General features: G+C 37.7%; 1 long non-coding RNA gene across 5 annotated transcripts; it reads right to left on the bottom strand.

Moving 5' to 3' along the window:
• Window positions 1–13,716: 13,716 nt before the first annotated feature.
• On the bottom strand, window positions 13,717–70,944 carry LOC123277725 (uncharacterized). Of its 5 annotated transcripts, XR_011494760.1 has the most exons (9): window positions 70,802–70,944; window positions 56,571–56,631; window positions 48,902–49,012; window positions 24,301–24,431; window positions 23,904–24,144; window positions 20,456–20,538; window positions 18,903–19,022; window positions 17,237–17,422; window positions 13,717–15,587 (listed from the first exon to the last, which is right to left on the bottom strand). It is a non-coding gene; the product is annotated as an uncharacterized lncRNA (long non-coding RNA). The 5 variants fall into 5 exon arrangements; XR_011494761.1 differs by lacking the exon at window positions 20,456–20,538 and having other exon boundaries at window positions 13,718–15,587; XR_011494758.1 differs by lacking the exon at window positions 17,237–17,422 and having other exon boundaries at window positions 13,719–15,587.
• Window positions 70,945–72,089: the final 1,145 nt, after the last annotated feature.

Raw genomic sequence — 72,089 nt, 5'->3', positions numbered from 1 at the left:
AGAACATGGTATAAAAAAATAGTATAAGAGTAGGCAGCCAAAAATATGTGGGGAAAATGGTTTTAGTGGTTTGTCAGTTAGTAAATTAATTAAAAATACTGTTATTTTTATGGACTTTTATTATTTTTATATTTATCAGCTTTTAAAATGTGTCATCTGTTTTTTATTCTAAATAACTGTACTACTGTACCTAATTTTGTATTCTGTTTCTTTAAGAGAGTTCCCCACGTATGTGAATCAGGTCCTGGAAACCTGGATCCATTCTTGCTACTTCTCTTCCCTGTCTGCATTCATTCCCTGGGGAAGCTCATCCAGCGGCAAGGAAAAAATCTAATGGGAGATGTTCTAGAGTTTTACAGAAAAAAATGTTTAGGTGTATTGAAAAAATATTGATAAATATCTAAATAAAAAGATAGACACACCATTATGAATAATACTCACTGTCATAAAGATGTCAATTCTTCTTAAATTGATGTACAGATTCAATACAATTCCAGTCAATATTCTAACAGATGTTTTAATTCAAGAAACTCAACAAATTCGTTTCTTAATTAAACTTTTTTTTTTATTTTTAGATAGTTACAGATTCTTGTACAATTGTAAGAAAGAATGCAGATTCCGTGTATGCTTTACCCAGCCTCCCCCGATGGTAACATCTTACAAAACTCTAGTACAAAATCAGAACAGAATATTAACATTGGCAAAGGAAAGATACAGAGAATTTCATCATGACAAGGATCCCTCATGCCACCTTTTTATCAACACACACTCCCTACTCCTCTATTCTTAGCACTTGGCAACCACTACTCTGTTCTCTATTTCTATGAAATACTTTGTCATTTGAGAATGTTATATAAAGGAAATCATAGAGTCTGTAACCTTTGAGGTTGACTTTTCCACTTGGCATAATTCCCTTGCGATCCATCCAAGATGTTGCATGTTATTAATAGTTTTTTCCCTTTTATTGCTGAGTTTTCCACTTATTCCATGTTCTGATGGTATAGACGCACCACCATTCGTTTAACCACTCTCCTGCTGAAGGATACCTAGTTGTTTCTAGTTTGCGGCTATTATGAATAAAACTTCCATGAGCAATCCTCTCAGATTTTTGTATGACTAAAAGTTTTCCTTTCTCTGGGATAAATGCCCAATGGTACAATTGCTGGATCACATGGTAGTTACATGTTTAATCTTTAAGAAACTGCCAGACTATTATCCAGAGTGTCTGCACTATTCTACATTCCCACCAGCAAAGTATGTGTGATCCAGTTTGTCTGTGTACTTGTCAGCATTTGGTGTTGTCACTAGTTTTTATTTTAGCCATTCTAATAGGTATGTAGTAATATCTCATTGCAATTTTAATTTGTATTTCCCTAATAACTAATGATGTTGAAATATTTTCCCATGCTTACTTGTCATCTGTATATTCTCTTCACTGTAATGCTTGTTCATATCTTTTGCCCATTTTTCTGGTTGGATTGTTTGTTACTTTACTGTTGAGTTTTAATAATTCTTTGTATATTCTAGATACTAGTCTTATTTCAGATACATGGTATATAAACATTTTATACTGGTCAATAACTTATCTTTTCCCTCTTAACAGTGTCTTTTGCAGAGCAAAGTTTTTAAATTTTGATGAGGTCCAGTTTATCAATTTTCCTTTCATGAATTATGCCTTTGCTATCAATTCTAAGAACTCTTTACCTAGCCCTAGAGCCCAAAAATTTTATCCTAGTTTTTTCTAAAAAGTTTATAGTTTTACATTATGCATTTAAGTCTGTCATCCATTTTGAGTTAATTTCTTTTTTTTTCTTTTTTTTTTTTTTGAGGAAGATTAGCCCTGAGCTAACTGCTGCCAATCCTCCTCTTTTTTTTTGCTGAGGAAGACTGGCCCTGAGCTAACACCTGTGCCCATCTTCTCCTACTTTATATGTGGGACGCCTGCCACAGCATGGCCTGCAAAGCAGTGCCATGTCCACACCCAGAATCTAACCCAGTGAACCCCTGGCCGCCAAAGTGGAACGTGCGCACTTAACCACTGTGCCACCGGGACAGCCCCTGAGCTAATTTCCGTATAAATTTTATATAAAGGTTTAGATCAAGGTTAATATTTTTGCCTCTGGATGTCCAATTGCTCCAAATCTGTTTGTTGAGAAGGCTATCCTTCCTCCATTGAATTGCTTTTGCCCCTTTGTCAAAAATAGATGGGACATCTTGCCACCCCCATGGCCCAGTGGTTAAGTTCACACACTCTGCTTTGGTAGCCCGGGGTTCACAGGTTTGGATCCTTGGCATGGACCTACATACCACTCCTCAGGCTACTCTGGTGGTATCACACATACAAGAACTAGAATGACTTACAACTAGGATATACAGCTATGTACTATAGCTCTGGGGAGAAGAGTAAGAATGGCAACAGATGTTAGCTCAGGGCCAATCTTCCTCACAAAAAGAAAAAGTATAAAAATGATCAATGAAGCATATTGGTGTGGGTCAGTTTCTGGACTCTCTAGTGTTCCATTGATCTGTGTGTCTAACCCTCTACCAGTACCACAGTGTCTTTATTACTGTAACTATATAGTAAGTCTTGAAATCAAGGGGAGTGATTCCTCTCATTTTATTCTTCTTTTTCAAGATTGTTTTAGGTATTTTTAATACCTGTGCTTTTCAATCTAAATTTTAGAATAAGCTTATCCATGTCTATAAAAATACCTTGCTAGGATGATGATAGGAACGGCATTCAATCTATAAGTCAATATGGGAGGAACTCACAGCTTTACGATGTTGAGTCTTCCAATCCACAAACACAGTACGCTCTACATCTTTGATTTCTTTCATCAGTATTTTGTAATTTTCCGATAGAGATCCTTTACATGTTTTGCTAAGCTTGTACCTAAATATTTCGCTTTCTTTGCAGTGGTTGTAAATGGCATTATTTTTTTAATTTTTGCTTCCGTGCGTTCAGTGTTAGTATATAAAAATGCAATAGATTTTTCTGTGTTGATGTTGTATTCTGCAACCTTGATGAATACATTTACTAGTTGTAAGAGGTTTTTTTTTGGTTTTGGTTTTAGATTCCTCAACATTTTATACATTGACAATTACATCATCTGCAAATAAGGGCAGTTTTATTTCTTAGTTTCCGATTGTCCTGTCTTTTTTCTCTTTTCTACCTTATTGCAGTGGCCAGAAGTTCCAGTACTACGTTTAAAGAATAATGTCAACAAAAAGATTTAATATGCAAGAACAAAAAATGCTAAGAATAGCCAGGCACTCCTAAGGTACAAGGACAAGTAGTAAAGATGTGTTCCATCAAATTTCAAAATGAGTTGAACATATTTATTTCTTGCAACCTGGCAATTCCACTTCTAGGTATACATTCTAAAAAATCCCTTGCACCTGTCTTTTTGGAGACGTATACAAGAAACTTCATAGGAGCATTGTTCCTCATAGCCAAATATTGGAAACAACATTCATCTGCAGGAGCATTGTTAAGGGTAAATAAATTGTGTATATTTGCACAATAGAATATTACGTATTAAAGACAAATAATGACCTAGCACTACATGAAACAATGTGGATAAGCTTTTGACATATAAAATTGTCATAAAAGACAACATACAGGATGACATGACTTTTGAAAAACCTTTGAAAGCAAAACTAAGCATGCTGTTTCAATATGCATGCATGCTTGGTGAAACAAGGAAAAACACAAACAAAGGAATGCTAAACACGACATTCTGAGTACTGATTAACCTTGACTGAAGGGTAGGCAGAGGAAGGGGATTAAAGAGATGCACAGGCAGCAGCAAGAGTCTTGGTAACGTCCTCTTGCTTAAGCTAGGTGGAGAAGACATAAATGTTAGTTTTATTATTCTTCTTTATAATTTAAATACCTTATTTTCTTCATAGCAAATATTTCATATTTAAAAAAAAATAAGAGGTAAGGAATATGCACACCAAACTCATGATGGTGGCTGCTTCTCAGGAGAGCAGGACAGAAACAGAACTGGAGATGATGATTTAAAAGGACTTTAGTCTTGATAGTTTATTTCTTTAGCAAGAGAGGAAAACAATTTAACAAAATAAGCAAATATTCACAGGTATCAATTCTGAGGGTAGATGTAGGAAATATAGATTTTTCTTATGTTATTCTTTGTAATTTTCCTTTTTTGAATTATTTTCGAAGTAAACTTTTGTATGCCCATCTCCGTTGTGCTGAGATTACAATGTCATAGGTAAATAGATAGACAGACAAATAGCTAGATAGACAGATTTCTAGGCAAACAGAAAGATAATAGAATAAGGATGTGAAGAGTGACAATACAGGTATTTGATTTCATCCTCTGAGAGCAGCAAAGTGATGCATTACAAAACAGCACTTAGCTCTTGGCTGAGTAAGATGATAGATAGGGAAACACTTTCAGTTTATACCACATCTTTATATCGCTTATCATTTTAACACCACCTAAATCACCATGAGACCTCTTCCTGACAACAAAATTAACAGAAGGTGAGCAGTGAAATACGTTTTGTTTAAGGGTAAGAAATACTACTAAGATATTTACTGGGAATCAGTGACATTGTACCAAATATGAGCATTCAATAACTGTAAAAAACATTTAAGGGCCACGTCCACAATATAAACACACAAAATAACTTGAAGTACAATGACATCTGCAAAACTCTAAAAGATATCACTTGAATTCTCAAAGGCATAGCAGTCAGAAAGTGTGCTTTCTAAAGCTAAGGAAAGAAATTTGTACAATGGAAAGATAAAATCTTCAACTAAACAGGAGCCTTGTATAACCCTGGAAGAGAAATGAAATTGATATGTCAAAGAACTTGGAAAGTGAAATATGGAAACTATCAAAACCAATAGAAGGAAAAATGCATGAGAAGATAAGAAAATTCAATGTGAAAACTGTGGAAGGATTCATTGAAAATGTCAAACACTTCAAGACAGTCATAGGAGAGTATGTGCTGTTTCTCTGAGGAGAAGAGACTATCCATATCAGCAGAAAACAGGATTTGTTAACGCACATGCAGTTTATAGAATGCTATTTAAATATATTGTCATTCCTTCTTCTATGCTTGAGTATTTGGAGTCTAGCTAATTGAGATTGAAAGACTATTCCACCAGCCCTGAAGCACACTGTGTCTCAAAGATTAACACAAACTGTAAACCCTGAGATGGCAAGGTCAGTGTCTGGTTCATCATTTTTATCTCCCCAGCACTTATAGTACTTTGTTCATAATAGATGCTCAGTAAATTTATGATAAAAAAAAAAATACCAGTCCTGCTGGAGAAAATAGGTCTTTTAGACCATCTTAATAATCAAATTTGGTCTAAAGTAATTAAATACTTTTGACAGTGAGATAATAGGAACACAAGATTAACCATATCGCTATACTTTGAGATAGCTGTCTTGATATGACTTTCTCTAATGTGGTATTGCAAATATTTGTTATGCCCAGTAAATGAAAGCTTTATCATCAGCGAGTCAGTATGAATAATGAGAGAAGCTCCACACTGAGAGAATCGGATAACCTACTCTCCCTCTTAGACTATTCAGTTGTGAGATCTTCAACAAACTACTCTACCTCCCTGGTCCGTTGTTTCCTCATCTAGAAGATAAGGCTGTTAAACCAAATAATCGCTAAGACCCCTTCCAGCTCTTACATATAGTTTCTGATGTGAATCCATGAAAAAACTAAATATAATGTATGATATTCTTAGGCTGCACTTCATTTCAAATAGCCTTCCTTCCCAGGTGTGGTTAAAAGAAAAGGATATACAATTTCCCAGGAAAGCCCAGCAGGACCTCTCTAACTAGGTGGTGATGGACCGCAAACGCCAGCAGAGCCATGTGAACTTGGTAGAGGCAAAATTGGTGCCTCCCAAATTAGTGTGCATGAAAAGGCCCATTAGGGAATAATGCAGTTTAGACGTGTGGAACAGCGTCAAGGCAGAGCTGACAGAAAAGCAGCCGCATTGTGGCTGTTTCCGCACAAACTGACATGCCAGACTGGCAGTGGAAGCAAGGCAATGGAAAGGAACGATCAATAACCTCTCTGATGTGTGACTACCCCCCGCCCCACTCCCACCCCATCCTGTGTAAAGCTCAGCCTCTGCAGAGACTCATGGTTTGAAACAATTGGCTCTGCTATAGTAGGGTAGCAATTGCTTGTCCTTATAAGGTATGCTGAAGCTAGTCTCTCTTAAGTTAAAATACGCCAAAAAGCTCAAGGAAAATGGACAATCAGATCAAAATGGGTTAACTGAAACGAATGTGAAAAAGCGAAAAGAATTGTGTAACCCTTGTGACTTGGAGGTGCACATTAATTCAACATCTCTGCGTCCAAAGAAATTTACAGCCTTCCATGGATTTCGACGTTTCAAATTGCCTTTGCTAAATCATAAATAGCTCCAGCATATGAGAATTATATATAACATGAACCATTGGTAAAAAGCACAGTGGCTTCTTTTTTATCATCTCTAATAGTGCGTATATTACAAACCCCAAGTGAAGGAAAACCCTATATGATTCCTTGGCACAGAATTGCACCTTGCAAAAAGAGTCTTTTGGAATAAACAATCCATTTCTGTGGAACCAAAAGTTCTGTATTGCAAATGAAAACTCTCTAGAGTCCAGACTTTATTTTTTTTTTATTTTTTTTTTTAAAGATTTTATTTTTTCCTTTTTCTCCCCAAAGCCCCCCGGTACATAGTTGTGTATTCTTCGTTGTGGGTTCTTCTAGTTGTGGTATGTGGGACGCTGCCTCAGCGTGGTCTGACGAGCAGTGCCATGTCCGCGCCCAGGATTCGAACCAACGAAACACTGGGCCGCCTGCAGCAGAGCGCGCGAACTTAACCACTCGGCCACGGGGCCAGCCCCCAGACTTTATTTTTTAACTTTGATCGTTAACTTTTTCTCTTACATGTCTGATTAGGCTTAATGAGTTAGCTAAGTTAATGAAGTGTGATGTCCCATTAAATACATCAACTGACAACAATTAATTCCTCAGAGCATGTTCTCTGTTGATTGATTATATTTATCAGTGTGGTAGAATATAAGTGATGTAAATCTCTTAGCAGAAAATAGAAGTTGCAAACTCTGAGAGTTTAATTCAAAGAAAATGATTATTTTCTATAAGTGAACTTTGTTTATCAGTTTAGTGAGTGAGCCTGTTGGATTGTCAACAAATTAATGATAATTTCACAGAAACAAGTTATCAATCAATGAAAAAATGCCCTCTATCATTGAAAGCCTTAGCTAGGAGCTCCCTGATGGTTTAGAGTACTTCTCTGTAGTTACATTAGATCTAAGTACATCATTGTGCTACGTCTAGATAAGAAGCAGTATAAAATTTAGAGGTTTAGAAAGAAAGCCCAGAAATGGAGAGGAAATATAACTAACTTTGAATTTAGGAAAATCCCCAAATCCCTCTATTCATTGTTGGTAATGGCCCGAATTGCCCCAGAGCACCTGTCACAGGAAGCCTGCAGACTTTCTCCCAAATCACCTCAGTAATAATGGGCTATTGCAGAGGCTTCTTAAATGATCCTGATAGACATAGTGCAGGATTTCCCGGGAGATGAGAATCCATTTAAATCACCTCAGTAGGTAAAATTAACCAACCTGGAGAGATTCTGGTTGGAAAAGACCTAGTACCTCTTTAAATATAAATAGCTCCATAATGAGCAATAAGCAAATGATGAAAGAACTCAAATCTATCATTTGTAAAATACATCTACAGTTAGCAGAGTCTGAATAATCCAAAGATTATTGGGGAAATTAGCATTAGATGTGAGAGGAAAGCAGCCAATGGATGAAAATGAGAAACTTCTTTGCATTTCCTCCCACACTTCACATTTCCCTCACGTTGACACATACGGAAGACTGGAGAGCATTTACCTATATATTCATTGACTGAATGTAGCAACACAGAGCCCAGCTTGTCCTTGGGACATGCATTGGTGGGGTTTTTCTGAGACCAGAATAACTTTTCTCCGTTCTTATATATTACTAAACAGCTGAGAGTCCTTATTAAAAAAAATTCTGTATTCAATTAAGAAGGCATTTAATGTTTGCAGGCTAATCAAAGAGACATCCTTGAATCTTGTTCACTTAACTAATGAATATAGGCAGCATTTGCTAACTACAGTTGGCTGTTGTCAATGGTACATTTTTGGTTGTTTGTTTTTATGGTGCCTAAACCAGGACATAAAAGCAAATGATCAGTGACGGTCATTTTATATATTCGAGTAAAATATTCAGCAAACACATTAGTTGAATCAAGCCATCCACATCCCATCCATAACCTTGAAGTCAGTATAAAAGGTTTTCACAACCACCCAAGTGAAAAATAATGAACTTACAGAGGTCGGAAGTATACTCAGTTCTTCCATGTCTACACGAGATATGATTTTTGAATCCTGATGTAGATGACGGCAAAATATTCTCAATTAAACGACGTAAAATTCACTGGCTGGCCCAGCCATCGAAATTAATAGGCCCAGCTCATCTCAAGGGCCTGAACTGGTTAGTGGAGACCTCCTTCATTATCCACGATGCCTCCTATTGCAATTTGGCCCCTATTGCACTGGCAATTTCTATAACTGCCATTGAACTGGGTTGGCATGCGACAGGTCAGAAAAGCATGAAACGATAAAACTCCAGTCCTACCTATAACACCTCTCCTTTGTTTCTTTCTCTCCTTATCCCCAAAGTTTAGATGCATCTGTTAGTGTCTCCCTTCAATACAGCTACCTCCTCATTTTGGAAAAGCAGATAGAGGCTAATTAAACACTGGTTTAACCAGTACTTTCAGAGATTTTTTTTTACTTGGTTATTTTTCTGGTTGCTAAATAGAAACCTTTGTAAGCAAGTAGGATAATTCTTATTATTATAACTGGATCCATCTTAATAGTCTCTGTTCAGTGCAGTGTTTCCCAAAGTGTGGACTAAAGACCATCTTAAACATTAGAATCTCCTGGGTGTGAGGAGCAGATTATTAGAAACACAAATTCCTGGGCCCCCAACTACTGAATCAGAATGTCTTGGAGAGGACCATGGGAATCTGCATTGTTAACAAACCGCCCTGATGCTCCTTATGCACTAAAATCTGAAACTCATTGTCAAATCAATGAACACTTACCCCTCTTCTTCCTCTTTTTTTTTTTTTTTTTTTGAGGAAGACTAGCCCTGAGCTAACATCTTTGTCAGTCTTCCTCTATTTTATATGTGGGATGCCTGCGACAGCATGGCTTGATAAGCAGTACATGAGTCCATGCCAGAATCCGAACTGGTGAACCCCAGGCCCCCGAAGCAGAGCGTGTGAACTTAACCGCTACACCACTGGGCCGGCCCCCTTACCCCTCCTCTTAAAAAAAAAAAAAACTCTGTATGAACTGTCACCACAAATGAGGGAACTAATGACAAGGACTTTCCATAAAATTACAAATTTCCAAAGAGCTTATTTGGATGAAATATGCTGAGCTCCTACTACTCCACACGGTACCTTGTATTTACTCTCAGGTATAGCACTCACCACAATGTTTTGCACCATAATATATTTGATATATCTATTCCTCCTACTTGGCTATAGGCTATTAGAGAGCAGTATCAGTGCCTTACTTTATTAACCTAGCGCTAAAAATGGTGTTAATTATGTGTACTGAAATGAAGGAATAAATATCATGTCTATTAAGTAAGCTTATTCAGATATATGTTTTACTTAGAGAAACTCCACTTAAAGTTTCCGGAAGGGCAACACATCATGTTTCATTGCATCTAAGATGCCCTAGATTATAAGGCACATCATTTTTTTTTTTTTTTCTTCTTTTAAAGATTTTATTTTTCTCCCCAAAGCCCCCCGGTACATAGTTGTATATTTCGTTGTGGGTCCTTCTAGTTGTGGCATGTGGGATGCTGCCTCAGCGTGGTCTGATGAGCAGTGCCATGTCCGCACCCAGGATTCGAACCAACGAAACACTGGGCCGCCTGCAGCGGAGCGCGCGAACTTAACCACTCGGCCACGGGGCCAGCCCCAAGGCACATCATTTTTTTATGTGCAACCAAGAAAGAAAAACTCTGAAAAGTAGATATGACATCACCATTGGGTGTAAGATACACCCCAATTTCAAGGGTAATAAAAATATGAAAAAGTTTGTGTCTTAGCATCAGTGAAACAGGGAACTTATTATGTGGTACCCTGGCAGCCACAGAATAAACACCTCTACAGAAAATGGTTTTCTTGATTGTATTGTCTGTTTATTCCTCATTCACCATATGACCATGTGAAACAAGTAGGGTGCATACTTTACTTCAGGAACCACAGGCTGAGGAATTCTACAGAAAGACACTTTTCCCATTGAAAGCTGTCCAAAGCATATGCAACTTGATGTAAAATGTGGGTCTCGACAGACTCTGACTTACTGATCATCCAAATAGGTCACTTGTCTCTCCAACTAGCATACAGTTGTTTAGGCCACAGAAGTCTGCAATATGAGCCTTAAATTGTATTCAGTGTTTAAATGGGAGTAACGAAAATAAGTGGGTGGGCCAGGGATTGAAGCCATCTATTTAAATGAATTTTAAACCTAATTAGGTGACTAATTGTGCATCAGAACTTAGTTGGCGTACAACATGTCATGTATGGTTAATGATGATTTATTCTAAAATTCTTCATTCAGATTGCTTTGTTCTCCATTTTCAATGAGTCAAATCACTAAACGACAGCTTTAATTTTGAGAATGTTCTCCTTTTTAATCATTCTCTGTCTACTAAATTTGCAGAAATTTAGAGACATCATAAAATAGAAGCCAATGTTGTAAAATGAAAAGTGGGAAAATTTGCTATTTTTAGCCCTCCCTGGAGCCTTCGTGTGGTACAGAATTGAAGCAGTGAGTTCTAGGCCAGATGTGCCAAACACAAAGCGCTATACTTGTATTTATCAATATTTCAACACAAAAGGAAAATTGTGTGGATAAAACTTCTTGCAGGCCTACATAGTAGGGTAGTAAATAAATCTTCTCATATAATTTCCGTAAGTGAACTTTTGGGCCCTTGAAGGCAAAGATAGTAAAAAATTAAACCAAATACTTTTTACTCAACTCCAACAAAGAGATGGAATTATGGTATCAAGGAAATAGAAAGTAGGTAATTAATCTTTTGGAAAGTTCGCATGAATCAGATTTGGAGCTTGGTCTTGTCATCAATGTTCCTACTTTCTTTCTTTCTTTCTTTTTGGTGAGGAAGATTGGCCCTGAGCTAACATCTGCTGCCAATCTTCTATTTTCTATGTGGGATACCACAACAGCATGGCTTGATGAGCAGTGTGTAGGTCCGAACCAGGGATCTAAACCTGAAGCTCTGGGCCACTGAAGTGGAGAACACTAAATTAACTACTATGCCACTGGACCAGCCCCCAGTTTTCCTTGTTAAAATAGCTGACCTTACTCAGGTGCATCAGGTAGGAGGGAGGTAGGGGAGGAGTTGCTCTAACACATAAATACTGAGAGGATCCCTGCCTTCTAGGTGAAAGCCAGGCTCTATGCATTCAGGAAATTAAGGAGAGAATGTCAGTCTATTATCCTTCTTATTCTCCACCATGGTCTCCCCACATTTTCACTGGCCCCTTGTACTCAACTTTTCCTTTTCTTTATCAGCCTTTCTGCCACCTTCAACCAGTATTCTGCGTTCATGAAAGCAATGTGTAACCTTAATGTGTAACCTTCGGTAGGAAGTTGGGAACTGCCTTTTTATTCCAGCCCCACCAATGACCCCATTCTGAGATCTTAGGCAAGCCCAATCCTTCTCTGAGCCTCACTTTTCTGATCTGTACGATGAACATAATATCTACTTCACAGAGTTATTATAAACATTAAAGAAAGTAATGTATGTGAATACCTAACTTTTTGCCTGGCATATAGATAGAACCTCATCCAACAAGTATTTATTAAAAGCCTGCTCTGTGTCACTCAAACTGAGTTGGTACATAAGTGAGCTAAAGATGGAATAGGAAACTAAGCAGACTTGGTACTTGCTCTTTTGGAGCCTAAGATCTAATGGCAGGACAGACAATGAAACAATCATAATAAATCACATTAGTGCTCTGATAATGGAATTACAGGGAGCTTTGTAAGGCACTGGTACTGGTCTAGCAGGAGGCAGGAAAAATTACTAAAAAATATGTAAGAGTTAGCCAGGCCACCTAAGGGGGAATATTGTTCCAGGCAGACAAAACAGTTGAGTGAAGACAGTGTTTATTTCAGAAAGCGAAAGAAGTTGTGTTTATATGGGATTGGCAGCTTCAATACATTGTGTGAAAGAAGAAAGGGCCCAGATAGAAAATAAAGATCTCTTAAGGAGTCTGGACTTTGTTGTAGAGAGATAGGAAACAAATAAAAGATCTTTAAGTAAAAGAGGGGCACGACGAGAATCGAATTCTAGAATAATCCCTTTGCTTTAGTTTGAAAAATGGATTGCAATGGAGCCATACAGAAGGAAAAGATTCTGCTGGAAGAAAGATACGTCATTCCAGAAGGGAGTGGATGGAGAAATGGCCTGGGGTAAGGACAATTGGAATAGACGAAGATAAATGTTGTAGATAATTGGGGATATAATAAAAGGTAGTTGGTGATTTATTTGGATGTGTGTAGAGAGGGGTAGAGAGGTTGAGAGGGGGCAGAAAGGAATTGATAAAATTGAGAAGACAAAAAATTGGGATTTAACAACTGCATGATGATGGGGCCTTTCACTGGCAAACCAGAGAGGCAGACTGAGAGAAGGGAAGGGGGGAGTTCCGTTTTAGACATTCTTAGAATGCCCCTTAGGAAGCAGGTGAGTTTGCCATGAGGAAAAAGCCAATTGGCGATTGGCTGGCAGTGGGGTATATGTGTGCAGCATTTAGGAGAGAGTTTTGGGATGTGTCAACATTATTTCCTTTAATCTGTTTCATTCATTAACTCATGCTGGCTTTTTCCTTACGATGATTTTTTGAACCTAACAGTTCAGCTCATACTTTCTCTGGTCATTGGGGTTCAAAAAACGGCAAAACGCTGAGGTAAGGGCAACAAGGAAAGCCTTTAAGTATTTGCCAGCTCTGTTCCCAAGACACCTATAATTTTTCTAAAGAACGTTCCTCCTGATCTCAGTATGCAAAGCCGGCAAACTACATTTATTGTATAAAAAACTGAATTTGCTCAATGGGTGCACTATACATCTGCTATTTTCTCAAAACATTTGTCCATATAAGTAAATCCAAAAGGGCTGCCACAGCAAATTACGTCAGCGAACATGTAGCAAGCTTTCATCAAACGTGGTCTGAGGAGAAGAAATGAAAAGTGGGGACTTTCTATAGTGCGGAGCTAAGAGAGCAAACCAGGTTCTCTGTATTCTGTAAGAGAAACAGGTTTGCAGCACAGCAAGCTTGAGGGACTATTCTGCAGAGCTCTTGCGCAAATGGAACAGGACATAAAAGAGTGTGTGCTGATCAGCACACAATTGCAAACAGAAACTGGAGCTTTCCTTATTTATTTTCTACTTTGGAAATCTCAGCTGGGCGCTCTGTAACCATGAACAATTTCTTTGCCAATTACATCAGATGCTTAAGAAAATGTTTTTCATAAACATCCCAGTAACAGATTTTCCCCTGATATTTGCCACGTCCTTTTGGGTTTAATCAATGCTTTGCCTTTGAAATCATTTGCTGAGTTTCAGTCCATGAGCAGCACTTAAATTTAAAACTAGCCTATAGTCCCCTTCTGAGAAAATGATGGTGTTATGTTTCAGATGCTCATTAATGAAGGACAAAAAATACCCCCAATCCAAAATCGTTTAATTTCTCTTCCATTTACATCTGAATCTGGATTTTGCTTTATTCTTTATGATGTTTTAACCATCCACCTTGGGAATCTTTGTACAAATCAAGGGTGCATAGCTCATTGACCACATCTGAAGTCTATTTATGTACAATAAGTGAGGATTATCATTTCTCCAACAAATATGACTTCATCTGTTCTCTATATTAAAATATACTTTTGCTGGACAATTTCCTCAGGGTTAGGATATGTAGAAAATTACTAACTAGTCTTCTTTTACTCTAAGTTGTACTTTGCTCACCTAGTGTGTCTTCACAGGAACTTAGTCTCCTCATTTCTTTAGAATACAATCGTATGGATTACTAGAAAAGCATATAATTTCACGCGATGCAAGTGTGGAGAATGGGAATTTAAAAATACAATAATAATGTTTCTTTAGCCACAATAATAATAATGGCTACCACTTATTAAGCATGCCCTGTATAGCAGAACTTTGCCAAATTCTTTGCTAAGATATTAACATACTTTTAAAAAATTTAACTCCCCAAAAATGTAGGAGATAGATATCTGTTTTAATCATCTCCTTTTCACCATTGGTGAGGAAGAGTTAACCCTTCCTAGGGTTATAGGGATGGCTGAACACACAACACCCAAAACTTGATAGATGAGATTGACAGCAATTTATTAGTCACATGCAATCACAGCCCAGGGGAGGAGGATACCACATGCCATACAGGCCACATGGGAGTTGCATTCAGGAGCAGAGTGAACAAGGGGTTGTGGGAGGCAGGCTTAGTAGTATTAAGAGGGTGAGGTGTGCCGGCTTCCCATGGGAGGATATGATTGACTTGTTTGAATAATCATATGGGCTGGCAGGGAACTAAATCCACAGGGATAAGTAGGGATGGCACTTGACCCTTTGGTTAGGAAGGATGTTTACCTAGGGGGCCTTATCTGTGGGAGCAGAATAGGAAAGGGGACTCTGGGTTAGGACGTTTGAGGCCCTTCCAATTTCACTAGATGTCAAGGCAGCATTTATTTTAAACCTTAATTTTAGGCCTGAGACTATAATCTTTCCTTCTCATTATCGGATGTAGAAACCGAAATTCAGAGAGGTTTAATAATGTCCTGGGGTGACACAGGTGGCTAATGGTACAACCAAGATATGGGCCTAGGTTACTTGGTCTCCAAGAATGAAGAAGTATTTATTTCTTGTCTTCAATTAATATTTTGTGTTACATTTTTAAGCTTGCTCTGCCTTCTTTTTGAGGTATAATAGAATACTCTGTTTAAAAATCTAATCACATTGACTTTACTTTAAAAAAGATAAACACCTAAATCCTGTTTAGAAACTGTAGTAGGCAGAATAACGGCCCCCTAAGGATATCCGTGTCCTAATTCCAAGAACCTGTGAATATGTTACCTTTCATGACAAAAGGGACTTTGCAGATGTGATTAATTTAAGGATCTTGAGATACGGACATTATCCTGGATTATCCAAGTGGGCACAAGATAATTACAGAAGGGCCTTTATAAGTGAAAGAAGGAGGCAGGAGAGTCAGAAGGAACGTGATGACAGAAGCAGAGGTCGGAGTCATGCAGTTTCTGGCCCGGGCCATAGCCAAGGAATCCGGGCAGCCTCCAGAAGCTGGAAAAGGCCAAGCAACAGACGCTTTCCTGGAGCCTCCCGAAGGAACCAGCCCTGCCAACACCTAGACTTTAGCCTGTGAGACCCATTGCAGATTTTTGACCTCCAGAACTGTAAGATAAAAAATTTATATTGTTTTTAGGCCACTAAGTTTGTGGTAATTTGTTACAACAGCCACTGAAAATTAATACAGCAATGGTAAACACGGATGCTTGTTGCAACCTGTTTTTATTCTCCTCCTACAGCTTCAGTTTATTGCCACAAGATTTTGATATTCATGAACATTAACCTCTGCTCCTATGGTCTCTCGTAGACCTTTTCAATGTCTATGGCTACTCAGCTTCCCCGAATTCTACCTTATCAGCAGCATCCTATTTCACATCATTACTCCCCCTATTCACCTCCCATTTTCTTCTCAAGGATTCTCATTCCCATTTTATTTCTGCTTTCTATTTCCTTTAATGTGAACCTCGGGCCTTTCTGCCTTCAACTTCAATTTTACTGATTCCTTCCATGCTCCATGCCTCTTCTCCTTCTCTAATCTACTAACACTCTCTCTTATTCAGCTCTGGACTTGGCTTAAATGTACTTCCTTATAATTCTTTCTTATTCCCCAGACAAGGTCAGAATCTCGTGTTATACAATCATGTCACAGTTTTTGTAGCAGTTATAATTTACTGAATATTTTTTTTATTAAGGTCTATCTTTCCCATTAGATACAATCCTTGTTCAAAGATGGTTTATGTCCTATTTACAACTGTGTCTCTAACACTCGGCCAACTATCTGGCACATAGTATATAGTGAATAAATAGTGGTTGAGTGAAAGAATGAATAAATATGAAATCTCATTGGTAATTCCTTTAACTCAGAAGAAAGTACAACCATTCTTTATTTTAACGCTAACAGGAATATTTTCTAAGTAATCAGAATTGAGGACATAGTATATAGTACCAACAACATTTGTATAATATATGGAACATCTATATTTGCATTCAAAATATAGTCAACATTTATGTGGGTGTGTTCACACACACACACAAAATGAATTTCATAGACCCATTCTTTATGATGCTCCACTAAAAAGGGTAAAATTTCAAACTAAAACACCATTGAGTACTATCAATTCTACAGCTGGGCCAATAAAACATGGTAGAATTTATTTCACATTATAGGTCTTGCTGAATCCAAGACTAACTTCTCATGAGGGCCAGCTTCATGGATGTACAACCTGAGAAGTGGCACAGGGCCCACACTCAGAGGGCCTCACCCCCAGTTGAATGTCCAACTGTTACTGTCTTGAAATTCTTGATAGTTATTGAACAAGGGGCCACACATTTTCATTTTGCACTGAAATCTGCAATTATGTAGCCAGTCCTGCTCCCCATGGACAAATTCATTCCACAACAATTTTTATGATCCTATTATATGTCAAGCACCATTTATGGGGATATAAAGCACAAATAAGATGATGTCCTCAAGGATGATACTGATAGCCAAACAAATATTTACACGTAATTACAAAAAACTGTGACAAAGTCTGTAATGGAAGCAAATCAAAAGGACTATAGGAACACCAAGGGAGAAGTTAAGGATTTTGCCTGAGAAAAGTAGGAAAGGCTTCTCAAAAGAGATCACATTTGAGTTGAGACGTAAAGAATGAATAGGAATTCTTCAGTGGTAAACGTCATTACTCAGGTAGTGATTAAAATTACTTGATAAGTGCACCAAAAAAATGACAGGAGAATAAGGATGTCACCACCTGCTTTTCCAGGTCAGAGGGTATCCAGTTTGTTCATTTCATCGCTCCCCAGGAGCAAGTCCAAGGGTGCTTTCCCACAATTCAGTGAAGAAACAAGCAGACTGTCCATTTCTCTGCAGTTTACAAATTCCTGGGCCGGTGGGCTGGGAAGAGGGTGATGAACAGCGAGCAGAGAGCACAGGGAATCTGCTAGAGTTACCCGACAAGGACAGAGCAGAAGGTGTAGGCACTGAGTGTGGGCAATACGACAGGCTACTTAGTACGGATTTCTAAACATCCTAAGTATCTTAGCCAGGACACTTACCTAGGTCCTTTCTCCTTCTGGGAAACATCACCAAGATCAGCCTGCTGGCTCTTTGACATCCCTCTGGTAACTCTCTCCCCTTCTCTCTCTTTTCTCACCTCCTCTTAATCTCAGGGTAATCCGGTCCTCTATAGCCTTTTACAGTGTTCCTCAAAGGGACACCCTCCCTCTCTTCTCAAACGTGTTGGCTTTTTTCACACTATTCTTTTATGATACATTAAGCACTGAGCCCAAACCATTAGCAATCAAATAACCAGTTCTCCTTTCCTCAAGGAGAGTGAGGGCTTAATATTTAAAACATCTCAGGAAATGAAAGGTAATATTTGTTTCCTTTCCTCCTGGTGCAGAGAAGTAAAGAAAGAAAAACTGAAGAGTTAAATATTCCTATAAGAGAGTCTGCAGTAGGTTCCTGGAGCACAGGGTGAGAGATTCCGGCTAAGGATCCTCGGGGCAGGTCCCAAGGGCTCCTGATGGGTCCATTCAGCAACAGTAAATTCTTAGGGTTAAGATGAAAACCTTGGCTCCATCTTCTCAGAACTCTTCCCTTTTCCAAAAGAAGATCTCAAATAACGTCTGGTCATCTCTTTCAGATCTAGAAGTTGAGGCTCTGGAGTCTAAGTTCACTTTTCTATCCAAAGATTTACCTCAGGGGAAATGACAAAGTCTGGACCTTGCTCAGAAATATATATAGAAATTTGTGATTCTGAGGAATTATAACAACTTGGATCAGAAGCAGAGCTTTCTATTTCTAAGCCAAATATCATCTCCTTATTGGAGCAGCCCTAGTTTGAAAAGAGCCCTGGTTTGGCTATCAGAGAGCTGAAAGCGTGCCTGTACCCAAATAGCATATTGTTGGATATCATTTTTGTCCAATATTATAATCTCCAACTTGTAACTCATTTTGATCTCACTGTTAGACTGGTCTCGCAAAACAATTTGGGAGGTGTTTCCTTTTTTTTCTATTCTCTAGAAGATTTTGTGGAAGATTGATTCTATTTCTTCCTAAATTATAAGTGGATCAGAAGCTACATTATTGTGACAATGCCAATCTTCTTCCAATGGATCTAAACTTTCAGTGGAATAACAATAAAAATCGCAGCAGTTTTTTTGAATGTAGAAATTGACAAGCTGATTCAAAAATTTGTGTAGAAATAAGAAGGACCAAGAATACCCAAGGCAATTTTTAAAAACAAAGCTGGGGACTTTTATTGCAGAATATCGGGACTTATAAAACTATAATAATTGACATTGTATTATTGATGCAAGAATAGAAAAACTGACCAGTAGTACAGGTAGAAGAGCCCAGAATCAGACTCACACATACACATCATATGAGCCTGAACCCAGGTCAGGATCTCTCACCTTGCTTGCATCCAATGCCTATGTCTTCTGTGCCCCAGGGGAGTTGGAAAATCAGGGAAGGACTCACAAATCCTCCTGATACATTGGCATGGGTGAAAAAGTCAAAGCTTGCAGAGATACCTGCAAAACAAAACAAAAAAAAAACAAAAATGTCCAGCTGCAGACAGAAAGAAGAATCTAGTAGAAGGTCTATAGCAAACTGTTGGCTCCATGTACTACCACTCTTGTGGGTGCACGGCCAAGCAACTTGTGGCGGCCTACGGTTGCTGTTGGGTAGCAGTCAGGAAGGAAAAAGCTCAACACAGAGATGGAAAGAGTGAGGAAAGGCCAGAACCCACCAGTACCTTTGTGTCAGTCCATGGATATAACCAAGAAAACTTCCAAAGAGTAATGGCTACTTCCTATTTTCTCCCTGCAAATCTCGTACAAATTCCTTTATTAGCCAAACTTAATGGAAAACCATTCAGAGAAGGAGACTCTGGGAAACATAGCTCTCAGCTTAACCAAGTTAATACAAAATAGTTTGACAATTTTATAACAAATGCAACGTTTCATTACAATGTAGAAAGGATGATCTTTTCAATAAACGTTCCTGGATCAATTAGATATCCATAAGGGGAAAAAACAAATCTTGATGCCTAGCTCATGCTATAAACATAATCAATTTCAGATGAATTATAGATCTAAATGTTAAAGGTAAAACAAAAAAAATTTTTTTTTCAAGATTGGCACCTGAGCTAACAACTGTTGCCAATCTTCTTTTTTTTTTTCTGCTTTATCTCCTCAAACCCCCCATACATAGTTGTATATCTTAGTTGCAGGTCCCTCTAGTTGTGGGATGTGGGACGCCGCCTCAACGTGGCCTGACGAACGGTGCCATGTCCGCGCCCAGGATCCAAACCCTGGGCCGCCACAGCAGAGCATGCGAACTTAATCACTCGGCCACGGAGCCAGCCCCAAAACAAAATTTTTAAAGGAGACAAACACCAATATCTTCACAACGTTGAGGTAAGCAGAAATTTTTTTAAAAGGAAACAAAAAGCATTAATTATAAAGGGTAAAAATGTAATAAAATTGATAATGACTGTTCATCAAAAAGCACCATTAAAAGAGTGAAATGGCAAGCTAAAGATTGGAAGGAGATATATGCAATATACGTTAAGAATTCATATTCAGAATATTTAAAGAACTCACTATAGTAAGTAAATAAAAAGCAAACAAATAAATAAGTAAGCGTATAACCCAACAGAAAAACGGGCAAAGGTCCGCAGGCACATCACAAAGAAGATATCCAAATTAGCACTGTATTAGTTACCTATTGCTGTGCAACAAATTTCCCAAAATTTAGTGGCAAAAAAACAACATACATTTATTATATTACATTTATTCATCTGACATACCCTTATTAAGCCTGTGGGTCAAGAATCTGTATACTTAGTTCGGTCTTCTGACTCTGAGTCTCCTACAAGGCTTCAGTCATCTTACACTAATGTCATCTAAAAATGAATCTTCCAAGCTCATTCCAATGGTTATTGGCAGCATCCACTTCCTACCTGACTGTTGGACTGAAGCTCTGAGTTCCTCAGTTCTTAGTCACAAGGCCTCCCCATATGGCAAGTCACAACATAGCAGCTGGCTTCATCAGAGGAAGCAAACAAGATGGCAAGAGTGTCAGCAAAATGGAAGTCGTAGTCTTCACAACATGACATCAGAAGTAACCTCCTATCACTTTTGCCATATTCTATAGACTTGAAGCAAGTCACTAGGTCCAGCACACACACAAGGGAGCAAGGTAGGGTGATAGATTACACGAAGACATGACTATTAGGACAGCTAGAATTCTCAAAAACTGCTGAAGGCAGTATAAATTGTTATAATCATCTTGGAAAATGGTTTGGTAATATTTATTAAAGTTGAATATACATAGAACCTTTGATCCAGCAATTTCACCTGTTTGTAGATGATGAAACAAAATGTATTTATGTATTCATTAAAAAAACATTTAAAAAATATTAATAGCAACAGTGTCCATGATAGCCAAGTCAACTTAAAAGTCAATCGTTAGTAAAATGTGTAAATAGTGTCATATTTGTTTGATGAAAATCAGTGCAACAATGAGAACGAGTAAATTGCAACTACATCCAACAGTATGGATGAATCTCAAATATAACTTGAATAAAATAAGTTAGACACCGAAGAAAGCATATTGCACAATTCCATTTATATAAAATTCAAGCCAAAGTAATCAATGGTATTAAAAGTCAGAATAGGTTATCATTGGGATAGTGACTGGAAGAGAGCACAAAGGGCCTTCTGGGGCTTTGCTCAAAAACCTTCAATGACTTCCCATCTCATTCAGAACTCACTGAACTGGAAGTCTCTACATGATTTGTCCCCTAAACTCCCCCTGCTAGCTCTCTGTCCTCATCTACTATTGCCCTTGCTTACTTCTCCAGGTTCCTTGAACACTCCAACCATGCTTCTATTTCAAGACATTTTCTCTTATTGCTGTCGTGCTTAGAAATTTCTTCCCACTTTTCAGAATGCCTCACATCTTCACCATTTTCAGGCTTTGTTCAAATGCAAGCTCACTAGAGAAGGTTTCCTTAATCACTCTACATAAAGTTGTCTTTGACTGACCTTATTTTGCACCAAGCGGTTATCAACATTTATTTGTCTAATCTTTGTCCTCCTCCACTAGGATGTAAATTCCATGAGCAGGGACCTTTTTGCTTATTACCATTTCCATGAAATCTAAAACAGTGCCTTACATGTAGTAGTCACTCTAATTATTTGCGAAATGAATAAAGAGACCGGGAATCCCAGTAAGGAGATGAAGAATGATCACAGAAACTGAGCCAGGACCAATGCAGCCAGAGACTGGGAGAATCGCATGCCAGAGAAAGTCTACTCACTAGGGTAAGTGAAAAGAAAGGAGTTAGTAGTCCACGTTCAAGGTTTTAAGACCAAGAGGCGTGTAAGAGAATATCCAAATGATGTTGGTATTAATATCCCAGGAGTCCATTCTGAGAAGGGACCAATATCAGTACTTCCGGGTGGCAGTAGTTCTCCCCATAAGATGTAAATCTGATATTGCATCAAGGTAGTCCTGGACTATAGGAGACAACACACTGAAGCTTCCTGAGTGTGTTTTATGTCAACAGAATTCATTCCCTCTGACAGACGCCTAATGGAAGGGTTCATAGACATCTAAAAAAAAAGTAATTTTTGTAAACAGAGAGCAATGAGCTCAGCTACACAATCGGAACTTCAAGGAGCTTGTAGTACATCAAGAAAATTGTTCAATTGATTTTCGTAGCCATTAGAGTAAGACTGCTGTTTGTTCATAACTACTGTTAAGAATACTGCATTGGTAGATGAATTTATCTACCCAAAGGGGCAGCTTTAATCAGTTGCTGCTATGTTGATCACAAATAGAAATGATATGACAAATGTTCCCATTGAACACTTAGCTCATATTTCTTTTTATTCCACGTTTCTGTTTGTCTTAGGTCATTTAATTCACAGATTTATCTAATTTACATAACAACTCGTAGGCCCACATTAGTAGTCTTCCTTTATATTTCCCATTATTTGTACTCTGTGTAAGTTTTTTAGCCTCCTCATTGTCTCTATGGGTTAATGACCATTTAAAATATTAAGTTAAAATGTGTTTGGCTTGAGTTTTAACTCCTAAAAGAATGGTTAATTGGGGACTGGCCCAGTGGCGTAGTGGTTAAGTTCCCACGCTCTGCTTCAGTGGCTCAGAATTGACAGGTTCAGATCCAGGGCGTGGACCTAGCCCCACTCACCAAGCCACACTGTGGTGGCCTCCCACATAAAGTAGAAGAAAATTGGCACACATGCTAGCTCAGGGCCAATCTTCCTCACAAAAAAAAAAAAAAGAATGCTGAATCTAATGTGATATAAGTCAATATTTAACATGCATACATCCTATAACAACAAGATTCCATTCAATTTGGTTATTAGCACTTTATGATAGCCTCTTTCTTCTAATTGCATTTTTAATGGTAGTTGGTCATGCATTTCATCATCTGGGAGAAGCTAAGAGATGGTATAAATAGATATGTAGTGAATGGAACACGTCAACATATTAGCAAAGTATAAATACCCCCATATAACCAGAAGGAAATAGCACTTCAAATCTGACCTTCAAACTTCTTTTCAGGAAACCATAATTTTAGTGTGGCACCAAAAATTATGCATTTATCTATAATCTGGCAGCTTACCTGTGTTTCAAGAAGTGCCTAAATGCATGTTTATTTAACATAACTTTATATTTACAAAACAAGAAATATAACATGAAATAAAAGATTAATTTTCTTGCTAATATGTTAAATTCAAGTAAACTCATACAGCATAAATTAATTATATAAAAACAGGACAAATAACTATCATTAGGAAAAAATAAGGCTGAAAAAGTTACTATGTAACTGCATGGGAAAAACCAATATTGATCTTGTTTATTTTTTCTGTTCCAAATTATTGAACTTCTAAGACTACTAATGGAAAATAACAAGCATATTCATCTCAATTTGACTTTTCATTACTGACTAAATTTCAGTTTTAGGCCAGAAATTGCCCAAGATAAGAGAACTCTCTTTTTTGTAAAATTAACGTAATATTCTTTGCTCAAAAAATCTTCATGTCTTTGCTCAAAACAAACAAACAAACTTACTTCTGGTATCTCCAACTTCGTTTTACACTTTATACACTCATTCATTATTTCATTTATTGAGAATCTAACATGTATCTCATTTTAGCATTTATTTCTTATGACTACCATATTCCTGATGTCCATCATGCTACACAGAAACTGCTCAAAGATCCTTCTTTAAGCCCCCAAACAACTTGCTTTCCTCTGAAGCACTCCTTATTTTCAAATCGTTATTTCCTTCCCTTTGCTCCATCTCACTATTGAAGGCCCATTTTTGCCTTAATGATTCCAGCAGAGGAAATGTAGGCAAACAATCTACTTACGCAATCATTCCCTGTGTACTTTCTGCTAAAAACCCAATGAGAGTTAAACCAAACACTCTGCAATTTGATGGGCTTGCCAACAAAATGATAGTGAAGATAGATAGGGTGTTAGGAATTTGAATGGACACTGTCCTCCAACTCAGTGAGATCCTGTGATGTGGGGTATCTTCCACCACTTCTGTCATTGGTTGAAGGCGGCTTCTGGAAAACAATGTTCTCTCCTTAGAGGCCAAGTGGGCTCCTACAACCAGAAAAAAAGTCCAAGGATAGAGTGTCAATTGTTAATAATGATCAGCCTTTAGCGGGTAGAGTTTAGGGCTGTGGGGATGTGAAAGGGAGGAAACAAACAGCATCTGTTACATAAATGAAAAGTGGTAGGAATTATGAAAAGTCTTACCATTATCTTTTCCCGAACCCAACTCTTCTTAAGTAGGAATGAGTCATAGTTAACTTAATGCATCTCAATATTATTCCAACGGACCATCATTGTCTTCATCCAAAAACATTTACTGAGTCCTCTGTGCAAATCTCCGGGTGGAAGAACATAAAAGAGTAAAGAAATAGGAAAGGGCTTCTAGAAACTTACTAGTAATATAAGGAGAAAAATAATTATAAAAGAATAAATGAGTAAATAGTAGCATGAGATAATATGTATGATATAGCTCAGGTATTATTCATTCATAGACATTTTAACAACAATGAACCTTGGACAGTCTCAGTCTGGCCCCATTATTGAGTGACAGAGGTTAAGTGGGTTGTCCAATGTTGCATGACTTAAAACTGGCCCCAAAACTCCTATATTGACAATAAGTGCTGGAAGTAATTAAAGAAAGTAACTTGGTCAGTATAAAGCCAAGACAGGAAAAGAGGTCACAATTTCTCTTTCAATACATTCACCACTTTATGCTATAATATCCAAAATCAGTGGTAGTGGGTGGGTCTGTGTTCATCCTGAGAAAACGATCTTCAGTAGAGTAAAATGAGCCCCTTGTTTTCCTGCTGTCAAGTTTCATAATGACAAGCAGCAGGAAACCATAAGCCTATTCTGAATATGCCATGACCCATTTCACTGGTCAGAACATCCATTTATCACATAACAAGGTTTTAAAATTATCTGCCTCTGTTGTTTTTTCTTCATTTATTAAATGAGTTGGTGAAACTCTTACTCATTAGTATTTGTGAAAAAAAGCTGAAAAGAATTAAATGACTATTTTATTCAGCTTTGAAATGAGCAGTCTTACTTATGAGAAATATTAAACTCTTATTCAAAGTGAAACATTCAGTTCTTGGAAAGATAAAGAAAACAGTGAGGCCGTGTTGTAAGAATGCCACCAATAGTGCCCATAGGGGAAACCAGGGGGAAAAACAATGAAAACAAAGTAATTTCTCAGTTAAGTAAATGAAAATTTCATTCACTGTCACAATATTGTTGATTTTTGTGGCAGTTAAAATCCTCAAGTATATACACAATGTCAGAGTCACCAAGGTTATCCTTTTGAAACCTTCAAGAAAGAACCTGTTAATAAGAATGGCATTTATCTCCTCAAATGGACCAACAGGAACCAAATAGATCTTTATTCACTAAGAAATGTTCAGGGGCCGACCCAGTGGAATAGTTGTTAAGTTCTCACACTCCACTTCAGCAGCCCAGGGTTTGCAGGTTTGGATCCCAGGCGTGGACTTATACACCATTCATCAAACCATGCAGTGGCAGCATCCCACATACAAAGTAGAGGAAGATTGGCACAGATATTAGCTCAGGAACAATCTTCCTCAAGCAAAAAGAGGAAGATCAGCAATGGATATTAGCTCAGGGCCAATCTTCTTCACCCAAAAAAGCTAAGAAAAAGAAATGTTCAAAGCTTATACAATCAACATGGACAGTAGTGGCAGGAAGATGTTAGAGAAATGAACAGAGGATGAAATCACAAAACACCCAGAAAAAATGAAATGATAAAAACTATCCAGCATGATTTCCTAAAGGTTAAATCATTTCAGGTAAATGTGGTGGAAATTTAAAAAGATAATATAAGTCCAGTAAAGTGTATCACTAGATATTAGAAAATCCCAAATATGTTTGAAATTTGTTCCACATAAGTTCTTCCCATATACAGAAACCCCGTGGAGATGGGGGCTGGAGGTAGTGGGGAGAAATTGGGGTCAAGAAATCTAACTAGTAATGAGTAACCAAGGACCTTATTGAGAAGAATTTGTATTCCTTTAATTTAGCCAAGTACTTGTTTTCTATCTGGTAGTCAATACATATTTGCTGTAGAAAACAAGAAAGAATAGAGAAAATTTGCTTTCCTGACACAGAAGCTAAACTGCTGAAATAATCAAGAGAAGACTGTAATTAATTTAGGAATAAGGAAGAACTGATCTATACATAAAACTCTGTATTTGGATTATGAATATTTAGAAGAGAAATTTGCTTGGGGAAGGGTTAGAAGCAGGAGTATTTATCCAAATTTAGGATTATATAAGAATTAAGATGGACAAAATTAAGCTTTGCTTTTGTAGGGCACAAGGCAGAAATTACTTCATGACTTTTGCTTAGGAATTTCCTTTTTTTAACTATACAAAAAAATTATCCACTGTGACCTTGAAGCAGTCTCACAAAGCTTTAGCCACATCCCAATAGCATGGGGAATCACATAAGGAAACCTCTAGAAATGAAAACAAATGTGTAAGCAACTTTGGCCAAGTTAAGATTTTTTTCCAAAGCAGGATTTAGAAAATAAAGAAATGGAAAAAACAACTCTTGTCTTCTACTGTTTTTTTTTTCAATTTAACTTGAACTTCATGCTCAAACCATTGATTATATGGGACTCTCATTATTTGAGTGAAATATAGCCATGAGTTTTAGTCTGCTCAGCACCTTTTCCGTTTTCCTATAACTGGGAACAATATGCCCTTTTTTTTAGGAACCACTTCAAGTCCATAAATAATGGTACCCTCCACTCCTCCAGCCAAGGTAGTAGCACTCGGCATTGTACTTCCTATCAACATAGCCTATTCCTCTGGCGAGGAAGAGGCACATGGCCTAAACCAGGTCTTTAAGAACTAGGAATTTTTCAGAATTAACCTGACACAAAAGGCACTCAGTCAACATTGGTTAAATGAATCTTGGGTACCTGAATGAGTAAGCTAGTGGGAAAAAGCTAGATCCATTTCTTTCTTTTAGGGTTATGATGCTAAGAGATTATAACCCTGGCCTGCACCAAACTTCATTAACTTATTAGAGGAAGCTCACCATCAGTAGATGATAATGATGCTAATGTAATATGCTAATGATAATAGTGAAATTGGAGGAAAACAGGGACAACCATAACTAAGAGATGAATAGAGACAGAATTTTCATGAAACCCTTCTGGAATTTCTGGTGACTAGTAATTTCCTTTTTGCTGAAGTTAATCCGAGTTTCTACCACTCGCCCAAGGAAGCTCATGACAAATACAACGATCTTTGACGGTGCTTTAACAGATAGTGCTTTTAACCCCAGAGTACCTAGCAGAAACGGGGTGATCAAACAAGAAATTACTGTAAATTTAAATAAAATACATTTCATTATAGATGTAAATAAAATTCAAAATTGCTGTTGGAATAAGCAAAAAATTTTGCTCACAGTGCACTTTCAATTCATAGTTGCTTTCACATTGTCTAATAATATTAAAAAATAGATAACATTAAGTTCATATATACTGCATATCCTGTATAATATAGAAGACTCTACAAGGCTAGATGCTTATTATTTCATTTTCATGACTTAAGACTTTCATATAGTATTAGAAACATTTACAATTTATTAGCAACCCCCTCCTGCATTTCCTTTCTTCGCATTACTTTGGAAGGCTATTTTAAATTTACCATCAGTTGATGAGCTTCATCTTGTAGACACTAAGTTTCAGAATCACGAACTCAAATTCCCAAAAGGCCATCAAAGAGCCTTTACTCCACGGTGAGCTTAAGAGTGTCTTAAACTATAATTCTGGTGAAAATAATTCCTCTTATCAGCCTTTGAGAATCAAGCTACATCTATAAACTCTGCCTCAAGGTGTAGAAGATGAAGAGGAAAAAAAAACCTCAACTGTAATTCAACATTCATCTGGTAAATATTCATGGAGTACTCACCAAGATAGAAATATTGTTCTAGTTCTCGGCACTAGAGATAAAACCATGAAGAAGACAGAAAGGACTCTGATATGATAACCCTTATATTCTAATTTAAGACAGAGATAATAAAGCAAACAAATGAATAATTTCAGATAAAGATAACAAAATATCCTTAAAATTAAAAAGGTATTGTATTAGAAAATGACCAGGTTAGGGAAATCTACTCTGGGAAGATATTTTAACTGATATCTGAATGAAAATTTCTAGACGCATGAAAACCTGGGAGACAGGCATTCTAAGCAGAGGGAACTGATGTACAAATGCTCTGAAGAGGCAGTATGTTTGAACGCAGGAAAAGCAAACAGATATCTAGTATACTGGAATATGGGGAGCAAGAGGGAGAATGGTAGGTGATGAGGTCTGAGAGCTCTGTCAGCACTGGTGAGCTTGGGAAGCCATTGAGGAGTCTTAGACAAGGGAATGAAGTGATCTAATGTCCCACTCAGAAAAATCACTCTGGCTCTGGTGGAAGGCTGGACTGGAGGCCTCAAGATTAGAATGAGGGACACCAGTAGGAAGTCGTTATGATAGCCCAGGGAAGACATAATGGTATCTTGGACAAAGAGGTTGAAATGAAGAGAAGGGGGAAGGTAAAGGATCCACTTGGAAGCAGAGACTGTAGGATTTATAAGAAGCAGGTGAAGGAAAAAGAGGAATCAAGGAATCTCATAACTACATCTGAAAATGAACTTTCAGAATGTTACTCTAGATGACATGGTGTACTTGACAAATCTTCAAGTTAAGCTAAATTGTTCAATTTGTTCTCATTTTCAGGACGTTTAATGTCATAAAGTAAAAATGACTAAGCCAACCAATATGATTAAGAATGTAATTTATGATGTGATCAACTTTCCTTTTCAAGAAAAATTATCACCTTTTAAACGAGGTACATTATTAAGGAGAAGATGATGATGGGAGTTTGAATGTTTCAGGTCTTTAAGTTGACAACCTTATACAGAAAGCCCCTTATGAACTCTGTATCACTTTCTCTCTGTATCACTTAATGTGATCTTTAATTATTATCTCTCAGTTTTGTGTATAGGCTTTATATCTTATTAAATTGTAAGCTTATGCTTCTTTATATCCTCTCCATCATTTAACACATTTTTTTCTCACAATAATGGTTCAATAAACAATTTTCAGTATACAAATCACTTCCTCTTAAAGACGGTCCCCGTCATCTTTAGTTTTTCATAGTTTACTTATTCTGCCAGTACAATTAAGCAAAAACCTCCTATGTAAGCCTGCCCTGCCGCCTCCTCAGTCCTCCCAGAGCATTTCATTCTCACCATTTTCACTAGTTGACTCTTTTCTCTTAGCATTATCATTGCTGGACCACATTGGCAAGGAAATCAGTCCTTCCAGCGCTAACACAACTTCATGTCTCATATTCTAAAAGTGAACATCTCAACTAACAGAGTCTTAATTTTTACTCCCCTGCGTAAACATTGAAATCCCTTCACAGATCTTGAATATTTTATTCTCCTGAGCAAATTCTATAAGCCTGTAATAGATCCTTAATGTTTTATTAGCCAACAATTGTAACCAGTATGGTGTTTCAAACGCTAATTCCAAATTCTAATTTGGAATTTCAATGGTATTCCTTTCAAATAGTCTAAAGCTCACTAAGGAATGGTGGAACCCAGCATCCCTCTGCTGCTGACCATTCACTATATCTCATCTCCCTTACCCAAGTGCTCGAGACACCTTGTTTCCCACAGACCATGAGACAAATCCGGGAAAGGGTCTTTTATGCTTAAGTGTAAAAGGAAGCCTGTAATTTTGATGTGTTTAAGAAACAGGATGTAGCATTCCCCAGAGCCTGGCTGGTGGGTACTGTCCTCCAACCTTGATGCAACCCATTTCTATCAACAGCGATTTTTTTTTTTAATTTTGTGGTGTTTTTTGCAGTATTTCATCTTCCCTACTAAACTATAAGCTCGTAGACCAGTGCTAATAACCACCACAAGGTGTTTTGAAAATATTTGGTTAATAAATTATCGCATGCATTTAATTAACAAACAAATCAATGAATGAATAAATGAATAGCTGCTTTGATGACTAAGATTTGACTTTGAGGGCAGTCTCATTTGGGCCAAATTTGTTTTAACTTTCAATCCAGTTAGATTTGCATTAGAAAGCCTCCTTTGTGCAAACACTCCAGGGCAACTGTGCAAAGTCACTTTGAAAGTAAATGCCATCAAATATTAATAAGATAAGCCAAGGGAAATAGCTTGCAGTTTATCCCAGATTTAAAAAAAGCTTGTTTTCCCCCTGAAGTATAACTACATACAGGAATTTAAAACTCCCTTCTAGCTTCCAGACAGAGGCATGTGGGTGGCAAAGCTAACTAGGAAGAGCACAGCGAGTGGGGCATATTGGTAAGATTAAATAGGTGGAAAACCTCTGATGTGGTGAACAAGGACCAAAGAAGATGCTGCTCTTTTTCTCATTAAATTTTTTTCCCAGGGGCTGACCCCACGGCCAAATGGTTAAGTTTGCACGCTCCGCTTTGGTAGCCCAGGGTTTTGCTGGTTTGGATGCTGGGCGTAGACATGGCGCCGCTCATCAGGCCATGCTGAGGTGGTGTCCCACACAGCACAGCCAGAGGCACTCACAACTAGAATGTAAAACTATGTACTGGGGGGCTTTGGGGAGAAGAAGAAGGAAAAAAAAAAGAAGATTGGCAACAGTTGTTAGCTCAGGTGCCAATCTTGAAACAACAACAACAAGAAAAGATTTCAAGTCACTTTAAAAAAAAAAATTTCCCAGAATATACTCATATCTATGTCTAATCTAAGGGAGAAATCAATTTAAAGTTATATTTTAGCAATCCCATAATCACTCTGTAGCCTTCTAAAATAACTAAAGCAGAGTACAGGATCTATTCTAGGGTTTAGAAAGGCTTCACATTTCCACCAAAAAAGAAACAGAAAGGACATCCTGGCTTGACAGCGCAATGGTAAGCCTGGCTGGGAATGGAAGAAAAGAGGTTCCACAAGGTCTCCACTCAAAGGAACATTTCCAATGAGTTATGAAATGTATTTTATTGGATCAAGACACTAATACTGAAAAAAGAGCCAATTGGTCACTAAACAAGAGCCGTGTGTTCTAGATCCTCCGCATAGCACCTTCCTGCTACGCACAGGAGAGCCATCACCAGCTCAAGGACTAGACTTACTCATCCACTGTGTACGGGAGTAACAAGAGCATTGGATTAAGTGTTGAAAGAGCTAGATTTTAATTCTAACTCTGCAACTCATTAGATAGTTCACTTTACCAAACCGTTCACTTCTCTGGGCTTCATTTTAGTTATCTGGACTAAAAATACCACTGCTATCAATCTCAAGGGATTGTATGAATAGATGTAAGATATAAGCACAACAAGCTACAGCCTAGACAGTGTCGGGAGAGGCCTCTACCACCAAACCCACAGGATTAGATAAATGTTGATGTTACATAAACAAAGAAGCCTTATATGTAAAATTGTAAGCTTTAAATTCCAGGAAACATAAGTCATTGACTTATGAATAATGTGATATAACCAACGGGTATCCCATTTCCCTAAGTATGTCCATGTAGCCTCTTTCCTGGCAGAGAGCTCCAGTAAAGAATGGATGGAGTGGACCCACCCTAAAGGGAAGAAAATTGTGCACTGGGCCAGAGAGAAAATATTAGAATCAATCTGAGAAAGAATATCGAAAATCAAACTGGGATACTGTGTTTAAAAGTGCTTCTCCAGGCTGGTAGCACGGTGTTAATTGTGTAATATTGAGGAGTAATGATCTCAGCAGTGCCATTGGTACCTCCTGGTCACTAGGGGGAGCCAGCAGCACCCTGTTCTCTAAAAGAAAAACAATCTTGTTTCAAAGTCAGCTCTGGACTTATTGAAAGAAGGAATTATTTTGATTTTACAGAGCCACAGGAACTCTTGCCATCAAATTATTCATCTGGAATATAGAACACGATGGCAGTTCTATTCCTTGGAAAGAAAAATGAAACACAAAAATTTTAAATCAGATATTCTGAGCTAAAATATAGCAGTTTTAACTGCCCTTAAAAACTCATTTGCTAATCAGTGGATTGAAATAGAGAGAGCACCCCAGTATGATGTCTTCAGGTAACACGAATATTTGTTTCTAAAGTTGATATCTTGTAATTATTTATTCCCATGTGTGTCAGAAATGGGCCAGAGAATTTAACATGCCTTTGTGTTTGTGTCAAGTGGTAGGACCGGAGCACTTGCAGGACACATGTGAGACAAAGTGAGACTGCTATACTGCCTGCCTTCTTTTTCTCTAAACTTATGTATGCTTACACACATATAGACACACATAATATATATTACAAACTATTTGTTAGATGCAAAAGTAAATAACATATATGTAAATATTGAAGCATATTAATCGAAAAAATAAATAAACTCAGCACCAACTAGAGCACCCCTTTAAACCTTCTGTTGGCTTCTTCGGAAACCCAATAGCCTATTTCTACCCGTAATGAGTCACTACTATGAATATTGTGTTTATCACTTCATTGCTTTTTAAAATATAATTTCCCATCACACGTGTACACTTAACAACATATATTTTAGATCTCTTGTTCTGGGGTTTTATTAAAATTATATCATTCTGTATGTTACTTTTTGTGACTTTTTCTTTCAACAATATGATTCTATAATTCATACAGTTTTTCTGTGTAGGTGTCATTCACTCTCACTGATGAATAATATTCTATGGTGAAGTATACTATACTGCATTTAATTGCTATTGTCTTGTTGGACATTTGGACTGTTTCCATTTTTTTCTGTTGTAATCAATTAATGATACTGCTATAAGCTTTCTTGCTTATGCTCCCTAAGACATGGAGGCAAGTGTTACTCTAGGGCCACACCTAGGAGGAGAATTTCTGATCATAGCTTTGTGTGCATCTTCAATTGTCAAGAAAATACAAATTGTTTCCAAATTTGTGGTTCTGCTTTCTACTCCCACTAACAATGTGTGAGAGTTCTCATTGTTCCACATCCTTACCAAGATTGGCATTGTCAGACTTCTAATTTTTTTCTAGAGTTTTTCACATTTCGTTACATTTTTCTCTTTCATCTTGATATATAAAAATGCAATTGCATTTTTTAAATGGATCTTATATCTAGCCACCAAGCTAAACTCTCCTATAAATCCTAGTAAATTATATAGACAGTCATATCATCTATATAATTGTTGTGCATGTTCCCTTCTATGGTAGGCTGAATAATGGCTCTCCAAAGATGTCAACATCCACATCCCCAGAACCTGTCAACATATTATCTTTCTTTGTAGGAGGCCACTTTGAAGATGTGATTAAGTGAAAGATCTTGAGATGGGGAGATTATTCTGGATTATCAGGATGGGCCCAAATAATCACCAGTGTCCTTATACGAAGAAGGCAGAGGAAGATGGGACTGCAGAAGTAGAAGACGTAATAAAGAAAGCAAGAGGTTACAGAGAGACACAGGGTGGGCGGGTGTCATGGGCCAAGGAATGAGGTCTCTAGAAGCTGGGAAAGATAAGAAAACAGATTCTCCCCTCAGAGCCTGCAGAAGGAACCGGCCTGCTAATGCCTTGACTTTAGACCAACGAGACTGATTTTGGACTTCTGACCTCCAGAACTAGAAGATAAATTATTGTTGTTTTAAGCTACTAAATTTGTGATAATTTGTTAAATCTGCCCTAGGAAACTAATACACTTTCTAACTTTTTAAATTTATTTTAAACTTTGGCTAGAAATTCTAGCAAAATGTTTTCCTCTGACTACATCCTTTTCTAACAGATCATTATATATAATGGGAGAAAAGCTCCTAATACTCCAGACACTTTCAGATTTATTAAACGTAGGATATTTCCAAAGAAGAATCCAAATTCTTTTCTAAAGTCTACAATTAAGGCTGGAACATATCCTTTCAAATATACCAGGCACACTACCTTTAATGATAGCCGCACAATCCTCATGTCTATAATCATGATCTGGTCCATATATACTCTTTATTTATTTGTGATTGATTGATTGATACCTTCTCTATCTCTGGAAGGGCAAAGATATCAAAATTGTTAGAACAGAAAGATTAAAAATAGCAACAAAAGAGCATAGCATTCTAAGGAGGAGAGAAAATAGATGTACCAGGTGCCTGAAATGAGTATGAGCACAGTGGGAGCTCTGAAAACATTGTCACTTTGAAGAGCTTAATTTGTAAGTTGGAAACCAACTTGCCCATCAGCCAAATATGAGATCATCTTTTTAGTTCTATAAATAGGCATAATAATTAACAGCAACATATCATCATGAAGAAGTGGGAGTCAACTGTAATTGACACCTAAGTGGGTGAAACTTGGAAATTTTCATCAAAATGTAGCCTTTGTCACATGGTTTATAGTACAATAATTTTAGTAAGTAAATTTGGTCATTTATCCATCGAATACAGAGGTCAAATTAATTTTAAATATGATTTAACAGAAAGATACAGAAAAAAGCTATAATTCACTTTTGTACTTTTTAACATCATAATTCTTATCATCTTCCTGAGGAAAAATATTGTATATTGTTTTTTCCATGGTTGAGATAAATACACAGAATTTATTGACTCATTCCAGCACGAACTGAATAATCAAAAGATTGTAAACTCTTATCTATGGTTCTCTGAGAAAACAATAAAATCAAAAATAGGGGACAGTTGTACTGCCTACTTCGTCAGTAGGGACTAAAATAATCATAAAGCTGTAAATTTGACCTGTAAGGAAGAGGAAAGAAGAGGTAAAGGAAGAGGAAATTTGGCCTGTAAAAAGATTATTTTGTGCTCCCTAAGATTTGAGTTGTCCAGCTCTGGTGGTCTAGTGGTTAAGATTCGTTGCTTTCATTGTAGTCCGGGTTCATTTGCTGGTACCATAATACCCATCTGTCAGTTGTCATACTGTGGCAGTTGAGGATTGCTGTGATACTGAAAGCTATGCCCCTGGTATTTCAAATACCAACAGAGTCACTCATGATGGACAAGTTTCCGCAGAGCTTCCAGACTAAGACAGACTAGGAAGAAGGACCCGGCCACCCACTTCCAAAAAAATTGGCCATGAAAAGCCTGGAAATAGCAGGAGAGCATTGTCTGATATAGTGCCAGATGGTGAGAGGATATTGCAAAAAGAATGGACAGGGTTCTACTCTGCTGTACACAGAGTGGCTAGGTGTCAGAATCAACTTGATGGCACTAACAACAAAGATCTGGGTAGATTTCATTAAACAGTTTCAGATTTCTTTTGTTTGTTTGTTTGTTTGTTGAGGAAGATTAACCCTGAGCTAACATCTGCTGCCAATCCTCCTCTTTTTGCTAAGGAAGACTGGCCCTGAGGCAACATCCATGCCCATCTTCCTCTACTTTACATGTGGGATGCCTGCCACAGCATGGCTTGCCAAGTGGTGCCATGTCCACACCCGGGATCCGAACCGGCGAACCCCAGGCTGCCAAAGCGGAACATGCGAACTTAACCACTGCACCTCTGGGCCGGGCCCCAGATTTCTTGAAATCCCTCTTACCCCTCCTAGTCTACTCTTGAGTGATAAGAACTAGCTTCTTTGGTTTTCATATCAGTTAGTTTAGCTTATATATATTTTGGAGACATACACCCATGGTAATCAATAAGATTTCTTGCCTCAGGTTCAGGAGTCTGTTTGCCACAGCTCCCAATCCATTACTCGTTTTTCACAGACGTTGTACCCTCTTTCTAGTGATATATTCCTGAAGAGCCAGCTCATTCCACTGGACTTCCTTCTTTAAAGGAAAACATCAACGCAAAGAAAATTTATTTCCCTCAGCAAGTATTTTTATGTATTGACCAGTTTCTGCTTTAACTGTCTCACTATGGCCAGCTTTCTCCCACACCAACTTGTATTTCTGATGAATAAAGTTAGAATAGAAGAAACGGCACATAAAGTTCTCACCTTCAAATTTACCACTTATCTCTTTCTCAAGATTGGATGTAGAACCACCATTAGGGGGAGTAAAGAAATCTTTGCATGAATCTGATATAAATTAATGAAACCACTTTCCCCAATTTGGACATTCTCCTAGGATGTGTTGGCTCAATCTGCCTCTTGAGGCCCCAGATCTGGTAGTCTAAGCAAAGTGGACAATAGGAAGTAAAGATGTGGCTGTTTAGACTGAACTCTGATGTAGGCCTTAGGAAAAAGTAATAGTAATAAAAATAATACCTAACACTTATTTATAATTAATATGAGCCAGACCTTTAGAATATTTCATATACTTTGTATGTTTTAATTCATGTGATCTTCATAACAACTCCTTGAGTTAGGTACCAATAAAAACATTGAGATAGATGGAGATTAAGTAAAATGCCCAAAGTCATGCAACTATAAACTATGCTCCTATTAAAAGTTCTTGAAGTTTTCATATTATCCAGTCAGCTCACTAAGACAGTAAACTAGATAGAGAGTTAATGTAGAACCCTGAGTGGAAGTTGACTACCAATTCTCCTAATCCTGGTGATGGTCGTTAAGAGTCTGGATGGAGCCCAAATCCAGTGGAGAAGAGAACATTACCACCATATGCACAGTAGTGTACTGTACTCTAAGAGGAATACAAGGAAAATATAATACATGGTTTCTACCATCCAAAGTTTTACATTCTAAAAGTAAGCTTGGATATTCACATAAAACAATTAAGTAGTAATTCAACCCCATATATATTTATCCTATCCAATTGAATAAACATTTGCTTGAGCTTACTGTGTTTTACAAACTGAATAAAGATGCCAATATCAGGATCTACATTCAAGAAGAAGAAAGATGAAGGAAGTCAGATCTGTTTGAAGGATCTCAAGGTTTAGTGTGGAAAAGTAAGCTTATAAATCACCAATTAAAATTTCAGTGTAGTCAATGCATTGAAGCACTAGGTGCCCAAGAAGAAGATGTGACTGACATTTCCTAGAAGACCAAGGAATTCTTGCCAGGAAAGGTAATGATTTAAGCTAAATCTTAAAGGATACATCTTTAGGATTTCTGTGAATGAAATATTTCTCATATGAAAACACAAATTTTTATTCCTAAATAAAACCATTGATTATATTTGATATTTCCTTGGTACATTATAGATGTGCAACCTTGAGAGTGTAGCCCATTCGTGGACACAATTAAACTTTTGATATTGCAAATCAGTCTTACTTGGAACATGGCATTTGGAAAATCAATTTAGTGAAAGGCCAGCTGCCAGGACAATAGACACATGTATCTTCACATCAGTACCCTTCTGCTGCCTAATACAAAAGCTATGTCAATGGCTAGATCAACATCATTAATGAAGAGATTTCTCAAGTTTAATCCATTGAAATGCCTTATTTTCACACATTTAAAAGAATCTAAGGATTTGGAAATATATTGTGGGTTTCTGTCATTTTATTTTGGGAATAATATCAAGATATAATACTTTGACAAATAAATCAGTAGTGTGCCACTTCAATTGCATCCTTACTGAACACCCACTCAGTGCCAGGTACTGTTCTGGGCATGAAGCATACAGCAATTCACAAGGCAAACAAGAGTCGAGCTCCAGGAAGGCTATACTCTAATGGAGAAAGCCTGACAATAACTATGTAAGAAATAAATAAATAAGCTAATTTTAGATAAGAATTAGAAGATAGATAAGTGCTGTGAAGGAAATAAATAAAACAGGATGGTGGGCTAGAGAATGAATTGAGGATTATACAAGGAAGCCATTTTAGCTAGGATGGTCCTAAAACCCCTCTCTGAAAATATGACATTTTTATCTAAGGTTAGAATGCCAAAGTATTACTAACCACCAAAGATCTATTAAAGAGAATTCCAGGCAATAGGAACAGCAAGTGCAAAGGCTCAGAGACTGAGGTGATCTTGCAGTGCTTGAGGGAGAAGGAAAAGCAGAGTGGCTGGAGAATAGTGTAAAAGAATGAGAGTAGTCAGAAATGAGACCAGGGAAGACAGCTATAGACAGATCATAGAGGATCTTAGAAATAGGGTAAGAAGGTTGGATTTTCTTCCAACTGGAATAGAACACCTTTGGAGGGATATAAGCAAAGTAATAATGTGATTAGATTTAAACTTTAAAAAATTATTCTAGCTACAGCGAAGAGAATTGACCACAGGAGAAAAGAATGAAAGCAGGAAAATCAATTAAGAGGCAATTGCAGTTAAACAAATAAGACATGATGGTGGGTCAGACTCTAGTTGTAGGAGTTGGTGAGGTATGATCACATTCATGATGCATTTTGGAAGTGAAGCCAACAACATACTTGCAAATCGGGTTTTTGGCTTAGGGGCATGATGAAGATAAGACCCAGAAAGAAACTGAAAAAGAATTGTAAGACAGAAAAACAGTTACTTTTTGCCATGTTGTTTGTAATGCTTATTACATATCTGAGTGAAGATGCTAAATAAGCTTCTAGAAATATGATTCTAGAATTTAGAAAAAAAGATATAGAAAAAGGGATTTTTATTTGGGAATTATCATCAGATAGATAGCATTTGAATTATGGAATTGAATAATATCATAAAAGAAAAAGTATAGAGGAAGGAAAGGGGCCATGCATAGACCCCTGTGGCCCCCAGTATTTAAGGATGTCGCAGAGGAAGAAGAGAAGCAAGGGAGATTGAGAAAGAGCAGCAGAGAGGTAAGAGGGAGCCAAGTAAATGTGATATCATGAAGACCTAGGGAAGAATTTCAAGAAGGAGAATTTTGTCAGTGGTTGCTGTGAGGTCAAGAAAGAAGAGGATGGATAATTGACTCCTGGATGTGGTGAATTAGAGGGCCCTGGTGACCTTCATAAGAACATTTCAGATGTTTGGTGGCAGTGAAAGCCTGATCAGTGGGATATGTTAGCTAGCTATTTCTGTGTAACAAACCACCACAAAACTCAGTGATTAAAAATAAGAACTGTTATTTCTCACAAGTTTATGGGTCAACTGGGTGGCTGTGCTAATCTGGACCAGTCTCAGCTGATCTCAGCTGGTTTAGCTCATGTACCTACAATCAACCAGTGGGAGCCTAGCAGTCAGCTGCTCTAAAATAGCCTCAACTGGAACAATGACTCCTCTCTGTTTTGCAGGGTCCCTAAACCTCCCAAAGGACAGTCCCGGATTTTTTTCAGATGGTGGCAGCGTTCCAAGAAAGGGGGAAGAAGGGCACAAGGCCTCCTGAAACCTCGGCTGAAAATTGGCATGCCATCACTTCCCCGACATCCTATCGACAAAGGCAAGCCCATGACTGTCCCACAATTAGAGTGAGTGAAGACTACAAAGTTAGAGACCAAAGGGTGTAGATACAGGAAGGTTATTAATTACAGCCCACATTGCAATTAGGTCACCATATGTGGGCAAGGGGTTGAGAAGAGAATAGGAGGACAGTGCACAGAGATGACCACAACTATACTGAAAAATTCTGCTGTGAAAAGTAGCAGATAGATGGGTGCCAAGCTAGAGATGCTGTGGAGTCAAGGATTCTATTTTGTCTACTAGATCTTTGTTTTTAAGATGGGATATGAAGTAGTATGTTCATAGACTAATTGAAACGATTCACAAGAGAGAGACAGAGTTCAGGAAAGAAAGGGACACCTGTGGGAACAAAGTTGTTGAATACATGGACTAAAATCGGAGGGGCTGGCCTTACGCAGGAGCAGGAACATATCTTCAAGTACAACAGAAAGCAAAGGAAGGGCATGGGCATACTTAGTCTCCCTCATGTTAAATTGGATGTTTATGTCAGAATTCTCAGGGATTAAGAAAACTGCACCGGCTCAGGGAAATCTTATTTAAAAAAAAAAAAAAAAAAAGGACTGACTTACAAATCAAAATTACACAGAGAACTTTTCATACCAGGGGAGTTTACTTCTGCTATGAAATACAGCTGGTGAAAGATAAAGACAAAATACGTTCAGAAGAGGAGTCACCTGGGGTCAGTGTCTTGATTCCAGAAATCAAAATATTCCACAATGACTTGCAAACCTAGTGATATAAAATGTGTCCAAAGAGAAGTTACTCTCCAATGTAAAATACTGATTTAGATCCATTGTGCAAACTTGCATTGTTACTATCTTCCTGGAGTGATACATTTTGAATGCACAAAATTGCAACATTCCACTAATCACTTGAAGAATTGAAACAGTCATTCAGTTAAAGATTGCTTAAACTTACAAACCACTGTATCTATGAAAAATTCATCAGCTCACTATTGAGAGCTGTTGAACTAATTGCCCATGAGTTGGGTCAAAAGTCTTTGAGTGTCTGATACCATTTAGGCAAATTAGTGCAGATGCAGATGGTTGCAGGAGAAAAACATCACAAAATAAAATTTTAAAAAATCTGAGTTTATTTGCAGTTTTTACAAGATTTAATTCATTAAATTGCAGATTGAGAGAGTTGTGTGGCTGACAATGAACATAATATGTATAGTGACTGTTTCAAAATCAGAAGCCCTCTTTCATTCAAACCAGGTTCTGATTTCACTGAGAATTCAGGCTGACTAAATACCTAAAAAGTGAACTTTTTATGTCAAGTGTTAGGTCTTATTTTTACATTAGTTGAAGCCAATACAATATGGCTCTTGGGTCGAGAACAGAAGCTTCCTAATTTCAAAAGCCTTCCTGTAAATCCTCCCTATATATGATTTTATCCTAGGTAGATTGCCTCGGGCTGCCTGTGAGGAGCCTAACAGGACAGGTCATCAGTAATTAAACATAGAATGGGACCTGTGTTTAATTAACTTAATTTAACTTAAGGAGTTCTTGACTTCTATTTTTCATTAGAGAAAACATTCCAAAATCAAAACTCCATCTGACCCTAGTAATGCCTAATTGTACTGAAGCCATCACACCGACAGGGGGATGAGCAGATGGGAGATACATATAGTTGGAGACGTGTACAGTAAGGCACAAATAGACCAACCAACAAGCAGGAGCTCAGAAAACAAAGAAAGAGAAAGAACCAACTGAACAGACCAGAGGCAGACAAGAAAAAGACAAGTTTAATTCACTTCGGTAAACATTTATTGAGCAGACATCGTTCAGAAGTAGACATGGGGAAGGGGTACCAGACAAGGTGGACATATAAGCATCTAATATTAATGTAATGCAATGATAAGGTTATACACAGGATTCCATGGATGCCCAAAGGAGGGGCATTTAATTAAGTCCAGGCACAGGGAAAGTATGCAGGAAAGTATATTTTCTGAGCTGTATCTCAAAAGGGTGCATAGGAACTAAAGAGGTAAAATAGAAAAATATTTTAAGATGAGGCAAAGCAGAGGTTCAAGGGCATGAAATATCATATTTATAGAGATGGTACAACCAGTAGGGCTAGAGTGGCTAACAGACCAGGTCATGGAGAACCTCGTTTGCTAAGTCTGAACTTTATCCAGTAGGTAATGGTAATTTTTTTCAGCACAAGAGTCATATGTTTTGAAGGAGTCAAGACCGGAGACTGATAAATTAGTGAGCAGCAATATATGAGTATATGAGAAGGAAGGACCACATAGAAAAAAATAATGTAAAGTAAAATTTGTAGGTTTTTGGCAGATATACAGAAATAGAGGTAATTGGATGGAAAGAAAGGTAGGGCAGGAGAGAGGTCACTGAAAGAGTTGTAACAGCAAGAGAAATATGCCATGATCAATAGGCCTGAAAGATAAATGAGCTTTCAGCCCTGGAAATTTTGACATCCTTCCCCCACAAGCAGAAATCCACATGGAGATGATCCCAGAAGCCTTCGATTAGAATCTAAGGTAGATACACAGGCAGTTCGTACCCTTAAGGAATTCCTAGGGCATTTTATTCATGAAAACCTTAGGAAGTATATAAACGGAACACATCTTGGAGTCTTCAGGAGATAAAATGACATAAACCTATTAGGATAATTTGAGTGAGTAGTTGCCATAACCACATGCATATTTACAGATTGTAGATGAAAATAGGTAAACTTTCAGTTTGACGTAGCTTGTTCTTTGGCCAGATCAAACAGCATGAAGGCACACCCACTAATCTCCACATTCAGTTTTTGCTTTTTGCTATCATTAAAATCAGGCTAAACACATTTGACAACCTCAATTCCAATTTCTCCTCACCAGTGAAACCCAATACTTGTGCTTCAACTCTTCCATAAAACTTTTCCACTAACCTTTCGTTACTCTGAGGCAGCTCATTAATTAAAGACTTTTAGGAAATTATTAACTGAGAAAAGGAGTTTTTAGGGTCAAGATTTTGATGGTTTGAGTGATATTACAAATACTAATAAGTGAAATATATCAAATAGGCCATTTACTGTTGCCGTTCAAGTATGGTAAAACTCTATAAAGTGCAGCCTACAAATATTTAAATCAATATTTCATGAGATACCATTTATGGAAAAGAAAGTCTTCCTGGACTGTAAAAAGATCCAGTGCTTTGCTTGGAAGACAGAACTTAAATAGCAGAATTTATTACGTAATCTGAAATCCAGCACCTCTCTGGAAAGCTTTGAAAGATGTAGCTCTAACATCGTTTTCAGCTGTCCTGCGTAGCAGGATAAGCTAAATCTCTTTATTTATTTTTTTAATTGTGAAATCTTTACATCTATATCATCATGTTAAATATCCAGTGGCCAAGTTCTGCTCCTATAGTTCTTACAAAGCCAAATTAAAGAGAGAACGACCCATGTTACATCTGTAAGGTCGGGTCTCTAATAGGAAAGGAAACATCTCACGAAGGCTGAGATCAAATCCTTTTAATGGGCTTTCAACTTGTGGGGGAGGAGATCTATTCCGAGCATAAACACCGCCCTGCAGAGAGAGTCTGTTTATGATGCTCTTAAATGCCTAATAGGTGTTCAACATCAGCTGTGAACTTGTGAACCCAGAAGGGATTTAGGGGTATTATAAGTGTGGCGTCATATAGTACGCACACACACACACACACACAGATACATACACGTATCTAATGCAAGCATAGTCAGTGCACTATTATTGCTGTAAAACCCACTGTATACTATCTTAGATCCTAAAAAAAGATTTTTTAAATTTACAACTGGAAAAAAAAATAATGGATTATAGTGACTCTACAAAATCAATAGCTAGCCACATTAACACAAAAACGTTTAGGAACTGAATGGCATGCAGTTTTGCACTGTTGAATTTTTCAGTTAGATGTGTATTTTATTGTCTTTGTTTAAGAACTCTACATAATAAACATTCCTCAATAGTATACATTCTTCATAATGTTGATATTAAAAAAGTTTTTCTAGTATTGAAAGTGGTGGTTGGAATTCTTTGTTAGGCCTTGGAGACTAGTAATTTCACAAATTCTCAACCAGATATTTAAATTCTCATACTTAAATAAAAGCAAATCGCTATTTATGTAGCAGATATGGTCTTGAAGAAATCTTTAAAGACAGAAATTCTTAATAAATTACCATGTAGTAAATAATTGGAGAATTACGCAGTTAAGTAAAATATATAGTAAATCTTTTAATAAGGTGAATCTTTTGGTGAATTGAAAAAGATCCTTTAATATGCCTGTTTTGTGAATTAAGATTTAGTGTATGAGACTGTCTTAAATTGAGGCAGATTCGTATAGTTTGTTGGTGAGAAAGAAACAATTCTAATTACATGAGTTGGGACTTTGATGAGATTGCTCAATCTTTTTAACATTGAGTAGACTGCTTTAAAAAAAATCACTCTATGAGAACTGACTAGATTATTGTCTATATTCCTCCCTTTGGTTACCTCAAATATCCATGTATCAGGAATCATTTTTATCTGTAAACAGCAGAACTCATTCCATCCAGGATATACAGAAAAAGAATATCTTAAAGGTAATGAAGTCACTCATAAAATATCAGGGAAGACTGGAGCTCTTCCTGCAAACTACACAAGCCAGGAAGATTAGTCAAATTGCACCAATAGAATGCTCCAGTAAGGGTTCCACTGTCACCACCACAGCCCTAGAGTGTGAACTGCCCACCCCCAGGGAGCATGGAACTGTACCCCTAGAACATGTCTGCTTGTATGTGTGACTTCTGAAAGCTCTTTGTCTTTCATCCATTCTCACAAGAATTAATTTTCTGTGTGTGACCTCTTCACATCACTCTCTTCTGGACTGAGTCCCAAGTGAGTTCTCTCCAACCTACATTCTAGCTCTAATGGAAAGTAGGAAAGCATTTCTGTCTTCTACCTTAGAATATATCTTAAGGTAAGAGATTTCAGGAGGTGTATTCAGAAGGTTCGCAGAAGACCATAAACAAGACAAATGTTCACTACAGTCTCTGCCTAGCGTCCGTATATTCCGTTCCCCTATGCCTAAACTTCCGAGCATCAACAACCACAACAACAAATGTTTATATCTACCATAATGCAACCATTTTTAAAAAATGAAAATGCACTCCCTCTCTCCCCAGAAGGGGGGCTACTCAACAATTCTTCAGTTACTGCATCAGCTCTAAGTCCAAAACCAATTGACCTCATTCTAATAGTCTCCGACAAATGGACAATGTTGAGAAGTCAACCATCACCACCAGGGATAGTGAAATTAAATAGGTAAAACAGCAAAGGAAACATGGAGAGAAATAGAGGTAAATTAGTTAACACACAGTTCCTAAATATTTAACAATTAGCTCCCACCAGCAAAGATTTTTCTCTACTACTAGAAAATTGAGCGTTCAACAGTGATGTCAAATAGCCCTTAGGGGATGCCACCATGGCCTGCCACCACAACCACTTTATTTAATATTGCATTGAGTAAACACTGGTTTGGCTGGGAAAAGGCTATAGACAAATGGTCATAATGCATATCTGATTATCAAGAGCCTCTTCTATAATGGAGGGTATTTGCTGGATATTCAAATATTCTCACACTACCTCATCTGAAAGAATAATTCACACATTCGTCTTTCAGACCTTCTTTTCACAAACCCTCTTGTCTGTTCACTCAAAGCTCCTGAATTATCCAGCCAAAACATTAGGATGTGCTCATGAATCAATGTAAATGCATACCTCAAGCACCTGTCCTTTTAGACAAAATGAACAAGACACACTATTCAACCAGTTACACATGGGGAAGATTTCCCCTCCCCTAAGTCTTTAGAGCCTCCTGACAGTGGGGCAATAATGCTACAAGAGTCCACTTTCAGCCAGGAGCAGCACAGTATTAATGAATCTACTCTTAACTTTTGACTTTCTCCAGTCAAAGGTCACTGGCGTAGGATGATAAAGGAGAGCTGAGAAGGTAAGCCACCTGCTAATGGAATTTATTTTTTGTCACGTTGAAGCATATTCCTGCTTTGTCAGGAAAAGTACCAGTCTATTCCAATTGTCCCAGTATAATTATTAGTAGTGCTCTTTTTACTTTCAAAATTGTCCTGGTTTGGATAATAAATCATATATATTCACCCTACATATATACTACTTCCACTTGATAATATAATGCTACTGGGCATGCTAACTTTTCTTCTTGGTGGATTGGCTCACCAAGTTGTCCAAGTTCATGATAATGTGCAGCTCAAACATGGTCAATGATTGGCTGCTTAAATTCCACTACCACCTATAAACAAAAAGAGAATAGCTACTTGTCAGAGAAGGCATGTCTTTGCTCCAAAACTCTCGGGCTCTCTGCTGTGATTCTCCCAATAGTGCTTTCCCAAAGCACCCCAATGTGCGACACATGCTCTGAATACCACTGTATCCACTATGTCATAAGAACCAAGTGGTAGAATAAATTACGCTATAGCTTGGCACTGCTGGAGAGGCTTCCCTTGATCTGGGACCCTCTCAGATCTGGCGGTCTTTGGAGTGATAGGCTGAATTATTTAGAGGCTTATTCCCAAATACGGTAGGCATTTCTCCAGTATCCAAATAGGACCACCAAACTTGTGCATAAAGGGCACAACTTGTCTTTTACTTTGAAGAGGATGTCTTAGCAGATCCCTCAATTGTAGAGCCATTAAAAGGTAAATGGAGCTTGAGGCCCCCGCATTTTCATGCATTTCATCTGCCTCCCTCTGGCTCCCTACACAGAGGCACTAGAATACCTGCTACTCCCTGATCTCCTAGTCCTTTCAGTATGATGGCATCTAGGTAGTAGAGCACACAATGTCCTGTGAAATGGTGAGAAAATCAGGGTGTTGGATGGCTACATTGTTTCCATGAATCTAAAGACTTATTAGGCCCTGAGACAAGATGATGAAATGTATTGCTCTCCCTGTAAGGTAAAAGAAAACTGTTTCTCCTGTTCTCTGTATATTGGAAGGAATAAAAATCAAGAGCTGTATAGTAGATGCCACAGACGGTACTAATTTTCTCCAATAGAGAGATAACGTGTGGAACAGCAACTGAAAATTAGTCACTATCTGAATAAGCTGATGAAATCATGTCACATTTTTCAAGACCAATATGAATGGCCAAACGGTTAAGTTAAATGAGGTTTTCATTGATTAGCATTGGCTTAAAGTCAGTGTTGAAGGCACTGGACACAGTTATCCCACAAATGAATGGAAGTGTAGGGAAGGTTAGGTGGAAGATTTAAGTAAAGTCATATGATATTATCACACAGCCTCTCCTCAAGTACTCTATGCTGCCCCTTTTCTTCAGAGTGCCTGGTTCTGTTAACGGACTTAGTTCTTGGAATTCAAGAACTCCCACGACCCTCCGTTATAGTGGCCTGAGATAAGGCTGTTCTTACCAGACCAACCATCTTTCTTTCTTTGTTTTTGGTTTTCCAGTTCAAATGAAACTTTAGTAGGCTACTTACGTATTTCAATCCTAGTGACCCCAACATTAATTAAGAGGACTCCACAAATAAGCTTGCAGATCATATAATTCTGATGATGACTCTAACTTGGCTGCCTGTAGTGGAAATCATGATCACCTCTGCCTCTGTAGGATTCATCCTTCACATTAAAATCATGAAGCCTATTTACATCCTGCCCCTACCACTTAGGAAGGTTATTTAAGCTCTCTGTCAAAATTACAGATATTTTCTGCAGTTGCTACTTCCGTAATATTTTACATTTACCATGAGGAAAATGGTTTAAAACATGCTAAGTATTTAGAACAGTACCAGGCACAAAGTGTTCAATGCTAGCTATTATTATTGTTATACTTTTTACTTTGAACTTTTTTTTCATAATGGCTTAAATATATGGCTGTGTACAGCACCCTATGTAAACTATTGCAGAAATTCTATCCATCTTGTTTTGTTTCATATGAACTGTTCTCTTACTAAATAAAAATGTTTTTTCTTTGTCCAGCTTTATAGTACCCTGTCTGCATGGCAGAGGCCCTGGAACACCGGAAGGTCCTTGTGTTCCCAATTTACTTGATGCTTACACGTAGAGTCAGAGTAAACAACCCAATTTTTCCACAATTTATTAGTAATTATCTTTTTTCTTTTCACTAAAATAGATAATTCTCTCTAAGGGATTTGCTAGAGATGTCAAAAAGCATAGTGGCTTTGAAAAGACCAGAGTTCAAATCCTGGTCCTGCAACTTGCTGACTGTTGCTCATTTAGCAAGTTTCTTAAACTCTTTCAACCTTATCACATGAGGATTGGATTTTATTATATGTAAAATGCCAGGCAAGGAACTACTCAGTAAATTTAACTCAACACTATTAGTAATAGCATTATTAACATCAACACAAAATCATTTTTGTTATTTATTACACATATAGTTCTAGTTAATGCCCTTTAAAATGAATTATAAATAAGCCAGTTAAGGGAAGGTGAAACTAACAGTTTTGGAGTATTACATTGGGTGGCTTTAGATCACGAATAAAGGTGTCTTAGTCTACAGCAGTAATTGATTATCTTTATTCACAAAAGGAGAAAACAACATATTTCACTCACACCTCACTGCATCTGAGTTATGGAGGAATTCAGTATTTTACAGGTACCTCCCACTCTTCACTACCATCCATAAAGGGTTTTCTCACCTTGCACCCTTGACAGTGTGAAAAGTGCAAATACAGCTTCTGAATACCACACAGCAATTAGGGTAACGATCTTTCCATGTATGGGGCATTGAACTGCCCCCTGTACTATCCTATCTCAGCTGGCTAGGAAAGTTTGCCGTATGGTGCTACACAAAAAGGATCTTATGAAAGCTATGGCAAGAAATTGTGTGTTGAAAAATATCACAAGAAATTGAGGTTGCATCTGTTTTACGAAAAACATTAAATTCTTTCAGCAGTTTTTTGAATTCTATTCCAAAGTAATATTAAACCATTTAAGACAATACTGCATAATTCAAAAGAAAAGAATGGATATGCTGCAGCAAGGAAAATTGTATAATATTGTGGTTTAATATAATAGAAGTCAGCATTATCTGGATCTCTCTAATCATAATTTCAGCCATTAAAGCACCAGGGACTCCATCAGTATAGACACTATATTCTGACTCAATTACATTGCGCATTAAAAGTAGTGGTTTACAGCATCTATTAGACTTGTCATTACCCTTGTGCCATACTTGATTGACCAGAGGGGTGGGGGAAACCCTCTCTCCTAAGGGAGAAGAAAACTGAAAAGCAAATTCAGTGGAATGTATAATAGGTGCTCCTTGGGAAAACGCTTTAGGTCTCAGTTCATTTCTTTCTAAGATGAACATTCCCACCAAAAACATCAGAGTAAACAGCATGCCTCATTATTCCTTTCCATTGTTCATACAGCATGCATATAGGTATAATGCTGATTAATGGAAAGAAATTACAATGTTCAATGACTTTGAATAAGCAGTGGAGGAAGCAAACATTTACTAGACTCCATCAATGAAAAAACTCTCCAATAAAACTTACATGGGAGGATAACGGCTCCAGCTATTCTGGTGAAGGACACAGAGTCCCCTTTCCAATCAATCGCTGGGCTTGATGCTTGGTGTTGGGAACTACTCAACCCCATATATCACTCTGAAACGACAAAGCAAATAAATGGCAATTGAGAAAATAAGCTCTTCAGATACACATCATTTGGGAGGCATTTGATAATCTCAAAAAGCATACATAGGAGTTGTATGTACAGGCTTTCATGATCTGTAGCTAAAAAAAGCTCTGATTTTAGAAATTATTTTCCTCTAGAAATCAGATTCACAGTATGTATGACAGAATAACTCTCTAATATAATTGGTCTTTGTCTTCAAGCAAAGCTTTGTCAAAAATAATAATTATAGATAAAATAATAATTATCATTATAGACTAAATAGGTAAATTTTTCACATGAACATATTGCCTGTAACGTGAATTTCAAGATAACAAAGAAATAGACACCAATGTTGGCTTTCATAGCTGAAAGAAAAGTAACACATGTTACTTTTACTAGAATCAGAACTGTTAAAAAGCAACTTAGGGGGCTGGCCCCGTGGCCGAGTGGTTAAGTTCGCGCGCTCTGCTGCAGGCGGCCCAGTGTTTCGTCGGTTCGAATCCTGGGCGCGAACATGGCACTGCTCGTCAGACCACGCTGAGGCAGCGTCCCACATGCCACAACTAGAGGAACCCACAACGAAGAATACACAACTATGTACCGGGGGGCTTTGGAGAGAAAAAGGAAAAAATAAAATCTTTAAAAAAAAAAAAAAAAAAAAGCAACTTAGATCCAGGATCTCCAAACTAGACTAATCTTCAGAATTATTTATGGAGATTTTGCACCATTCTACTTCCCGGGCCCTATCCCAGACCCAGTATTATAGGCTGAATTATGTCCTCCCAAAATTCATATATTGAGTCCTAACCTTCAGTACCTCAGAATGTGACTCTGTTTGGAGAAGACCCTTTAAAGAGGTGATTAAGGAGAAATGAGGTCATTAGGGTGAGCCCTAAACCAATATGACTGTCCCAATAAGAGGAGATTAGGACACAGACCAGCACAGAGGAAAGTTCGTGTGAAAACAGAGGGAAAATACAACCATTACAAGCCAAGGAGAAAGGCCACAGAAGGAATCAACTCTGCCAACATCTTGATTTCAGACTTCCAGCCTCCAGAATGATGAGAAAATTCATTTGTGCTGTTTAAGCTCCCCAGTCTGCAGCACTTTGTCAGGGGGACACTAGAAGACTAATATATCCACTAAATCAGAATCTGTCGGTATTGCCCAAATAATTTTTCTTCTTAAAAATATCGCCAAATTTACATATCCAAAAGAAATAAAAGCAGGATATCAGAGAAATATCTGCCCCCTCATTGTTTATTGCAGTTATTATTCACAATAACCAAGATGTGGAAACAGCCTGAGTGTCCATCAAAGATGAATGGACAAAGAAGACGTGACTGTTATTCAGCCATGAGAAAGAAGGAAATCCTGCCATTTGCAACAATATGAATGGAAGTTGAGGGCGTTATGCTAAGTGGAAGAAGTCAGACAGAGAAAGATAAATACAGCATGATATCACATACATGTGGGATCTAAAAAAGTTGAACTCATAGAAACAAAGGGTAGAATGGTGGTTACTAGAGACTGGGGAGTGGAGGAAATAGGGAGATGTTGGTCAAAAGGTCCAATCTTCCTATTAGAAGATGAACGCCCAGCATTGTGATTACGGTTAGCAATAATGTATTATATACTTGAAGTTATATAACAAGATTAGATCTTAAATGTTCTCACCACAAAAACAAAATGGTAATTATGTGATGTGGTAGAGATGTTAGCTATGGTGGTAATTATTTTGCAATATATAAGTGAATCAAATCAACACATGGGACACCTCAAACTTACACAATGTTACATGTCAATTATATTTCAATAAAGCCAGGGGAAAAATATCCCCAGAAGATTCTGATTATTGACCAAATCTAGATAAAGCCCAACATCCAAAATTCGACTCCAGTTATTTCTTTGTTTGTTTTGTTTTTTGAGAGAGCAATTACTGAACATCTGTTTTGAGCTAGGAATTGTTCCAGACACTGGGAATACAGATGAATAAGACACAATAATTGCATTCAAAGAGCTCACCATTTAAAGGGCACAGACATAAGGTGTGGAATTAACACAGAGCAGAGAGTATTAAAGAAGAGCATTTAACAAAGTCTAGAGATCAGCGAAACCTTTGTGAAAGAGGTGATGTTTGAGATGTGTGTTAAAATACAGTTAGGAGTAAACCAAGTAGAGAAAACTGGGTGGAAGAGGCAACATGAGTGTCAGCAAAAAGACAAGGGACAAGATAATCAGTGCAAAGAACCACGAGTGGTTTACAGCTGCAGTCTAAAGACCTTCCATGGAGAATCCAGACGAAGCTTGAACATGTCCTGCCTGTAACTTACCCTGAACCAAAGCATTAACTCCTCTCCATCCATATTTCCTATGTATTCTAAAAGCACTAAAAAAAAAAAATAGTCACAGGAAAAAAAATAAAGAACTGAATTCATTTAGAGTTCTAGGCTATTTGGATTCCAAACAAGAATCAAGCGCTGATTTCCAAATCCTATTAATAGAACCTACAAATATTTTCAGTGGAAGTGGATCACAGGTCTTGAGAACAAGAATACAACAGAACTCTCTGTAATAAGAATCTTCTTGGTCAAGGGCTTAATTTTATTTGAACACTGTGTCTGTCAGAATTAGAAAAAAATCCACTCTAACCAGTTTAAGTAAAAGAGAATTTATTGAGTTCAAAATTAAAACTAGTTTAGTAGGATGGCAGAGTCCGCAGTCTCAAATAATGTCCTTGGAATACATTATTTCTATCTCACACACCTCTAACTCTTCCATTCTCTATGTTGGTTTCTTTCTCAGGAACATCCTTCCCATGATGGTGACAAAATGGCCATCAGTAACTCCAGACTTCTTTCCATTTGGGACGTTCTAGGGACCTTTTTCAGACACTTTCAGTAAATACCATTAAAAAGGATTCCAGTGGTCATAAGAATCGGATTCCCATCCTTGAACCAATCATTGTGGCCCAGGGGATGCAGGGATATGACAGGCCAGGTTTTGGGTGATGTGTCTTCATCTAAAGTCAAGAGAAGAAGTCATAGCCATCTAAAATACATGAACTAAGAATAAGGAAGAGGCAGTTAGTTTCCAAAGGAAAAATCAAACTACTGTTATAAGAAAAAGGAATGCTTTGAAGGCAAATATATTAGATATTCATTACAAACACAAAAATCTATTAATCTGGCTGAAGGATTAGAGATATGGAAATCCCTTTTTTCCTCTCAAAAGAATTTCCTTGGGAATTGTCCATACATAGGCACTTTGGAAAATGTTCAAATTAAGGGAAATAAACCTTTATGCTACAACTCTTCCTCTCTCCACACTGTTATTATCACCATCACCAGTACTACCATGTGTACAAGCCAGCCCAAAATGCAGAGTATTGTCCTGAATATAATCCTGACTATAAACGGGAGCCACCGGCCATCCTATGCTAAGGAACAGAACAGGAAACCACACATAAGTATCACTTTCCCCACTTACATCGACTTTGGAAGAATAGATCTAAAATACTCTTACTCATGATTCTTTAGGCAATTAAGACCCTGGGAAAGTCTCATGGTAGAAACAAAGACAAGGACACGTTGTTATTCACACACATGAAGAACACGATCCAAAGAATAGTAAAGCTTCTCTCTGTGCTTTCTTGTCTTAGGGTGAGGAAGAGCTCAGCATTATCTCTAGGCAAAGCATGGCTTCCTTTTGATGTCTAATCAAATAAGGAAATATTTACTATCTCAAATAATTTTGGTTTTGCTTGGTCAAGACGTTTTTCCAAAGGAAAAAATTCAGTATTTCATTAAAATTCTGGTTTTCTCACAAAGAACATATAGTGTTCTCAATTACAAATAATAACTTTTATGATTGCTTTATAACAAATTCTAAAGCAAATCTTATAGAGATTATTCAATGTTGTCAAAGATTCATCAAGACTTCATCAAAATTTAAAGCTGGTCTTCAAAACAAATTTTTAAAATAATAAAAGACAATCCACAGACTGTGAGAAAATATTTGCAAAACATATATATAAAAAAGGACTTGAACCTGGAACACATATATATATATATATATTTTAAACTTTCAAAATTCAACAATAAGAAAAAAACTAGTAGAAGAAGGGGCAAAGATTTGAACAAGCACTTCAAGAAAGATAATATGCAGATGGAAAATAAGCACATGAAAAAACCCTTGACATCATTGGTCATCAGAGAAATGCAAGTTGAAATGACAGAGGTACCACCACACACTATTCACCTACTAGAATGGCTAAAATTAAAAAGACTGATCACACTAAGTGTTGGTGAGGATAAAGAGGAACTAAAACTCTCATACACTGCTGGTGGCAATAGAAAGTGATACAACCACTTAGGAAAATAGTTTGACAACTTCTTAAAAAGTTAATATACACTTACCAAATGATCCAGCCATTTCACTTTCATTTTCATTTCATTTTTACTTTCTTTTTTTTTTTTTTAAAGATTGGCTCCTGAGCTAACAACTGTTGCCAGTCTTTTTTTTTTTTTCTTCCTTCTTTTCCTCCCCAAAGCCCTCCAGTACATAGTTGTATATTTTAGTTGTGGGTACTTCTAGTTGTGGCATGTGGGATGCCACCTCAGTATGGCCTGATGAGTGGTGCCATGTCCACACCAAGGATCCAAACCAGTGAAACCCTGGCTGCCGAAGTGGAGAGTGTACACTTAACCACTCAACCAAAGGGCCGGCCCCTCACTTTTACTTTCTTATCCAGGAGAAATGAAAACATATGTCTGTACAAAGACCTATACATGAATATTTGTAGCAGCTTTATTTATAATAACTAAAAACTGGAGCCACTCAAATGTCTATCAACATATGAATGGATAAATAACGTGTGGTATATCCATGTAATGGAATACTACACAGAAATAAGAAAGAATAAACTAGTGCACACTATAATATGGATTAATATCAAAATAATTATGCTGAGTAAAAGAAGCCAGACAAAAAGAGTATATAATGTATTATTCCATTGATATAAAATTCTAAGAAATGTAAACTAATCTGTAGGGACAGAAAACAGATCAATGTTGCCTAAAGACTTGGGGAGGGGACACGGATGGGTCAGGTGGGAGGAATTACAAACAGTATGAGGAGACTTTTAGGGATGATAAATTTGTTCATTATCTTGATTTTGGGTATGGTTTCATGAGTATCTATGTTTTAGTCCATTCAGGATGCTAGAACAAAATATCACAGACTGGGTGGCTTATAAGCAATGGAAATTTATTTCCCACAATTCTAGAGGCTGGGAAGCCCAAGATCAAGGCACTAGAATAGTAGCCTTCTGGTGAGGACCTCTTCCTGGTTCATAACCAGTGCCTTCTCCCTGTGCCCTCACATGGCAGAAGGAGCAAGGCCTCTCTCTGGAGCTTCTTTTATAAGGGCACTAGTCCTTCTCATGAGGGCTTTGCCCTCACGACCTAATCGTCTCCCAAAGGGCCCACCTCCTAACACCATCACCATGTGGGTTAAGATTTCAACATATGAGTTTTGGAGGATATAAACATTCAGACCATATCTGTAAAAATATTTCAAGTTTTATCATATTATACACTTTAAATATGTGCATTTTATTATATTATCACTCATATCTCAATAGAGCTATTTTTAAAAATCCATCAGTTTGAAAAGCTTCCAGGTAAAGATAAATGGTTAAAAAAAATCATACAGCCATAACAATAATTGAAAAGAAAACTACGAAAAACATGCAGCCTAAGTATTCCATCTAGTAAATTAATATATAATATAATATAATACAGATTAAGAACTGCATATATATATACATTAAGATATGGTGAGTACAACATTTTTTTAAAATTTAGGGCAGCCAAAGATGCTTTGAAACTGCATCAAAGGAACCAAGCTCATTCTGGAGCTGGACTATATATGAACATCCATGGTGGCCATTGACAAGAAGGGGTCCCAAGGACAAACCAAAGTGATCATTTAGGGCTGCAGCCTTGTAACTACTCCTCTGTACCTACAGGGAACGGATAAACTGTAATTAAGTTATTAAATTGGGATAGCGAAGTTTAAGTCCCATAACAGGGGTGTGGTGGTTCATTCCACTCTTCTGTCTACTTTGAAATTTTCCATAATAATTATTTAAAGATAAATATATTTTGGTTCAGCCACACAGTAGAATATTATGTGGCCTCTAAAACTCCTCTTTTCAAAGAGCATTTAATAACCTGAAGAACAGCTCAAAATAAAATGGTAAGGGCAAAAGGCAGGATGAAAATTAAGAATGTATCAAGATCCCAATTATTTGTGTACATGTTTATAAATAAGGAGATGAATCAAAATGTCTACAGCAGTGACCTCCAAGTGAAGAGATTGAGTGATAATTATTTTCTTCTTTTTGTCTCTATTTTAAAAATTATCTCCAGTAAATAGGTAATATTAAGCATATAGGGAGCCAGCCCTGATGGCCTAGTGGTTGGGGTTTGGCACACTCCACTTTGGCTGCCCAGGTTCGGTTCCTGGGCGTGGAACCACACCACTCATCTGTCGGTGACCATGCTATAGTGGCAGCTCACACAGAAGAAGTGGAAGGACTTACACTTGGAATATACAACTATGTGCTGGGACTTTGGAGAGGGGAAAACAAGAGGAAGATCAGCAACAGATGTTGGATCAGGGCCAATCTTTCCCAGAAAAAAAAATATATATATGTATATATATACACATATATATATGTATAACACTTAAAGTATGTATGTCTGCTTAGAAAGTTTTAGTGTTAATTGGCTGAGCTGGTGTAGGTGTTTCTACTGAAAAGTAAAAGTAGAGAATAAGAGACTTTCGGGGCTCTCTCCAGGCCTATAATTTTATAGTGTCTCTCAAATCTGGCCACACATTAGAACGATGTAGGTTGTTTTTAGAAATACTAATGTCTTGTGCCCGTTCAAAAAGCTTCTGATGTAACTGGTCTTGAGCAGAGTCCAAGTACGAGTCTTATTTCTTTTTCTTTTTGGAGTTTTTGCTCAGGTTTTTTTTTTTTTTTCCTTTTTTCACTTCTCTCCAGGGGAATCTAATTAGAAGTCAAGATTAAAAACCAACGTTCTATATGTATTGCTCACCTTAAAAAAACAAAAAGGCCAGGTTATTCTACCAGCAAATGGGTTTATTCAAGGATAGCAGTGGAATTGGAATTCAGGTCAACCAAACTACGGTGAACCATAGCAAGTCCAGGGAACAGAGGAAAGGGATTTGTTTTTATAATGGGAAGGAGGAAGTTGCGAGGGCTATTTCGAAGACTTCGGGGTGGTGACAACTTCTAATTGGCTGAGTGTGCTGGTTTCTCATTGACCCGGCTGTTTCTGGGAAGGAAGAAATTCTGCCTTGCTCCTGCTGAGGTATGTAAACTAAGCTTCTTGTTTGGGGTCTGAGTGGTACAGTACGAGAGCTCCTTTTTTAGGGCTTCCCAACTCTGTTTTAAATGAGGTTTCCTGTATTTATTTTCACAGTGTGTATCATCTATTATTTACCAAGCACTATACCTTGCTAGAGTGAAATGTACATGGGGATTCAATGACTTGAGGAAAGCATCGTGGAGAACACCTGGAGATGGAGAGAAAAAACAAAACATCATCATAAACCTTGTAGCCAGAAGCAGTTGGAACACAACTAGCAGAGATTCTGTGTGTATAAAAAGCTCCAAGGGGGGAATTCAGTGATCTGCATTCCCTCTTGGTCATCTGCTAGAAATTTATTCAGGTAAGTTCAGAGAATATGACAAATATTTGATTCCACTTGCTCAAAATTTCAGCCGTCCATGTACAGGGGATGTATTGATTCCACTGAACTCTATGTTGACCTGCAATTTACCAATCTTCTCTCCTGGCGTCCTTGGTCCAACAGGCTGGAAGTTACTATATTGGCTAGAAAAATTGATGCTGGTTATCAAGAGGAAATAGGAATGCTATTGTGCAACGCTGGCAGTAGGAGTAAGTCTGGAACTAATGGGCTCCTCTAGGTTGCCTCCTAGTACCAATACCAATGTATTACCCAGTAATACATTTTAGAAAAACTATTCAACCCAGTGTAGGGAGACACTTTCAGCACTGGAAGGACTGGCTGAGGGCAAAGAAATTAGATGGATCAGGGGAGGGAAGGAATTAGGAGTTTTTTTCCCTTATCCATTAACCATTTTTTCTCCTTTCCATTTCCCCCGCTATCTTATGTAGAATGAGCTGGTGATGACGAACTTTATAAATTTGGTACATATACTAAGTATATCAATACAGAACAGTGACTGAACTGGGGGAGGTTGAACATCATCTAGATAGATGTAATGATTTGTGAAATTTTGAGCTTTCACTTTTGGGAGAAGGTCAGAATTTCTTCAATCCTGAAAAGAATAGTTCCTTTATATTAGGTTTCTTTATATCTGTAGCTTGCTGCCGGCTGCCATTGTCATGCGGACGTTTAAATCTGGGAGGAAGATACATATGCATGTGAGGTGGCCTAAAGGGTAATTTCAGCAGACGCTACAGATTGATTCACCCATCACCACTCCAGCAGCCTTACAGTGTATCTCCCTGTTCACTAGAGGTTAGAAAATTAAGTCTATTTCTCAAGTTCCCTGTAGCTAGGTTACACATTGGACTACATTCCCCTAACAGACTTGCTTATGAGACTGATGCTGGAGATGAGATTGTGAGCAGGGCCTGCACAGGTCTGACAAGCATGATAAAGGAAGCCTTGGGTTTTTCAGCAGCAGCTCTAGGGGAGGCTTGGTGAATAGGTGTGGAAAAACAGATGGCAGCAGTACGATTTCCTGATTTTTTTGGGAACAGTTTGGGCATTTCTTCTACTTGTGTCGCTTCTGTCTGTGTAATACAACCTTAGTTCAATGCATGCTCAGAAATTCTCTGAGCCAACTAATACTCTGGAATAAATTCCTTCCCATTTAAACTAACAAGAATGGATTTGACTATAACTAAAAACACTAACTAACAAAAGGAGATAATGATATATATATAGCTGAGGCTCTGGTAGACTAAAACTGTGTTTATATAGCATTTATATTAACCTAATAGAACAATATCATTTTTATATATTATTTATATAATATACAATATATTATAATGATGTTAAATTACGTTTGTACTAAATTTATATTAAGCAGCTCAGAATGCTCTTTTGGCATAGAATTGTTGGGGGGAGCTTGACATTTCAAAAATCTTTAAAAAGAATATTTTGTCATTTACCGAAGGCTGGAGAAATACCACATTTTAGTTTAACGAATTAAAATTATAGACTATCCTTACCATAAGAGCAAAATCTAAGACATTTTCCAAGAATTGTCATGAGGACAGAGGGGAAAAAGGATCTCATTACACTTAGGTAGGAAAGAAAACGACTCACGATATTCAGGTAGGGTAGATGAGACCTCTTGTTACTCAGAGGAGAGGAGAAAATGAAGCTTCAAGTTCTAAGTTGGCAAACATCCAAAGAGCTACCCTGTGGCCCAGTGGTTAAGTTTGTGGGCTGTGCTTCAGTGACCCTGGGTTTGCCAGTTTGGATCCTGGGCGCAGACCTATGCACTGCTCATCAGGCCATGCTGTGGCAGCATCCCACATAGAAGAACTAGAACAACCTACAACTAGGATATACAACTATGTATTGGGGCTATGGGGAGAAAGAAAAGAGAGAGGAAGATTGGCAATAGATGTTAGCTCAGAGCCAATCTTCCTCACCAAAAAGCATTAAAAAAAAGATATTTTAAAAGAATGCTAAGAAGATAAATTTGGAAGAGGTCATAGTATTTGCAAACTATTGAAGATTTTTAAATAGGTTATAACATTTTCCCATTTGAATAAAGCATTACATTTCTTTGTTACTTGAAATTTAAAATTTTATGAAATGTGACATGAAGTTCTCTTAATTATGGAGGCTGCTTTCTTCTTCAGAATCTCTGGATGAATAAGACAGACATGAGAGCCAGATGATGTACAGTTACACAAATGTGTTTTTGATTGAATGACTGTGTCCAAAGAATGCCATACCATGTGTTGTCCTCTGCCTTCTTCTTTTCAGTATTTTCACCACTGACAAGAAAGTAGCTTAAAATAAACTAATGGAACTACATCAAACTAAAAAGCGTCTGCACAGCAAAGGAAACCAATCAGTAAAATGAAAAGGCAACATGCGGAATGGGAGAAAATATTTGAAAATCATGTATCTGGTAAGGGGTTAACATCCAAAATATACAAAGAACTCATACAACTCAATAGCAAAAAAACAAACAATCCAATTAAAAAATGGGCAGAGGAACTAAATAGACATTTTTCCAAAGAAGACATAGAAATGGCCAACATGATGAAAAGGTACTCAACATCGCTAATCATCAGGGAACTACAAATCAAAACCACAATGAGATATCACCTCACGCCTGTCAGAATAACTATCACCAGATAGATGTGATAAAGTGTTGGCAAGGATGTGTAGAAAAGAGAACACCTGTGCATTGTTGGTGGGAAGGTAAATTTGTACAGCCACTATGGAAAACAGTATGGAGGTTCCTCAAAAAATTAAAAATAGAACTGCCACATGATCCAGCAACCCCACTGCTGGGTGTATATCCAAAAGAAATCAAAAGAGGATCTCAAAGGGACATTGGCACTCTCATTTTCATTGCAGCATTATTCACAATAGCCAAGTTATGGAAACAACTTAAGTGTCCATCAATGAATGAATGGATAAAAAAGAGGTGAGAGATATATATACACAATGGAATATTATTCAGCCATTAGAAAGAAGGAAATCCTGCCATTTTCAAGTGAAATAAGTCAGACAGAGGAAGACAAATACTGTATGGTATCACTTATATGTGGAATCAAAAAGAAGTTAAGTTTACAGAAAGAGAGAGTAGAAAAGAGGTTGCAGGGACTGGGGGATGGAAGAAATAGGGAGAGATTGGTAAAAGGGTACAAACTTTCAGCTATAAAATGAGTAAGATCTGAGGATCTAATATATAATATGGTAACTATAGTTGATAACAGGGTATTGTATAATTGCAATTTGCAAAAAGAGTAGAACTTAAATGTTCTCACCAAAAACGTAAAAAGACAAATATGTGAGGTGATGGATGTGTTACTTAACTAGATGGTGGGAATCCTTTAATAATGTGTATATGTGTATATATGTGTGTATATGTGTGTATATATATAACAATTTGATATATATATCAAATTACCGTGATGTATACTTTAAATATCTTACAATTTTGTCAGTTATACCGCAATAAAGCTGAAAAAATAAAAGGAAGTATATATATATATGTCTTGCAACGTTATTAAATCTTTATAAGACACAAATGTGTATCCAAAGTGAATTCAAGAAACAATAAATATGGACCACATGTGCATAATAAAATTCAATTTTAAAAAATATGAACTCCACAACTATAAGATAAGGGAGATATGAATAGAAAATATCTCTGCATCAAAAAATTAGGTGTTTGGTTAAACCTAAGTTGAATGTGAGTCAGTAGTGTGAAAAGAAGTTCAAAAAAGAATTGAGTCCTGGGGCTGGCCCCGTGGCTGAGTGGTTAAGTTCGCATGCTCTGCTGCAGGCGGCCCAGTGTTTCGTTGGTTCGAATCCTGGGCGCGGACATGGCACTGCTCGTCAAACCACGCTGAGGCAGCGTCCCACATGCCACAACTAGAAGGACCCACAACAAAGAATATACAACTATGTACTAGGGGGCTTTGGGGAGAAAAAGGAAAAAAATAAAATCTTTAAAAAAAAAAAAAAAGAATTGAGTCCTTTTCAGTTTGCACAGCTAGAAGTACAGAGCTCATGTCTTCCTTCTTTGAATAAACCAAACGGGAATACTAAACTCCATTCTAACTATGACATTTTAAGAGAGAGATTGAGAAACAGATGCACGTCCAGATGACCAAGGCCAAGATGGCAAGAGGAGAGGGTCTGGAGTGAAGTATTTGTGGAATCCTTGAAAGAACTGTGTTTGTCTGACTTGCGAAAGACAGAGCTGCTTTGAAATATTTAAGGAGTGTGAGCAAGGATTAAACGTATTCTAGGAGGCCTCTGAAAACTAAAATCAATTCGCGCTACGTAATTGTTGGCTCCTATAACCCAAATGACTCCCCTAGTTTTCTTGATCATCTTTTCCTCTAATATCCAAACAAAATAACACTCCTTCCTTCCCCATATTTCCATGATTTCCTGGAGGGAGGGGAAAGTTGCCTGAATTCTACAAGCCACTCACCCTACTCTCACCTGGTCTTCCTGCTCCCAGCTTTTTCTCATGTGCTGCTTTGATTGCTTCACCCTCTCCCTACAATTGTCCTAGATTTTCTCACTCCAAACCCTCTTTTTCATCTCACAAAGCACCATTACACGATGCTATTATGTAACAGGCTTTAACTGAAACATTTGGTTTGCTGAGTAGCCTGATAGCAAAAAAACAAATAAACAAACAGAAGTCTATAATTAAATATCAAAACCAATGTTCTTGGAGTTGATCTCCCCGTCACCATGTTTTTGGACACCGTTTGTACTCTTGTTTCTTTTCTGTGTCCCAGAACCACAAACTCCAGACTTCAGAGCACCACCAGATCAAAAGCCAAGTTCCTACTCCTTTATTAAACTTTATTCCTTTTTACTCGTTTCTTCCCCTTTCACATAGTATATTGTGGGTCTGGCTTTAATAATTTATTTGCTTTCCTAAAGAAAAGAGATTTCTAGCCAGATTTTCATCTTTAACTATTCAAAGAACTACCTAAAGACCCTAAAGATTCTGGTCACCAGTTACAATGTGTGTTAGGGTGGGGGATGAAGGTGGAGAGGGGGTCTCACACCACCACCAAGAATTCTCAGACACCAGCAGTACATCTGAGAATTCAACTCAATTCAGACAATGTCTACTTCAGGTTAAGCGCTCAGTCTTACAAGACTTCCCCCTACCCCACTTCAGAAGCTATTCACAAGCTCTGGTTGTGATCTGTGCTTGTGACCCACACATTATAGATCAGACGTTCTAAGGACACCCCTCTTTGAGTTCTACTAATTTGCTAGAGTGGCTCACAGAACTCAAGAGAAAAATTTTACTTACTGCTGGTTTATTATAAAAGGGTATAACTCAGGAACATCCAAATGGAAGAGATGCACAGGGCAAGGCATGGGGAAAGGGCTCAGAGCTTCCATGCCATCTGCAGAGCACCACTCTCCAGGAATCTCCACATGTTCTCACAGAGGGTAAGGGCCTTGGACTGAAATTTCTAATCCTTTAGTAACTGGTTGGCTCCACTAACAACTAGCCCCCATTCTTAGGTGGGATACCCACCTCATTAACATAACAAAAGAGATCTTTGTCTCTCTCATCGCTTAGGAAATTCCTAAGGTTTTAGGAGCTCTGTGTCAGAAATAGACATGAAGACCAAATATATATTTCTTATTATAAATCTCAATATCACAGATCTAAACTTTGAGCTTTTATTTAGGATTTCACAAATTCTCAAATTCTTAGAAGAGGCTCAAGATCGCTGTGCTCCCTTCCGTCACTATTGCTCTGAAAGCAGAAGAGTAAATAGGTAATAGAAGACTGATTCTCCTCCTACCCAGAGCAAACCCCAGGAGGGCGCAGAAATAGTTTTTCTTGTAACATAAGGAAGAGTTTTCTAACATTTGGTTCTATCAGCAAAGGAAATGGGCTGATTCTGGAGATCCTGAATTCCCCTGTGACTGGATTTATTCCAGCAGAGACTCCAATTTACTGTTTGGGAGACCGTAGGCAAAAAGTCAAATGAAAATCCCACCCAACTCCAGGAGCATATGGTTCTATTAGTTTCTGTGTCATTGGTAGTGAAGGCCTGCAAACATCCCCTTGTGGAATGGAAAGTCCACATAACATAGATGAGGGAAAAATAAGAAAGACGAGACAAATTAAGTCTATGTGGATCCTTTTGTCCCACTAATATTTTAACGAAGAACAATATGAGAGCAGTGCACTTTGTTCATGTTTGCTCAATCCAAAGAAACTGTATTTTAATAAGAACTGCCTCATTTACTTCTTTATAATCTTCTAATCCTTCAGTTTGTGTTAATGATATTTCTCACAAAGAACAACTCCAATTTTTGAGCCACAGTCACACAACCCAATTCAAATCTTTAAAACCTTTTCTTCTCAGTTATTTCTGATCCTAAGTAATTTCTCTAATTCTCAAATTAATCCTCATTAGTAGAAGACTCCTCTTTGGGGAAACCAAAGTCCCTTTCCTAATCATGACGGTCCGTTTAAGTAGGGCTAGTGCTATCAGGAGTTTTATTAAAATAGTTTTACAGGATATCAAATTTGCCCTTTTTATATTGAGCTGAAATGATTTGCCTGTGGCATAGCTGCCATGTCGATGTTCCTAACTCAATAATCGATGCATATGTCTACACAATAAATTCAGCTACAGGAATTACTGACAGTCCTAATGGTCAAAATTAATCAAATGTGGCATTACATGTCAACACATGTCCTACATTTCTTTTCTTGTGAATATAAAATGATAAGTCTAAACTTGGCATATCAGCATTGGGAAATTCAAACCACTTGTGTCCTCATTAAAACTTACCTCTGTCAATTTTTAGATAATTGCTAACTACAAAGTTTTTCATTATAGTCTCTTAACAACAATGGATTTGAGGTAAAAACCATCTGTGTTGTTTTCTGGTCTCTTAAATATGGAGGCAGATTCTCTCTGAAATCATGGCTTGGCTATAGCCATACCTCAGCCCCCGACTTCTGTATCAGTTTGACACACCAAGATACAGCCTTTCTCCCAGATGCCCTGAGTTGGGGCAATTCCAATCAATGCCTAAGAATCTCTAGGTGTAGGGCACCTATGCCTAAGCTTCTGAAAATGGTCACGTGGCTTCTGATAATAGTCATTTCACTAAGGATGAAGTTCAAGATGCACAAGGTGAGGCAGCACAGGTATTCACATCTGGTCACTGCTCCATCAGGCACAACCACTGGGAAAGTGAAATATCTTGTAGGTCTATGGGAAAATGCCCAAGTGCCCACCAGAGATGGAAACTCTTTTCATTTAGTCTACAACATTTTGTAGGTCTCCCAAAATTTCTGACACTCAATGATACCCAATCCACTTGCATTTTCTTTTCTTTGGTAAGTGTCATTATTAGGTGAATTTACACTGTGCTGTTATTTACTTATATCTCATAATAATCTTACCGTGTGGTGATTGTTATCTCCTTTAAAAAGGAGGAAAATAAGGCTCAGATGGGTTGCCCAAGACAGCATTGCTCAGAAGTGACAGAGACAGAATTCTAACCAGGACTGTCATATCCTAAATCTCCCACTATTCCTGCTGTATTTCGCTGTCTCCTCCTTTTAAGCATTATAACATTCAAGTGCTATAACATAGTGTTATTATCCATAAGTGTATCTCCACCTGCACTGAGAAGTCTCAGAGACACCCCTTGGGACCAGTTGCTACTTTCCTTGTGGCATCTGTCACCTCATTCCCTCTTCTTTATATACCTAGAGTACCAAAAATAAAAGCACCAAGACATGCCCTCAATTAGCTCAAAATTAGAATCCAATCATGAATCATTGTTCTAGGCCACTTGAGAAGCATAGTGGGGAGGAAAGAGGGAAGGAGAGGAAATTAGTTGCTGGCTTTCTGACTCCATCACAACCACTTCAGTGATCTTTAATCTGAGAAGTCACTGTCTTTTGCAATTGAAAATGATTACATTTTTATTGTTATTTTTTAGCACTAAGCTTTGTAAATTGCATAATATATGTGCAGTATCAAAGAGTAATTTTTCAAGGATATACTCCGTGTTGGCAAGTCTGTTGTAAGAAAGACATTCTCATACACTTCAGGAAGCAACACAACATTTCTTAAAAAGTTTGATTCAGGATGTTAAACCTTTAAAATGTGTACAACATTTCAACCAGCAATCCCACTTCTGGAACTCCATCATAAGGAAATAATCAGAAATGCAAACAAAAAATATTGCTGCAGTGGTATTTTGAATAGTGACAAGTGGAAAAAAGAGGAAATGATTAAATTACGGTATTCCTGCAACGACTAAATCTTGTATGACCATAAATATTATGCTTGTGATGAATTGTAAATGAAATTTTTTATTTTAAAAGTAGAGGTAAAATTTCAGACTGCAGCACTTTGGTATTTTTTTTTAAATGGAAGGAAATAACAAAGTCAAAAGTGGTAGGATTGAAAACTAACACGAAAGAACAAAATAAAATAAATTTTACTTTCTAAAATTTTCTAGAAAGGGCAAAAAAAAATGATTATATAGTGAATACAAAATATGCTGAAAATTCCTTATGAACAATTTTTGTACCAAGAAAGTCTTTGGATGGTGGAAAGCTTTTAAATCCTTCCTGACCTAACTTAGGACTCAGCACAAGTGGGACATTATAAAACGTCACTAGCTTTTTTCCTGAGTCCACTAGGATTTACTGTAATCAGGTTTTACTGCATTCCATTAGCAAAAATACATGGCTAAGTATGTGTTCTCTGGTAATTAATATGCTGCATTTGGCCTAATACTTCTTCTTGCACCTGAGGCACGCACTAGTAACCCTAAAACCCGTGCCCTACTGATCCTCATCATTAAGCTGACAATTATAATCCTATCATTAGCCAAAGTATAAGGCCACTGGAATGCAGTAGTTGAACCATCTGAATCTAAGAAAGAGAAAGTGTCCCTGAAGCTATCAGTTGGGAATCCTCACTCCCCCACAAAAAGAAACAAATCTTGAATGAGATTGGTATCAGTTATCTGTCCCACAAGAACACCGTCAAATCAGCCTCTATTTAGTTCTATTTAGTCTGAGCATCAGCAATTCAGACTAGGTGGAATACTGATATCAGCTGCACTCCCTTGCACATCTGGGATCGGCTGACTGTGGTGGGGAGGTCTGACTCTGCTCCGCATGTCTTGTATCCCTCCAGCAGGCCAGGCTGGGCGTGGTCCATGGGACAGGCAGAGGGTCAAGAGCAGAAGCAGCACTATCCAGGCACTTTTTCAAACGTCTCCGTCCAACAAATCTGAAAATCGCATGACCACACTCAGAATCCGGGACAGAAAGAAACTTCATCTTTTTAATGAGAGGAACTACTCAGTCACAGAGCAAAGGTCAGGATACCCAATTAAGCTCCTTTTCAACAAGAAGCTTACAAATACCACAGTGGCTCTCAATTGCCCCAGTGCTGATTAGCATCCCAGAAAACCTCAAGTGGGAGTGAATTGACCAAAAGATATTTTAAAAACAAAACCTCTTATTACTATTATCACCTTAGACACTGTTATACAATCCCCTAATTGGTAGCCACTCATGGGTAAGTAGAGTACACTGAAAGTTAGCATTAGCTATATATAACATATACGTATTATCTAAATTGAACTATTAAAATGGTACAATAATAAAAATATATAAAGTAATTAAGTGGATTGATTAATTAATTTACATTTAAATACTTATATGGGGAATATATATCTATTAGTAAATTATTTATTATTTTTATGGAAAGGAAGGAAAATCAAGGCTATTAACAAAACCAAACTTTTTCCATAGAGTTTGCTGATCACTTCCTTCAAAAACGGTAAGTCTTTTTGTTTCCCTTACACTGATATAGTGCTAGGCCTTTTATGGTCCCCAAGCAGCCAAGCCTATATATTGACTGATCCCCTACTTTACTTCTAGACCTGACCCATGTACAAGAAATTCTCATTTACACTGTACAAGACACAGCTATTCCAGGATATATAAGCCTCCTCAAGAAGAGCAGCCCAGAACTGCAGAAGGATGGGAGCAGAAGCTACAAAACCCCTTGAGGCCTAGGCTCAGAAGTAACAGAGCAGCATTTCCACTGCATTTTATTGCTTAAAGCAACAACCAAAGCCATCCCATGTTCAAGGAGTAGAGAAATCTTTTGATGAGGGGGTGGCAAAGTAACACTGTAAAGGAGTGTAAGTTCAGGGATGGGAGAAATTATTACAGCCATTTTTGGAAAGTGTCTATCACAAATGGTGATGACCATACGTATTTCACAGTGTTAGCATAAGGATCTGAGAAATAAAATAAAAACATCTTGTCAATTATGTATAATTGGAAATAACATATTCAATTCAATTAAAAAGAAAATATCCTTGGGAGTTTGAATCTGCAGATGATCTAAGCGTAATCACACTTAATAGGTCTGCATAGTGGCTCGACACATGCGCTAGCAATCCTTGCCATTCTTCCTGCCTGGAATTTTCTTACAAGGTATGTGAAGTGGGTTGGTGAGTTGGTTTAAATATATACCCAATTGCACATTTTTTTTCCATGATTTTGGTTTTGCCTTCATCTATAGATTTTTACTTAAAAGTAAGAAAGAAATAGATTTATACTTAAAAGTATAGTCAGAGATTCAGAAAGTTTCTTTACTGAAATGATTGCTATTTATCTGTTTCACTCTATATCTGTTTCAGTTTGCTCCCAGAGTTTCTCTCCGCTGTTCATCGTTTATCTTTTTTTGAATGAAGTAAGGCTTTCCTTTCCTTCCTTAAGCCTATGGACTGCATAAGAAAGTTTTCCCAAAATGTGAGACCTGTCTCATCATCATTGCTGTTGCTGCCGCCATTCACCTAACAACTCTGTGGCTCTAACCCAGCTGACAAGCCAGCAAAGAGTAGCCGTCAAGCCCCTGTGGACTCAGCCCCCTCAGCCTGCGGAGAAACCCCATGTTTGCTTTATGTAGTGGGTTGAATAGTGATCCCAAAAAGGCTATGTCCAAGTCTTAACCCCTAGAACCCGTGAAGTTGAACTTATTTGGAAAGATTGTCTTTGTAGATGTAATAAAGTTAAGGATCTTGAGACGAAATCATCCTGGATTTAGGGTAAACCCGAAATCCACTAACAAATGTCTCATAAGAAGAGAGGATACAAAAAGATTCAGGGAAGAAAGTCATGTGAAGACAAAGACAGAGATGGGATTTATGCTGCCACAAACGAAGAAATGCCTGGAGCCACCAGAAGCTGGAAGAGACAAGGAAGGGTTCTCCCCTGCAGCCTTCAGAAGCAGCATGCCCTACAGATACCTTGGTTTCAGACTTCCAGCCTCCAGAACTGTGACAGAGTACATTTCAGTTGTTTTAAGCCACCCAGTTTGTGGTAATTTGTTATGACAGTCTTAGAAATTAATATGCATGAACAATGCCAAGATCTACCCAAGAAGAAACCAACATAATGGTCCCTGAACTTAAGCTGTCTGCCTTTGATTGAGAAAGTAACTTCTATATCCTAGCTGAATGCCCTACTTGAATGACTCTGAGTCACTCAGTGATCCTTTCCATCCCTCCAGGCAGGAGATGTTTGGCAGGGAGTCTAGCCCCCGCACAAAAAAAATTGCTATTACAGGGGCTGGCCCTGCGGCCAAGTGGTTAAGTTCGCACGCTCCACTACAGGCGGCCCAGTGTTTCGTCAGTTCAAATCCTGGGCACGGACATGGCACCACTCATCAAGCCACACTGAGGCAGTGTCCCACATGCCACAACTAGAAGGACCCACAACGAAGAATACACAACTATGTACCGGGGGTCTTTGGGGAGAAAAAGGAAAAAAATAAAATCTTTAAAAAAAAAATTGCTATTATAACATTCATGTTCCATCGCCTCCACTTTCTGAGCTGCATACACACAAATGCTTATCATGAAATTGGTTCTTTATTCTCCCTCTTATATCTTATCAGGAAGGGAAAGTTGGGAGTTCTCAAGGTTTAAAAATGTAAGCAGTTGAAGATGTGATATTTCTGAATGTACAAGTGTGTTTGTGTGCATGCATGTGTGAAGCTGTGTGCAACCAATGTAAGCTCCCTGATAGTTTTTGTATTGATGATCTACTGCTGTGTAACTAAGTACTCCAAAACTCAGTGGCTTACAACAAACATTTATCATCTCACATTACCTGTGGATCAGAAATTCCAAAGTAGCTTAACTGAGCAGCTCTAGCTCAGAGGCTCTCGTGAGGTTACAATTCAGATGTCAGTTGGAGTAACAATCATCTGAAAGCTTGGCTGGGGCTGGAGGATCTGCTTCCCAGATGGCTTACTCATGTAGCTGTTAGCAAAAGACCTCAATTCCTCACTGGCTGTTGGCCTGAAGCCTCAGTTCCTCACCACATGGGCCCCTCCTCACAACATGGCAGCTGGCTTACATCAGAGTACATTATCAGAGAAAGGGGGGTTGGAGTACAGAAGTCGCAATGCCTTTTATAAGCTAGGCTTGGAAGTGACATGCCATCACTTCTACAGTATTCTACTGTTGCACTTACCAACTCTGATGCAAGACAGAAGGAACTACACAAAGATGTGACTACCAGGAGGCAGGGATCATGGGGGTCATCTTACACAGTGGATATTCTAGTCATTCTTTCTAAAAATAGTTCTTAACTTTAAGATTAGCTTTTTCTAGTCCTTGGAATACTTAATTTAATCATTTTCATCATTCCACCTTCAAAGCCTTAGGTTATATATTTTTTTAATTCTTAAAAATTAAAAAAAGTCAAATTAAAATAGCGATATTCTTTCTAGTGTCTAACATTCTATGTGGAATAAGACAGATAATAATTAGAAGAAAGAAGAACACTTCAGTTACTTTCATAATATAACATTTCATATCAATGGACTATGAGATGGCATTCTTTATTAGCTAACAAGTTTCCCTCTACAGACATTTCTTTCATCGTCAGAATAACATATTAATTGTTTTCTTTATAAGTCTCCAGGCCATAGCCAACTGGATTGCTGCAGAAACATTGGAAATGTACAATGATCCAAATAGATAGTAAATTAGATAGTAAGAAAATACTTTCACTGATTACATGAGATATGACACAAAACTGAAATGTATTTTGAAATCATTGTCATACAGACTGACTATAGGACAATGGACTTTGGTGCTTGGTTAGAGAAGGGACAGGATTACAGCAAATGAATGCCAAACATCTCCAAATTTTAAAAGAGATAATTCACAATTGTTGAGAGGACTCTCAGAATCTTCTTTTTTGGGGGGGAACACTTTGTGACATCCATCTGGCTCTCAAAGGCAAATCACATCCCTCAAAACATGACAATCATTAAGACATGATTACCCAAGGTAATATAGTAGTGTGCATCAACTCCTTCCCTAACATTAGAATTATAAAGGTATTCTGCACAACAATTTCACAAATAGTGTTATAATTTTGAGTTATTTCATTTCTCTCAGCAATCATTTCCTCACAAATTTAAATATATAAGAAAGAAATTCTATTTGGTATGCATAGTCAACCCTTGATTTTTCTTTTCCAAATACAGAACTACAAAGTAATTGGTAACATCTGTTGGCATTGACTATTTTCATGATTTGTGTGGTACCTGAAAATTTATTACAACTAAAAAAAGAGCACATTAGCTTTATTTTTGTTCAGATAGTGATTCCAAGAATGTAGCAGCAGCATCTGTGACTGTCACTAGTCAGGGAGTCACTCGGCAGAAATATGGGACAATCACATGTGGTTGATACATTGGAAATTACAGCTAAATATAAAATGTTAATTGTTTTCTTTATAAGTCTCCAGGCCATAGCCAACTGGATTGCTGCAGAAACATTGGAAATGTACAATGATCCAAAGCAAAATTTCAAAAGAAATTTTAAAAAAGGCAAAACAAAGCAAAAACCAGGAAGCAGTCCTCACCTGTGGCAATGGTCTGCAGTCAGGGCTTCCCTTTAACAGCAGCAAAGACTCTGTGACAGCATGTCTGCCTGCAGTAGAAAATACCAAACTGGCAGCTGCTAAAATACGATGTCTTCAAATTATCTCATCATTTATTGTGACGTAAATCTTTTGTCTGTGAGGGCAGAGAGGAGACGGTGTAGGAACAATAGAAAATTTTATTTTTGTCTTTAGATAACTCAACCAGGGCATCAACTATAAGCATTCCTAATAAGACCACAGGTGCCTTTTGCCATCCGTACTCTCAGGCTGCTTATATCACTAGTGATGAAGAATGAAGGAGGTAAGATCAATAAATTGACAAGACTGGCAAAAATCCTACTGAAGTTGGCCTAGATTCCTTAGTAGCTTCAACAATGTGGATTTGTCTTTACAGTGCTCAATCCTTTTGGAAGATCAGAATATAGTGCTGAGGTCTCAGAGCTGTTCCTTGAACTTCATCTATTTTTTTTTCTTATAAGTATGTATTGAGCACCTTCTATGTGCCTCTCTTTAGTGTGAAGGATCCAACAGTGAACCAGACATTATCACTCTCCTCAGAAAAATTAAAGTTTAGTAGAAATAATAGGCAAAGAAACAGGTGTTTATGATCCACTGTGATAAGCACTACAGGAGTGATATACACAGCTGTGGTGGGAACACAGAAGACCAACCTAACCCTGAGTTGCAAAGCAGGAAAAGGTTCCCACAGGAAGTTGATCTCAGAAGTAGGGGCAGGACAGTTCCAGGTTTAGGTACAAAGATCTGAGGGTGAGAGAGAACCTGGTGTCCTCAGGGAACATGTGTAATTCTGTGTGAACTAAAGCAGAGTGAAGATGGGTGTCGATGACCAAATGGTGTCCAATGAGCAAGATAACAATGAAGAATTCAATCAGGTGATAAAAATGTGTTGAATGTAACTGTGCTGCAAAGGGATTAGCTGCAACTTGTTAAAGGAGTAAGCAATTGTCTCTATCAAAATCAGGGGATGAAAAGTAGAAAGGCCAAAATCTAAGAAAGATACATGGATATCATATACACATGGCTCAAAAAATTTCTTGGAAAGGGATGGGGGATGCTCCGCATGTGTACCTGTGTCTTGGGCTGCATCATTCTGAGTCTTTACTCCCAATGACAGCCAGAGATGGGTAAGTGGTTTTGCAACCTCAGGAATATTAAGAATAATTTTGGGAAGCACTATAAAAGTTTGTAATTTTGTTTCCGAAACTGGTCTGGAACAGAAGTGTTTTCCATGCTGTAATTCACAACT

This window comes from Equus asinus, chromosome 16, assembly GCF_041296235.1.
Source record: "Equus asinus isolate D_3611 breed Donkey chromosome 16, EquAss-T2T_v2, whole genome shotgun sequence".
NCBI lineage: Eukaryota > Metazoa > Chordata > Mammalia > Perissodactyla > Equidae > Equus > Equus asinus.
Note: the sequence above shows the minus strand (reverse complement) of the source record. Positions and strands in the feature narration are given on the sequence as shown.